General features: G+C 51.1%; 2 protein-coding genes and 1 pseudogene across 8 annotated transcripts; all 3 read left to right on the top strand.

Annotated features, from left to right (window-relative positions):
- The first annotated feature begins 290 nt into the window (after positions 1-290).
- Positions 291-21,550, top strand: Lmna (lamin A/C). 2 transcript variants are annotated; one of them, XM_046421688.2, is made up of 12 exons: positions 291-871; positions 13,613-13,769; positions 15,285-15,410; positions 15,683-15,853; positions 16,057-16,182; positions 16,727-16,947; positions 17,044-17,269; positions 18,215-18,322; positions 18,417-18,536; positions 19,149-19,238; positions 19,986-20,255; positions 20,560-21,550. In XM_046421688.2, exons 1-12 carry the CDS (start codon positions 516-518, stop codon positions 20,584-20,586), a joined length of 1,998 nt encoding a protein of 665 aa, XP_046277644.1. In that variant the 5' UTR covers positions 291-515; the 3' UTR covers positions 20,587-21,550. The 2 variants fall into 2 exon arrangements, with proteins under 2 accessions (XP_046277644.1, XP_058427888.1); XM_058571905.1 differs by lacking the exons at positions 291-871; positions 13,613-13,769; positions 15,285-15,410 and having other exon boundaries at positions 15,708-15,853; positions 16,696-16,947.
- An 8,620-nt stretch (positions 21,551-30,170) lies between these two features.
- Positions 30,171-56,617, top strand: Sema4a (semaphorin 4A). Of its 6 annotated transcripts, none has more exons than XM_058571903.1 (16): positions 30,171-30,190; positions 37,010-37,177; positions 39,208-39,368; positions 40,122-40,181; positions 40,331-40,429; positions 40,655-40,757; positions 41,557-41,673; positions 42,049-42,173; positions 42,315-42,487; positions 44,183-44,333; positions 49,623-49,803; positions 50,144-50,179; positions 53,823-53,941; positions 54,053-54,210; positions 54,819-54,919; positions 55,289-56,617. In XM_058571903.1, the coding sequence occupies exons 2-16, from the start codon at positions 37,039-37,041 to the stop codon at positions 55,876-55,878; spliced, it is 2,313 nt and encodes a 770-aa protein (XP_058427886.1). In that variant the 5' UTR covers positions 30,171-30,190; positions 37,010-37,038; the 3' UTR covers positions 55,879-56,617. The 6 variants fall into 6 exon arrangements, with proteins under 6 accessions (XP_058427886.1, XP_058427884.1, XP_046277642.1 ...); XM_058571901.1 differs by lacking the exon at positions 30,171-30,190 and adding an exon at positions 32,014-32,056; XM_046421686.2 differs by lacking the exon at positions 30,171-30,190 and adding an exon at positions 35,782-36,019.
- LOC131423295 (transcription initiation factor TFIID subunit 9-like) lies at positions 50,186-53,816 on the top strand (annotated as a pseudogene).
- Positions 56,618-60,855: the final 4,238 nt, after the last annotated feature.

The raw sequence follows: 60,855 nt of genomic DNA, 5'->3' as shown, positions 1-60,855 counted from the left end.
GACACCGCTGCCCTTTGCCCACCCACTCTCGTCCCTTGGCTCTGCCCTCTACCCCTGAAGGCCTGAGGCAGTGGGGGGCAAGCTTAGAAGTGAGATCGCTGAGCAGGCAGTAACCAAGACTGCGAGCCCCAGGCAGACCAGGCGCTCTGGAGAGGGTGGAGCCCGACTCTGCCACAGCCCGGCGATTCGTGCCCCTCCTCACCATTCCCGCCCCCGCCTCTGTGGGTAGGTAGATTGCCCTTTAAGAGCGGTAGACCCGCCCCCTGTGGGGAGGACCTATTAGAGCCCTGGCCCGGGCGCCGGTGACTCAGTGTTCGCGGGAGCGCCGCATCTGCACCAGCCAACCCAGACCCGCAGGTCCGACAGCGCCCGGCCCAGATCTCACGCCTGCCAGGAGCCAGCGGAGAGCCAGCCACCCGGCGCGCTCCGCCCCTGAGCAGTCTCTGTCCTTCGTCCGAACCCCTAGCCCTTCCCGGGACCCCTGCCCTGCGGGCAGCGCTGCCACCCTGCCGGCCATGGAGACCCCGTCCCAGCGGCGCGCCACCCGCAGTGGGGCGCAGGCCGGTTCTACTCCGCTGTCGCCCACTCGTATCACCCGGCTGCAGGAGAAGGAGGACCTGCAGGAGCTCAATGACCGGCTGGCGGTCTACATCGACCGTGTGCGCTCCCTGGAGACGGAGAACGCGGGGCTGCGCCTTCGCATCACCGAGTCTGAAGAGGTGGTCAGCCGCGAGGTGTCCGGCATCAAGGCCGCCTATGAGGCCGAGCTGGGGGATGCCCGCAAGACCCTCGACTCGGTGGCCAAGGAGCGCGCCCGCCTACAGCTGGAGCTGAGCAAAGTGCGCGAGGAGTTTAAGGAGCTCAAAGCGCGGTGAGTGAGGCCAGGTGGCGGCGTGCCGGGCGCAGAGTGCAGAGGGCGGACGGACCGGCACCCTTGGCCGAGTCCAGGAAGGGAGCCGGAGGGCGCTGGGCAGCTGACAACTTTGCTATATAGTCTCCTCCCTCCCCGGAACTGCCCAGCGGGCGACTGGCAGTGCCAAGAGGAATTGTCAGACCGGGGACAGAAAGGAAAGGGGTCTCTGGGAGAGGGTAGGAATGTAAGGAATAATGGGGGCACTGGGGCTAAGCAGGGGCCCGCGACAGGGCCGCATTCTGTTAGGGTAGGATTTGACATCCATTTGGAGCCTGAGGGAGGGGCTTAACCAGCACAGAACTGGCCTCGCCAGGTATCGGAACTCTGGGCACTTAGACCAGGTTGGAATGGGTAGGTCCTGTTAGAAGTTTCTTGGTAGTCCTGGCACTGTGCCAGTTTCGCCCAGGCTTACTCTGAACACATGATTTCCACTGAGAAAGGTCCCAAGCCGGCATCTGTCCAGTGATACTGGACCCCTTCCCCAAGCAGCGCAGTGGAGGCCATTTGGCATGACCTTTTCCTGGGTTCTTTTTAGCACTGGGAAGCTCTCCTCCACTCCTAGCATGTCTGGGACCTTTCTTGGACTCTGAGGCCTACCAGAACAGCTCCAGGAGATCGGCTCCCCCGCAGCTCCCACAGCCTTTGGCCTGTCTGGCCCAGGAATGCAAAGGAGGGAGGGAGGCCAAGGGCAGAGGCTCCTGGCACAGGAAGTTGTATTATGCCCAGGTCTGGGATAACCCTCCTCTTGGCCCTGTGCCTGGCTTCTCCAAGGGTTAGGGGCTCTGTCTTTACCTCCCTCTTCAGGGTGAACCACTTTTATTTCCCAGTCAAGTCAGAACAGTCTGCTCTGGCCCATCCTATCAGCTGCTGACGTTTTGATCTTTGCTTTATTAAACGGCTGGAATACAGTGACACTTTTGAAATCCAGCCGTTGGGATCTTCAGGCCACTCCCACTTCACCCATCCCAGCCCCACCCTACCACACCCTACTTGACTCCACCTTCTTTTCTAAAAGGGCCTTGGGGGAGCCTGGATGCTTAGGCCCTCTTCTTCCAGCCCCCAATAATTTGGGTCTCCTGGGTCCTATATGAAGATCCAGACCAAAGAGCATTGAAGGTGCTTGGACATCCCTGGGGGGCTGATTGATGGCTTTGACTTCCACTCCTTCTCTCCATTTGCATGGTCTTCTCCAAACTCATGCCCTTCCCAGAACCCCTCTAGGTGGTGCCATGCAGATCCATCAGTCTCCTGAGGGATGGATCAAAATTGCCTGGAAAGATGGGTTCAACCTTTATTTCTGTCCAAGCGGATAACCTGTCTTTTCCATTAGTAACATGAACAACAGATAAGGAACCCCACTGAGTTAGTGTTCTACTCTAGTCCACTCAACTACCAACCCCTGCCTCCTGCTTTCAGATTCCTACGAAGGACATTCTTAGCAGATCTGGGGAAAACACTGATTGGGGAACAGGACCATTGGAGTCTACAGCCTCTTGTGCTCAGATAGCCACGACAGTCTGACTCCAGTCTCATGGTGCAGCTGTCCAGGCCTGGGACACCAGGCGGGTGTGTGCCCACGTGGGGTGGGGTGGGGGTGGTGTGTGTACTTGTTATATTTAGCCACCTGACTCTTTTCTCCCCCACTGATCCTAACTAGGGAGGTTGGGCTTCCGGAAATGGGAGGTGGGTTTGCACACCTGGATCTCTGGAGTGTGGGAGGTGGGGTAGAGGAAAAAGGGGACTCAGACTGGGGGTGTCTATCCACTTATATATCTTTAATAGGAAGAGCCAGGATTCCTATTCTTTTTTTTTTTTTTTTTAATCTTCTGTGCTCAGGTTGATGTGGAGAAATGGCCAGAATGAAGAGTTGAGGGCAGGGGTTGTCCCAACTCCTCCCACCAAAGCCTAGAAAGAAGATGTTGTCTGGTTTAATATTTAATTAGAGCTTAGAGGTCAGGGCCAGATTTGGAATTGGGATGCTGAGCAGTCTGTGGTGATCCTTGGCCCAGCCTCAGCACCCCACCCTCAGCACCTCAAGTACCCCCACAAGTTTGGAACCCATTCTTGCTGCGCTGGGTTATAGGTACCAAGAAAAAATATTTTCCCAAACACACACACACACACACACACACACACACACTCACTCACTCACTTTCTATTCTGGAACCCATGGTATTTGGACGCCTCAGTTTGCAGAGAATGGAAAGACTGAAAGCCCCAGCAAAAGCCCACCTGGGGTCCAGGCTCAGAACTGGGCCCCACCCCAGGCCAGACAGCTGGGTGGATGACTCAGATGCTATCCCCCTCTCCCCCTCCCTCCCACCCTGGTGACTTTACAGGAGACAGGGTGGAGACAGCAGATGTCTTAAAGGGGAGGGATGGGGGCCTAAATGTCTGCATCTGTACCCCTCTGCATCCTGGTGTCCCTTTCCTGCCTCTTTCCTTAGACTCTGGTGGTGTCTGGATCCAGAACTCTGGACAGTCACTATGGACAAGCAGTTAGCATGCAGAGCTGATTCTGGAGTTGTTGCCTTGGGCTGCCGACAGTGCAGGGTCTTTGACTTCTCATGAGGAACTGTTGGAGGAAGACTGAGTCAGAAATGGGGAGATCCCAGGCCCACAAAGCAGAAGCACCTCTTCCCCTCCTGAGGCCCTCGTGCTCTACAATTTCCTGGATTGCCTGCCTCTTGTGGCCCCAATGCGGACGGGCAGGGAGAAGGAGGTTGAGGTACTTACGGGTTCTGATCAAGATAAGCACAGCAAAGGCCATAGAGGTGCCCATATTCCCAGGGATGATAGGTCAGGGCTTAACTCAGGCTCTCTGACTTCTAGTTGAATACTCTTCCCATTAAACCTCGCTTCTCTAACTTGGGGGACAGGTTGGAGATCTGGGGGATAAGGTAAGGAATGGTGATTGAGACTCCTGCAGCATGGAGAGTCTGCCCTGAGGCCAGTGATCCCTTAATGTCCTTCAGTCCTGTCAGGGCATGTGAACACTTTGTCAATAGCCTTTGTCTCAGACTGTACCTGGAAGGACCCAGGACCCTGCCAGGCCATAGATCATGAGACAGTCAGAGCTCTAGGAGCCTGATGATTTCTGTTTTGAGCCTGTCTAAGGACTTGTCATGGGAATTGTCTACCTGGATGGGAAGGGCACAGCCATTAGGTTAATGGGGATGGGGGTCTTTGAGCATGCATTGCCCTTACCCTTATGTAATTGTGCCTCCTGATGTTACCTCTCCCAGCTATCCTCAGCCTTGCCCACATTCTGATTGAAAGGGCAAGAAGGTACAGTTCAAGGGCTAAAAAGTACTTAAAGAGCCCAAGGGAAACAGGAAAATCTTTTTTCTTTTGTATGGGGAATTGAACTCAGGGGCATTTAACCACTGAGCCACATCCCCAGTCCTTTATTGAATTTTATTTAGAGACAGGGTCTCACTGAGTTGCTTAGAGCCTCAATAAGTTGCTGAGGCTGGCTTTGAACTCTCAATCCTCCTGCCTCAGCCTCCTGAGCCACTGGGATTACAGGTGTGTGCCACTGCACCTGGCTGAGAATCATTGCTTTTTTTTTTTTTTTTTTGGTACTGGGGATTGAACTCACTCAACCACTGAGCCACATCCTCAGCCCTATTTTGTATTTTATTTAGAGACAGGGTCTCACTGAGTTGCTTAGCACCTCACTTTTGCTCAGGGTGGCTATGAACCCGCAAGCCTCCTGTCTCAGCCTCCTAAATCACTGGGGTTACAGGCGTGCGTTACCACACCCGCCAGCTGAGAATCATTTCTTAATAGGGCCTCCTAACGCCTGCCTCTCTGGGAGTTTGGGACTACATGGGATGTGCCCATTGCCCCCACTCATAATCCCTCCAGTGATTCAGAGCTCAGGATCAGGGACAGCTGGGGTGACAACTGGTAGGAGATGTCTTCACCTACCAACTGTGCTCTCTGCTCTTTTCCCCCTTGCCTCCTTCCTCCCCAGCCCCTCACCAGTTCTAGCAGCTGTGGCAGACAAAACCAAGTCTAGGGACAGTTCCTCCTATCATCTCCTTGGCCTCCAGTAGAGGGGTGACACAAGCCAAGCTGTAATATCTTAGAGACCTCAGGATCTCCTATCCCTTAGTAAGAAGCTAGGTGGTCCACCAACAAAACGGCACGTAATATAAAGCTGCAGAAACAGCCCTGGCCCTCAGTGTCCCTAGTTCTAGGATTGGCCCTACCTATAAATTGGCATGTGACCTTGAACTAATCTCTTTTCTCTGGATTTCCCTAGCTATAAAAGAGGGGATTATAGCAAAAGGTCTCCAGAGATCCCTTAGGTCCCTAAGTAGTACAGTGACCCACAAAGTGAGAAAATAGTCCTCTAAAATACCAAGCTTTTCAGCTGGGCACAGAGGGTCATGTCTGTAATCCCAGAGGCTCGGGAGGTTGAGGCAGGAGGATTGCAAGTTCAAAACCAGCCTCAGTAATGGTGAGGTGCTAAGCAACTCAGCAAGACCCTGGCTCTAAATAAAATACAAAAAAGGCCTGAGGATGTGGCTCAGGGGTCAAGTGCTCCTGAATTCAATCCCCAGTACCAAAAAAAAAAAAAAAAAACAAACATGTTATTCATAGAAAGATCAAATATAATCAATGTGAATATAATTAATAGTCAGTGCTATTCTCAGTAGAAATTTTCCCATAAGCAGTGGAATTAAAAAGACTAGTATTCTTCTCTATGTCCCAAAGAGAGTGTGTTAGAAATGGTTAACTATTGTGACATTACCCTCTTGGCGTGTTCTTTGTTTTCATTACTAGTAGGAAAGTACAATTCGTTTTCAGTGCCTCTCCTTCATGACAGTGGAAAGGGCTGTATCATGTAGCAAGACAGGGACAGTCGGCACTGGAATGACTCCCTTTGACTGACTTGTGTAGAGGCTAGAAAAGAGGTCCTAGGAAGGCAGGACTGCTACCCAGAGCTGGCCAGGATTACACAGCACAGGCCTGGAGCCCAGGGAGGGGCATGGTGACCTTGACCTGCCTACCTTCCTCCCTTCTTTCACCCAACTGGCTCCCCCATCCTGAGGCTGGGCTGTGAGGAGGCTTTGGCCCTTCCTAATGCCTTTAGAAAAGGGACAGAATTTGGAAAGGGGGCTCTTCCCACCCTGCTGTCTAGTTGTGGGAGAGGAAGCCGGAATCCCGCCTGCCAGGAATAATTCTGGCTGTGATCCCAGGCCCAGCAGGGGAGCTGAGTCACTGTAGAGGGCAGAGTGTAGAGAGGACAGGAGACCCAAGGCTTATCCAGTCAGGCAAGAAAAGTCTGAGAGGTGGCCTGTCCTTGAGAACTAAGTTCAAATTTCAGCAAGAAGGACAATTGTACCTGGGTGTGGTGGCGCATACCTGTAATCCCAGCAGCTCAGGAGGCTGAGGCAGGAGGATCATGAGTTCAAAGCCAGTCTCAGAAACTTAGTGAGGACTTAAGCAACTTAATGAGAGGAGCCTGTCTCCAAATAAAATATAAAAAGGAGGTGCTGGGGTTTTTGCTCAGTGGTAGAGCGCTCACCTAGCACATGCGAGGCCCTGGGTTTGATCCTCACCACCACATAAAAATAAATGAAATAAAAGTATCATGTCCAACTACAACTAAAAAATAATTTTAAAAAATTTTATGTAAAGAGCTGGGGATGTGGTTCAGTGGTTAAGCGCCCCTGGGTTCAATCTCTGGTACCCCCAAAAAAGACAATGGTAGGTACGTTTTGTGGGGACAAGTGGAGGGGAATGGGATACATGAGACCCTTCAGGGTTGGTCAGGGTTTTGAGATTCTTCCCTCAGGGGGTCTGGCCTCTGGGCAGTGGAGAGAAGGCTCTCTGGGGATGGGAAAGCTCGCCCTTCTTCCCTTCTTCTCTGGTGCTGCCGCCCCCTGCTGGCTGGGAGAGAGCACTGCATCGTCCCAGGCTTAGTAGGAATGTGGCAGGACCAGACCATCTAGGTCCTCCCAGACTTCCTCTCTTGACGTTGGGTTGGGGCTCCTACACCCAGCCAGGGCTTTCAGGGTTAATAACCAAGCACCACCAGACAGAGGGGCTAATAAGTCCCAAGAAGGAACTGCTGAGTTGATTTTTTGTGAGGATCCCCTAAGTGCCCCACCCTGGGACCAGTAGCTTCCCTTCTTCCCCACAGGGGAAAGGGAGACACAACAGGGACATTCTGACTTTCTTAGGCCATCTTTCCCCTCTTCCCTGCGTCTGTTTCTTTTGGTCTATCCCCAGGCCCCACCCTTGCATTTTTATGACAACATAGGAATGGCTTTTGGAGCGTTGGTCCAGGAAGATGGAAAGTGGAGTTTGACACAGAACTTTGCAGTGTTGGTTTCTGAGGAAGCCAGCCCTGCCTGTTACCCAGGACCCCAGAGCTCTGGCCTCTGGCCCCAGGCTTCTCCCCCTCTGTACAATGCCACGTTGATACACCCAGCAGCTGTGACTCAGGTCTGGCCCCCTGCCAGGCCCAGCGCCTCTGCTGGAGTTGTGTCTGAACATGTCAACAGGCCTCCTATCCCTGCTCTTAGCACTAGCGCCCCCCAGACCAGCTCCTCCCTCTGCCTGGAATTAAGACCGACTTTGTCTTGGGAGAGGACAACTGGGAGCCTGGCTGCTCAGGAAGGGGATCTGAGCATATCTGGCTGGTGTCACACCCAAAAGAGGCATGTGGAAACTGAGCCTTACCAGCTGTGGCTCACACGTGCCGTGTGGGGAGATCAGAGGTGGTCCCTACACGGGCCCTGCCATGCATGTGTTTTCCAGGTTTAAGACATCCAGAGCTTAAAAAGAAAAGAAAGAAAGAAAAGAAAAGGAACACATCCAGGGCTGGGGTTGTAGCTCAGTGGTAGAGCACTTACCTAACATGTGTGAGGCACTGGTTCGATCCTCAGCACCACATAATTAAATAAAATAAAGGTGTTGTGTCCATCTACCATTGAGAATGAATGAAAAGAAAGACATCCAGAATTTCACAGGTAAAGTCCGGGAGAGGCTCAAGAAGCCTCTAAGTCCCTGGAACACCTGCCCCCTCTCAGTTCTTCTTTTTAAGATCTCCTTTCCAGAGAGGACTGGCATCTCTGATGCCAAGGTGGGGAAGCTGGCTGCCCACATTCTGCCCTTACTTGAGAGTGGTCACTGACCCACAGACCAGCCAAGAAAACAGCAGCGGTTCCCTTGGTTACCTCTGGTGGCTGCACATGGCTGAGGCTTTGGGTAATGTTTGAGGGTGGTTGGGAGTGACAGATTCACTAGGCCTCTGTCACCCTGACTGGGGTGTCTCCCAGCAATGGAGTCAAAGGTTGACATGCCTCCCAGGCTATGTTCCTGTCTGCACAGCCTGCTCTTTTCTTTCTTTTTCTTTTTTGGTGTTAGGGATGGAGCCCAGGGCCTTGGGCACGCTAAGCAGGTACTCTACCGCTGAGCTACACCCCCAGCCCCATCATGCCATTTTCTGTGCTCTGTCCCTGTCTGCTGTGAGTCTCCTCAGGTGACTCAGTGGACAGATTATTAGTATCTGACCCTACCCTCTCCAGGCCTTAGTTTCCTTAACTGTAAAAGTACAGGAATTGTTCCAGAGGGTCCCTCTAAAAGCCCTGAGCACATGAAACACTTAGTCTCAGGGCATTCAGGGGAGGTCAGAAAAATCCCCAGACCCCATAGGTAAAACAGCATGTGAAATCAGCAGGGCTGGGCTCTGCTAGGTGGAGCTCCACTGAGGTGTGTGTGTGGGGGGAATGGGTGTGGAAGAGGGGCCTGGGAGAAAGGGCAAACTACACTGAGAAGAGTTCCTGGAGCAAACTCCAATTTGGGTGGGTCAAACATATAAACTTTTCTATATTGAATGTACATTATAATATGTCTATGTAAAAAATTTTAAAAATAAAAGGAATTGCCAGGCGCTGCACGGCCCAGGCCTGGGATCCCAGTTACTTGGGAGGCTGAAGCAGGAAGACTGCAAGTTCGAGGTCAGCCTCAGCAACTTAGGGAAACCCTGTTTCAAAAAATGAAAAGGAAGAAAAAAGAAAAGAAAAAGGGCTGAGGATGTAGCTCAGTAGTAGAGCACCCCCCCCCAAAAAAAAAAAAAAAAAGAATTTACTGTTTTGTTAATGAGAAGGGCAAACGAGAGGGGTGACAGAGACAGGCATGCAGGCTGGGCGAGGGCAACACTTCGGGAGACCTGGCGCCCAGGGCCCTCACGGCCTGCCCAGCCGCAGGGGTCGCCCTGGCCCGGGAGGCAGGAAATGCCCCCCTTGCTCTCGCCCCGCCCCCCACCCCAGACAGAAGCCCGGGCCCGGCCATGGGGAATTCGGAGGGCAGGTGAGGCCCCAGCGAGCGGTGGGCCCAGGAGCCGCCGGGCCTGTCCCCGCCGCCTCCCTCCGGCCTTCCCGCCCACTAACTATTTTTAGCCCCCGTGAGGGCGGCCCCAGTCTGGCCGGGAGGAAGCTGGCCTCTCCCTCCGCCCAGCGCGTCGCCCCCAGCAACCGGGCCCAACAGGCCGCTGCCGGCCGCCTGCCCTATCTGGCCGCGCTGGGCCGAGGAGAGCGACTCCGACTCCGTGGGCGGCTCCGCGCCTGGCCCGGTGCCGCAGCGTCTCTCTCCGCTCAGCGACTGAGAGCCCGGCCTGCAGCCGCCCGCAGCCTGGGCCTAGCGGACCGCCCGGCCTCAGCCCCGGCCTGCTGTCCCCTCCCCGCCGCCCGCCCTCGCGGCCCTGCCCTGTCTCTGCCAACCGTGGGATGAGTTAAACAGGATGCCCAGCCCGCCTTGCCCCCAGAGGCTGCTGGAAGGCGGCGTGAGAGCGAAGAGCTGGCCCTCCGTGCCTGCTACCTGGCCTGCGACCAGGCCCCCTGTGAGCACTAGAGGATTTCCCGACCCCAGCCCTGGTATTGTCTGCCTGGGCATGAGTCACCTGAGGAGCCCAGGCTCCCACCCACTCCCAGCTGCCCTGACCTGCCCCACCCTTTCCTCCCTGCCTGTCCAGCACAGGGAAGATGGCACTCAGCATGCACCCAGCTTGCTTTCTGCCACCCCCAATGGACTGGGGCCTGGCAGCACTACCACCCGGGGACTGAATATGTGCCTTTTCCCTGCTAGATCCAAAGCCCTTTCCTAGGAAGAAAATGGTGTCTGGTGGTGGACAGGCAGGCCTAGGGAGGAGGGAGGGAGGCTGGGTTGGGTCCTACCCCCAGCCAGCTCTCGGGTGTGTGCATGTGGCTCTCTGGCTGCAGAGCTCCTGAGGTCTGAGTCATGAGCTCATGGGCGATAGTGGCTTCTTCCCCACAGATGGGATCTCCCCAAGCCTGACTAAGAAACCACAGAGGCCCTTTCTTGCTTCCCTCTCTTTGCTCGTGGTTTCCCCCCATCTGCAGGGCGTGTCTTAGTTCTAATCGCCTCTCTTTCTGGTGCTAGTCAGAACCTCCAGGAGAGAAAGGGAAATGGCTCCCTTAATTTAGTTGGAAACCAATATATTAGAGCACTTGCGGAATCAGCACAGCAGCCATTTGGCAATTGCTGTGTACAGGCTGCAGGACCCTGGACCCATCTCTCTGCCTCAGTTTCTGTAACTGCATAGCTAGAATGTCTATCTCACAGGGAGCTATGAAGATTAAATGAGGTGATACTGTAATATTTAGAGAAGTGCTTAGTACATAATAAGCTCTACATAAGTGTTTGCTATTACAATAATGCAACACATAATAATGTGTTTATCAAAGACTGGCCACATACGTGAACAAGGGTGGTTCTACCACTGTCCTATAAGATTATATTGATAATCTAGTGACATTGTAGCTTAGTTTGCGTAAGTAAATTCTATGATGTTCACACAATGACAAAATTGCCTAATGATACATCTTTCAAAACATAACCCCATCATTAAGTGATGTGTGACATGACTCTATATTATTATTTTTGCTGTACTAGGATTGCTCTACCACTGAGCTACATCCAAAGCTGTTTTTATTCAATATTTTTGAGACAAAGTCTCACTAAGTTGCCCAGGCTGGCCTCAAAGTTGCAATCCTCCTGCCTCAGCCTCTCAAGTAGCTGGAATTATAGGCATGTGCCAACCACACCTGACTGACTGTACATTATTACCACCACCGCCACCTTTGGGAACAACAGAAGGAAGTAAAAAGGTTAGACTTAAAACACAGAAAAGGAAAAAGAGGGCTGGGATTGTAGCTCAGTGGTAGAGCACTTGCCTAGCAAGTGTGAGGTACTGGGTTCCATCCTTAGCACCACTTAAAAATAAATAAAGGTATTGTGTCCATCTACAACCCCCCCCCCAAAAAAAAAATATATATATATATGAAAGGAAAAAGAACAAAGCAACCGTGTGCCTGTTCGATTATAAGACCAGAGGGCAGGAACCAGGAACCATGCATCTCCATTTTCCTCAGCCAGTGTTTGCCAGGTACTTCCAAGGAAAGGGTATTTCCAAGGTGAACCTCAGGAGCTCCCCCTCTGCCATCTGAGGAGGTCTTGGAGCCAGGACTAGGAGGAGATGACTTTGAGATACCGTGTGAAAGTGTCTTTCCTGCCTTCTTGCCTCTCCCTGTTCAGGTTGGCCCTGTCCGAGGGGCATTTTGTGGTGGGGAGGGCAGTCTTCTCCATTCTCTATAGCCTTGTGACTTGGGAAAGCAGTGAGATGGAGGAGGAGGAGTCCCAAACCAGTGGCCAGGATAGACTGGAACAGTATCCCTGAAGTGCTTGCAGTGTTTGACACTGGGTCATCTACCTTCTTCTTCTGTCCCTTATCTGTACAAGCAGGATGCTGGGTTGAGCCGAGACTAAGCTGGTTCTCTAATTTTTTTTTTTTTTTTTTTTTTTTTGTACTGGGGATTGAACCCAGGGGCCCTCTAGCACTGAGCTGCATCCCCAGCCCTTTTATTTTCTGAGACACAGTCTTGCTAAGTTGCCTTGAACTTGCAGTCCACCTGCCTCAGCCTCCTGAGTCACTGCTATTACAGGAGTGTACTATCCACCAGCTGGTTCTCTAAATTCTGGGAGTCTCTCCATAGAGCCAGCTGCAGCCCTGGCCTTCGGGGTAGAAAGGTCTCTTCTGGGAGGCCCCTGCCAGCCTGGGAGCAGCCTCAGGAGCTCTGAGTCTAGGTCTGCTATGTTGCTTCATTTACCAGGAGTTTTTCTTCATCCTCCCTCCTCCCCCTGCAGCTGCCTCAGCTTCGGAAAAGTTCTGAAGTCATGGAAAGTTGGGGCTGTGCTCCCAGCCAGGGGCTGGGCCAGATGGCAGCCAAAACCTGAGCTGGGTTTTGACTTTATTTTTAGCTTTTCAGGCTGAGAGGGAGGAGAGGAGACATCCTCTGGTCTAGAGGGCCTCTTTTTGCAGGAGACAGACACTGTTGCCTTGAACAGTTTGTTCTGAGGGGTGGATGGAGCAAGCGCACGGGCAACTCCCCTGCCCCTCTGGGTGTCCCTCTATCTCCATCCCACCCAGTGGAGCCCAGTTAGAGGGGAGCGACTCCTTATTTGGAATCTCCCAAGTGTCTCCTCCCTTCACAGCTTCTGCAAGTCCCCTCTCTCCTGCTTCAGAGTGAATTTGCTGGGTTGTGTGGAGCTTAGGGCTTTCGTGGCAGGAAAAAGTTTGTTAGCAGGGCTGTTCTCCTTGCTGGGTAGGTTTTTCCTGACTGCCTATGTCTGGTTTTCCTTTCTCCTGTCTGCCCTGGTGGGCCTGTGCTTGAGGGAAAAATAAAAAATAAAGCAATTTAGAAATGAAAGCAGATGCATTACATATGGCAGCTGACCAGGCTCTTGGATCGGCACGTCTGGAAAGTTCTTGGGTTCCCCAGAGCCTCCAAAGAACCTAGGACCTCTGTACTTCTACAGTTCTTTGGCAGAAGTAATGAGGGGCCCAGGAGGTGCAGGAGCAGGGTTATTGGTTCTACCCAGAGCTTTGCCCCGTTTGAGGAGCAGGATGCTCAAGGCTGGAGGGCAGATGGAACTGAAGGCTTGGGAGCCGCATCTGGGGCCAGATGCCGAGGCTTGTGGGTAGATGAGTAGGGTTCAGCCTTCTCTCAGGGCTCCAGTGGAGGCTGGGACCTCCCCTATTCTGCCCAGATCAGTCTTGAGAGAGGAAAGGCCCAAATTTCCCCTCATGGTCCTCGTCCCAGGTCTCCTGAGCTCTAACTGGACTTTCCTTTCCCATAGTCCCATGTGTATAAAAGGGTTAGGAGAAGGGACTGACAAGGTTGGGGCTCAAACTGAGGATTAGGTACACAAGGCCCAGGGCCAGGAGCCTAGTTGTCGGGTTCTTCCGAGGGAGGGAAGCTCAGGCAGAATGGAGAGTGGGTGTTATTCAGGGAGGGGAAAGTTAAGGCCCTGTGTGGGAAGGAGCAGGAGACAAAGATGCCCTGTCTCTTTTGGAAGGAATGGGAGGAGAGGGAAAAGCATTCACATCATGGGATCTAGCTTTGCCCTTAGCCCCAGGCACGTTCCTGAGCCCTGAGTCATGGGAAGGGTGGAGAGGAAGGAAAGGGGTTTTGGGGAACCTTGTGGGAGGTGGAAGCCCAGCCCCAGAGTCTGGCAATGTAAACAAACCTAAAGTAAGGACGCCCTCTCCTGGCAGTTAGGAGGACTGCAGAGCCAGCCCCATGGGCTGACCTCTTGGGAACCCGGCCCTCACCATGGGCCTGGATTCCTCTGAAACCCACTCTTCCCTCTTTTCTTTAGCAATACCAAGAAAGAGGGTGACTTGATGGCCGCCCAGGCCCGGCTCAAGGACCTGGAAGCTCTGCTGAACTCCAAGGAGGCTGCGCTGAGCACTGCTCTCAGTGAGAAACGCACGTTAGAGGGCGAGCTGCACGACCTTCGCGGGCAGGTGGCCAAGGTAGGACACGCTCCAGGGACCTCCTTTGACCCCCATCTGACACATGCACACTCATTCTTCCACCCTGGTCCCAGAGCTGTTCACTTGTACTAGTGTCACTTTGTCTGGCCAGACCATATTTGATCCTTCTTTGGCTGCTCCTGGGGTCAGTGAATTGAAAGTAATCCTCAATCCAATTGCAGTGGAGCTCATCTGAAATCCCAGCAGCTCGGGAGGCTGAGGCAGTAGGATCACAAGTTCAAAACCAGCCTCAGCAATTTAGTGAGGCCCTAAGCAACTTACTTAGCAAGGCCTTATTTCAAAATAAAAAATAAAAAGGGCTGGGGATGTGGCTCAGTGGTCCTGGGTTCCATCCCTGGTGCAAAAAAAAAAAAAAAAAGTAATCCACAAAACATTTCCATGTAACTTCGAACTTCGTAATGAAGTGGCCCCAGATCCCCCCCCCCCCCAGTCTGGCCTTCCTGTGGCCAGCTCTTGACCTCTCTGGAGGAAAGGAGAAATGGAATAGACATCCACTATGGAACATGTTTAAAATGCTCTTCATATGTATGGTGGCCTTCACTTTCAAAACACTGCCATCCAACCTCTTCTCCAATTTTTCATGTTACAAACTAGGGACGGAATCGAAGAAGTGGCTTATTCCTAGTTCAGAGTCTCATCTGCTCAGAGCAGGGCCATCTGGACACTCTCCCTCCCAGGTCCCTCCACAGTACGCCACAAGAGACTATAGAGACTGCGAGAAGCCAGCAGGTCAACTCAAATCCAGGGCTAGACCCTCTTCTCCATGGGATCCTCCTCCAGTCCCAGCCTCCCTCAGTCTTCCCCTGCCATGCCAACCTGAGCTTTCCAAAACGAATGTCCAGCCAGGTGGTCACCTGCTCTGACCTCTTCAGAGGCTCTTTTTATGGCAAATGAGAGCCACTCCTTTTTTTTCCCTTTCCACTCTAGGACCCAGGTATGCTTACCCACTGAGCCACATTCCCAGCCCTTTTAATTAATTAATTTATTTAAAAATATTTTTTAGTTGTAGATGGACACATGCCTTATTTATTTTTATGTGGTGCTGAGGATTGAACCCAGTGCCTCACACTTACAAGGCAAACGCTCCACCACTGAGCTACAGCCCCAGCCCCTATTTTTTTATTTTTATGTGGTGCTGAGGATCGAACGCAATTCCTCACACATGTGAGGCAAGCACTCTACCACCAAGCTACAACTCCAGCCTCTTTATTTTTTTTATCTTGAGACAGGGGTCTTACTAAGTTTCTGAGGGCCTCGCTAAGTTGATGAGCTTGTGACCCTCCTGCCTCAGCCTCCCAAATCGCTGGTATCACAGGTGTGCACCACCACACCTTGTCGATCTTAGCATGACACCTCCAGGGGCATCCAAGGCCCTCACTTTCCCCAGGCCCTTCCTCATGTATAAAGGACGCCTGTGAAGAGCCACTGTTCAGCTTCTTTCCAGTTCTTGTGCTCTGAGACCCGTCTCTCTGAACTCTCCCCACTTCCTCTTAGCTTGAGGCAGCTCTTGGTGAGGCCAAAAAGCAACTTCAGGATGAGATGCTGCGGCGGGTGGATGCTGAGAACAGGCTGCAGACCCTCAAGGAGGAACTGGACTTCCAGAAGAATATCTACAGTGAGGTGGGACTGTGCTTCGTAGGCCAGGGGGGTGGGCTGGGGGGTGGCAGACACCATCCTGGGGCTAGAGGGTAAGCTGTATGCAGAGCTCAGCTGGCTGAGTCCCCTGTATAGTGGACAGGGGTCAAGGATGGCCAGCACCAGCTCCCGAGTTAAAGTGGATCTGGCAGTGGCCTGTGGGTTAGGGCTGGTTGCAGAGCTCGGGCTTCTGGGTCTAAACTTCTAAGGGACCAGTTCTGATTTCAGTCTGTGTGTCCTTGATCCAACCTTTCTAGGAACTTCGTGAGACCAAGCGCCGCCATGAGACCCGGTTGGTGGAGATTGATAATGGGAAACAGCGTGAATTTGAGAGCCGGCTGGCAGATGCTCTGCAGGAGCTGCGCGCCCAGCATGAGGACCAGGTGGAACAGTACAAGAAGGAGCTGGAGAAGACCTATTCTGCCAAGGTGCCTCTCTCCCTGGTGCCTTCACTGCTCTGCCCCCACAGTCCACCCCTGCCTGCCCTGGGAGATGCCTCGGAGGACAGGCAGATGGTGGCAGGGAGCTCAGGGTGGCCCAGGACCTGGGGCTTCAGCAGTGCTGCTGTCCTCAGGCCCCTCCTTCCGTCCTTCCCCATCCCTGCAATCCTGACTCCCTGTGCTCCCTGCAGCTGGACAACGCCAGGCAGTCTGCTGAGAGGAACAGCAACCTGGTGGGGGCCGCCCACGAGGAGCTGCAGCAGTCGCGCATCCGCATCGACAGCCTCTCAGCCCAGCTCAGCCAGCTGCAGAAGCAGGTGATGCCCACTCACTCCTTCTGCCAGGGACCACTGGGCTGCGCAGATGTAGGGAGAAGCCCTGAAGAACATCACTTTCCTCATCTGTGAAATCGGGGTGAAGCTGGGTATGGTGACAGAACAGGCCCCCAGGACCACAGACTGGGAGGCAGGGTCTGGGATTTGGAGTCCCACGGCCTGTCCGCTGTTCTGGTTCTTTCTCTTCCCTTGCCTCCACTTCTTAGAAAATTCGTTTTGCCATTTGAAAATGGAGCCCATTCTTGTCCTCCCTGACTCACAGATCAGCCATAATACTCTGCAGCGTGAGGCATGAAAATCATCTGTATTATTTGGTAGAATAACAATGGCTGTGCCATGTGTGACGGGAGGAAATGGGCTCTGGCCTCAGAGCAAGAGATCGTAGTTAGATATTGGGAAGGACTTCCTGGTCACCACATTAGAACCTGCAATGAGTTCTGAACAGGGTCCTTGGTACCTCATGTCCCTCCCTCTCCATCCTTGAAGCCCTTGGAGGGTCACCAGACCCCTGCTTCCTCCACCCCAGCTGGCAGCCAAGGAGGCGAAGCTTCGGGACCTGGAGGACTCGCTGGCCCGGGAGCGGGACACGAGCCGGCGGCTGCTGGCAGAGAAGGAACGGGAGATGGCTGAAATGCGGGCGAGGATGCAGCAGCAGCTGGACGAATACCAGGAGCTGCTGGACATCAAGCTGGCCCTGGACATGGAGATCCACGCCTACCGCAAGCTCCTGGAGGGCGAGGAGGAGAGGTGGGTTGGGTCAAGTCAGGCGGTGCCAGCAAGTAGCTTCCGGAAGGCTTCCGCTCGCCCTGACCGCTAGTCCTCTTCGTTGTCTCCTTTCCCTAGGCTACGCCTGTCCCCCAGCCCCACCTCGCAGCGCACCCGTGGCCGTGCCTCCTCTCACTCATCCCAGACGCAGGGTGCGGGGAGCGTCACCAAAAAGCGCAAGCTGGAGTCCACTGCTGAGAGCCGCAGCAGCTTCTCCCAGCACGCTCGCACCAGCGGACGGGTGGCTGTGGAGGAGGTGGACGAGGAGGGCAAGTTTGTGCGGCTGCGCAACAAATCCAATGAGGTAGGCTCCCTGGATTGGGTCTAAGGTAACAGCTGGGTCCCACTCTTGGCTCCTGGACTTGATGGCTCTGAGACCTTGGGAACTTTATTTAACCGTGAAGAGAATCAGTCTCCTTATCAGTGAAATTGGGATGAAGCTGGTTATGGTGGTGCACACCTGTAATCCCAGAGACTCAGGAGGCTGAGACAGGAGGATCACAAGTTTGAGGCCAGTCTCAGCAATTTACCAAGACCCAATCTAAAAAAAATAAAAAGGGCCAGGTGCAGTGGTGCCCCTCTGTAATCCTAGTTCCTCTGGAGGCTGAGGCAGGAGAATCACAAGTTCAAGCCAGTCTCAGCAACTTAGCAAGGCCCTAAGCAACTTAGTGAGTCCCTGTTTCAAAATAAAATATAAAAAGGGCCAGGGATATGGCTCAGCGACTAAGTTCAATTCCTGGTACCAAAAAACAATCAGCCAAACAAACAGAAAAGGGTTGGGGATGTTAGAGCACCCCTGGGCTCAATCTCTAGTACCATTAAAAAAATAAAATAGGGGAAATAGTTACCCCTAAGTCTTTGAGCTGTTGGGAAGATGAAAGAAGAAGTATCAGTGTGCCTGGTACAGCTCAAGTTTCCACAGGGCACAGCTGTTATCCTTGGGGAGAAGGGCAGTGACTGGCCGGGGCAGAGGATGGAGGGACGGCCTGTGAATGTGGGTGGTAGCCGTTCTGCCTGGACTCTTTTTGTTTTACTTCGTCTTATTTTTGAGATGGGGGACTCACTATGTTGCCTGGGCTGGTTTTGAAGTCCTGGGCTCTAGCCATCCTCCTGCCTCAGCCTCCCGTAGCAGGATTTCAGGCACCACCACCACGACTCACCTGCTTGGGCCCTTGAACACGATAAACTCAAGAGCCCAGCTGAGCCTCTCCTTCCTTCCTTTCTCTCTCCTCTCCTCCCCTCCTGGCAGGACCAGTCCATGGGCAACTGGCAGATCAAGCGCCAGAATGGAGATGATCCCTTGCTGACTTACCGCTTCCCACCAAAGTTCACCCTGAAGGCTGGGCAGGTGGTGACGGTGAGTAGTAGGGTACTTGGGACTCTGGTGTGGCCTTAGGTGGGGACGGGTTGGCCTGAGGACAGGAGTGCTAGAGTGAATTCTCTTTCCTCAGATCTGGGCTTCAGGAGCGGGAGCCACCCATAGCCCCCCTACCGACCTGGTGTGGAAAGCGCAGAACACCTGGGGCTGTGGGAACAGCCTGCGCACGGCTCTCATCAACTCCACTGGGGAAGTGAGTAGCTGGGGCTGGCCCCTTGCTGGAGGCGGCTTCCCTGGATAGGCCCCTAGGCGGCCCCCCAGGTGCTCAGAATGGGAGCCAGCTGTTCCCAACCCAAGGGGACCTATTCCGGCCACATCCCAGAGCTCTCTCTGGTGAGAACCCAGTAGGCAAATAGATGAGGACACTGAGGCTCATCTGTGATTCGAGAGACAAAAGAGCCCGAGGAGAGGGAGCTGCCTTCCTGGGCTCTTGAGCTGCCAGGGAGTCCCAGTCATCTAGCCTCTCCTTGGTCTCCGCTGCCCAAGTCCTGGAGCCAGGCTGGAACTCGCCTGTGTTCACTGAGACCTGCCCTGGGCCTACCTCACTGGGCATGTCCAGCACGTTGGGTAGAAGTTACCAGCAAGTGTTGTTAAGGGCAGAGCCACATCCCTCCCCAGAGGGCTCAGCAGTGTCCACCTGGGACAGAAGCTGGTTCCTTAGCTCCCAACATCACAGAGGACAGAGTGAGCAGCGGAATGGATGAAGTCCAGGCCACAGGAAGGTTCCCCGAGGTCATTGTGGGTTGATATGCTCCCTCCCTGGCCCTCACCCCTGATGCTTGGGCCTGGTCCTGTGTCCCTGTAGGAGGTGGCTATGCGCAAGCTGGTGCGCTCAGTGACCGTGGTTGAGGACGATGAGGATGAGGATGGAGATGACCTGCTCCATCACCACCACGTGAGTGGCAGCCGCCGCTGAGGCCCCACCCACACTGGGCCACCCAGCCAGGCCTGGGGCAGCCTCTCCCTGCCTCCCTTGCCAAAGTCTTTTCATTAAAGAATGTTTTTGGAACTTCACTTGCTGCCCTGGCTTTTCTTCTCCTCCCTCTACTTGAACAGGGAGCCCAGGTGTCTGGGCGCCCTACTCTGGTAAGGAAGGGAGCGGGAACTTTCTGATGCCATGGAGTCTTCCCACGGGAGCAGTGGACAGGGGTCTGGATGTGTCTGCTGGGAAGGGGACAGGAGGACAGCGGTGGGGCACCCAGCCCCGCCTCTCTCCCCCACGCCTGCTGCATGCCTCTCCTCTCCTCCCTTCCCAGCCCTGCTGCATGCGTGTCCTCTCATTCCCCTCCATTCTCTGCAGAAATGTTTCCTCCTATTCTTGTCCCTCCCGTATTAGATTTTTTGCATGTCTGCCGCCCTCCAAGCTTGCTTTCCCCTCGCCCTTTTCCTTTTGATTTTAGGAGATTTAGAGGAGTCCAAACCATCTCTCTCTGTCCCCAGGTCTTTCTGACCCTCCTGCCCTTTCACATCCCTCTTCCCAGTCCCTGACCTCCCAAGTCCCTGTGGCCTTAGGCTCCCTGGGCACAGAACCCACCTTCCTGCCTGGTGACTGGGACCTTGTAGGAGCCCGGAGCCTGGGTGCTGGGCCCGAGCAGCCAGTCCCAGACTCGCCGTCCCGCCTGAGCCTTGTCTCCCTCCTCAGGGCTCCCACTGCAGCAGCTCGGGGGACCCCGCCGAGTACAACCTGCGCTCCCGTACTGTGCTGTGCGGGACGTGTGGGCAGCCGGCCGACAAGGCATCTGCCAGCGGCTCGGGAGCCCAGGTGGGCGGATCCATCTCCTCTGGCTCTTCCGCCTCCAGTGTCACAGTCACTCGCAGCTACCGCAGTGTGGGGGGCAGTGGGGGTGGCAGCTTCGGGGACAGCCTGGTCACCCGCTCCTACCTCCTGGGCAACTCCAGCCCCCGGACCCAGGTGAGTCATCCCTTTGCCTCCAGTTCCCCATAGGCATCCCTTCTTTCAACCTGGCCACTGAGGGTTAGGACAAGCGGAATCTCTGGGGGGGTGGACAGCCTTCTCTCCCGCAGCCCGGGGGAGCGGGAGCCTCCGCCCTGCAGCCCAAGTCCTAGACGCCCCATTCCTGCATCCTGCCCCTCCTGTCTGAGCCCCAGACGCGAGGGCAGGGGCAGGGCTAGAGTGTGAGGTTTGGGGGAGGCCACACCTGGGAAGGGCGTGTCCAGCAGCCGCACTCACACATGTCTACTCTCTTTCCTCTTAGAACGCCCAGAACTGCAGCATCATGTAATCTGGGACCCACCAGGCAGGGGTGGGGGCCGAGGCCACCTACTTCCTCCTCACCTTATCCCCACCCCCTGCCCTGCACCTCATGGGAGCAGGCTTGAAGCCAAAGAAAAATACCCCCGTTGGTATTTTTTCTTCTGTATTTTGTTGTTTTGTTTTTCTAAGAGAAGTTATTTTCTACAGTGGTTTTATACTGAAGGAAAAACAAGCAAAAAAAAAAAAAAAGCCTCTATCTCAATCCTAATTTCTCCTCCATCCTTTCTCTGCTTCCAGGAAACTCTGTATCTGCCTTAAAACCAAAGAGGGCTTCCTCTAGGAGCCAAGGGAAAGGGGTGCTTTCACAGAACCTAGTTTCTGCTTTGCTGCCCTGGCTGCTGCCCCCACCCCGGGGATCCTATGACATGGTGCCTGAGAGGCAGGCGGGGAGTCTTCTCCACCGGTCAGCCTCCTCTGGACAGCTGTCCCACTGCCAGGCCAGCCTCAGAGAGAGAGAGAGAGAGAGAGAGAGAGAGAGGACAGCTGAGCCCGGCCTCCCCTGGTTCCACTACACTTGGCTGAGGCTCCTTCGCCTGCCCCATCCCCCAGTCCCTACCCCTGTCCCCAACCCCGGGGTGAACTGATTCTCCCAGGTACCAGCTGTGCTTGCTTTTTCTGTATTTTATTTAGACAAGAGATGGGAATGAGGTGGAAGGTAGAAGAAGAGGGAAGGAAGGTTAGTTTGAGACTAACTTCTCCCAGCTTAAGAGCCTTGGGTAGGCTCTGTCCAGTCACTGGAGGTCAAGGTCAAGTGGGGTGCAGGGAGGAGACAGAGGGAGCCTACTGGAAAGGGTGAGAGCCTGCTAGGGCCCACCACAGAGGAGGACGGTGAGGGGTAGAGGGTGGTTGGCAAACACTAAGAGCCTCTTGCCTCCCCATTGCCCATCTGCATCCCTTCTCTCCTCCCCAAATCAATACACTATTTGTTTCTATCCCTGACTCTCGTGTGGTCTTTGTTGGTGGGCGTCATCGTGTACACAAAGGGCTGCGTGGTGGTGGCTGTGTCCTCATGTTCACTGCCGCCCAGCCTCACCCCTGCTCTGGGGGACAAGGAAGAGATAAAGTCCACAGAGCACCTGAGGGTCACACTCGGCACTCAGTGATGGCTGAGGGAAGCGGCTTTGACATAAGCGTCACCCATCCACAGGTGGCTCTCCCTCTGTGGATATCCCTCAGAGGGGCAGAGTCCGAAGGAGGGCATTTCGTTGCTTACTTCTTTCTTTCAACCAGCCAAGCACTGATCAAGCACCTTTGCCCTGAGTTGAGCATGAATGCAAAGACTCATGCCCACCTGGTCTGAGGGTGGCGATATCTCGGGGCCAAAGGGCAAGGACAAGTGGGGAGGGAGAGAAGCTGGGTAAAAGGGCAATAGGGAGAAAGCAGGGCTGAGCTTGCAAACAAACAGTTAATGTCGCTTTCTAATTTCCAAAGCATTTCTGCAGGATCTCATTTGACCTCTATATTGTCCTGAGAGGTTGTTATTTTCCCCTTTGAAATGAAGACTCGGCAAACATACCTGAGGCCACACAGCTAGCAGGTGGCAGAGATCCCAAGGGTCTGACTGCAGACCTCTGCCCTTGTGACATCATGCTCCCCTTAGAACAAAGATATATGGATGATAAACTATAAGTTTCTGTTGCCTGGGCAGAGGAGTTGAGGGTTCAAAACTCGTGAGATCATACATGACACGTGCACCTGTAATCCCAGCCACTCGGGAGGCTGAGGCAGGAGAATTGAAAATTTAAGGCCAGTCTCACCAACTCAATGAGATCCATCTCAAAAAGAAAAGAAAATGGCAGGAGCATATCTTGGATTGTGGAAAACAGATGGGAAAAGCAAATTTAATAAAAGGGCCTAGAAACCCCTAATGTCCCCTAGGCTGAGACCCCAGGGAGCCTCTGGGGAAGGAATACCCTAGAGGAAACGGGTAGCGGGGCTCGAGGCTGTCTGGGATGGGCAGGTTCAGAGAAGGAAACCCTTTCTCTCCCGTACCTCTGCCAAGGCACCCAGCACCCAGTGGAGCATCACATCTGGAGGAGTCGCGTCAAGATAGGTGCACATCCCCAGTCGGCCACCTGGGGGCGCCAGAGCCCCACCGCGGCCGGCCAGCGTCCGCGCCCCGGGGGCTGGGGTCTTCCCCGGTGTCAGCGCCGAGCCTGGGGCGGATCGCGCGGGCTCCGGGCCGAGGAGGTGCGCTGGTGCTGCGGGCAGGGGAAGCCCTGGGCCGCAGGCGAGGGCCTCCGCTCTTTAGCAGGAGCGCTGAGGGTGGCGCGGCAAGTGCGCAGACCCTGCTGCAAACCCGCAAAGCGGTAGAACCTGCAGGTCGTGCGTGGGCGCAGGTGGCCGACCACGTGACGCTCCCGCGCCTCGGCTCCGCCGGCCGCCGGTGGTAACTTCAAAGTTGTGTTGTTTGGTTTGGTTTGTGCTAGGGGTTGAACCCAGGGCGCTTTCGGACTGAGCCACATCCTCAGCCCTTTTTGTTTTTTATTTTGAGACGGGGTCGCGGTTGCTGAAGACCTCGCTGCGTGGCCAGGCTCAGACACCGCCCGGCTGCGGTGACAGGCGCCGCCCCGCCCAGCCCTAAGGATTGTTCGTGGTTAAAATGTAACGCGGGGCGCAGGGGAGAGTGGGAGGTCACTGGACCCGACCAGGGGAGGAAGGGAAGGGAGCGGGAGGGGAATGGGTTCCCATGTGACCACACGACCGTGCCACTCCAACCACGCAAGCCACAAGAGTGGGGAGCTCTACGCCATGTATGTGTGCTATGTCAAAGTACATTCTACTGCCATGTATAACCATAAGGAACAAATAAAAAATAAAACAAATGTAAAACATTTTTTAAAATATTTTTTAGGGGGCTGGGGATGTGGCTCAAGTGGTAGCGCGCTCGCCTGGCATGCGTGCGGGCCCGGGTTCGATCCTCAGCACCACATACAAACAAAGATGTTGTGTCCACCAAAAACTAAAATAAATAAATAAATATTTAAAAAAAAAATATTTTTTAGATGTTGATGAACCTTTATTTTATTCATTTACTTATATGTGGTGCTGAGAATCGAACCCAGTGCCTCACACATGCGAGGCAAGCGCTCTGCCACTGAGCCCCAGCCCCTGTAATACATTCTTTAAAGTAAACCTGAAAACTCAGGTAAGTGGGGTGGGGGGGAAGAGCATTCCTTTTCAATCATCCACATCACTAATGATTTCTTTCCAGACTTTTTGCCTGAGTATGCTTTACTTAGTTAAAATCTTACCACGGTTTAAATTTTTATTCTGCTTTTCTCAATTGAACCCAAGGGCAGTCTATTACTGAGTTACATCCCAGCCCGTTTTATTTTATTTTAGTTTTTGGTACCAGGGATTGAACTCAAAGGCACTCCACCACTGAGCCACATCCCCAGCCCTATTCTGTATTTTATTAGGGACAGGGTCTCACTGAGTTGCTTAGCACCTCACTGTTGCAGAGGCTGGCTTTGAACTGTCCTCCTGCCTCAGCCTCCCGAGCCCACAGGGATTACAGGCCTGCATGCCACCGCACCTGGCCCTTTTTATTTTTTGAGACAGGGTATCATTGTGCCTCAGCCTCCTGAGTCACTGGGATTACAGGAGTGTACCACCAGTTTTAATCTTTGCCACTTTGATTGGAAACCAATCATGGTTTATTAACGTTTCAAATCGCAATCTGGGTGTGGTGGGCACACCTGTAATAGCAGGGAGTTGGGAGGCTGAGACAGGAGGATTCCAAAGTTCAAGGCCAGCCTGATAGTCTGACACTGCCCACAAAAGATAAAATAAAAACCTCTGGGGATGTGGTTCTGTGATAACAGTGAAGTTCAATCCCAATACTGATTTTTTTTTTAATCACATTTCTTTGAAGAGAAAATTGAAAAGTCCTTTATTTCCCTTTCATGTATGTTAGTTATTTGCATTTCAACTAATATGAATAACATTTTTATCCCTTTTGCTCAGGTTTTTTGTGGGGTGGAGATTACCCTTTTCATATTTGTTATTAAGAGCTGGTGCCTTGGCACACTCCTGTAATCCCAGCAGTTTGGGAGGCTGAGACAGGAGGATCACAAGTTCAAAGCCAGCCTCAGCAATGGCAAAGGGCTAACCAACTCAGTGAGACCCTGTCTCTAAATAAAATACAAAATAGAGCTGGGTTATGGCTCAGTGGCCAAGTGCCCCTGAATTCAATCCCCTGCACCTCCCCCGCCCCAAGGGAAAAAAAAAAAAAAGATTAAGAGAGCCAGGGTGGTGGCACACACCTATAATCCCAGCAGCTCTGAGGGCTGAGACAGGAGGATCATCAAAAGTTCAAAGCTAGCCTCAGCAACTTAGGGAGGCCCTAAGTGTAGTAAAAAATAAAACATAAAAAAGGCTGGGGATGTGGCTCAGTGGTTTAGTACCCCTGGGTTCAATCCCTGGTATATCCAAAAAAAAAAAATTAAGCAAGTTTTCCCTCAGTATTTTATGTCTATAGCTATTAAACCACATGTTTTGCAAATATTTTTAAAAGGATCTTTATCATATAAATATACTATTCCCCTCAGCTATTTATTTATTTATTTAGGTGGTGCTGGGGATGGAATCCAGTGCCTCTCAAATGCTAGGCAAGTGCTGTACCACTAAATTACACCCCCAGTCCTGCCCCCAGCTTTATAAAGGTATAATTGACAAATAAAAATTGTATATATGGGGCTAGAGTTGCAGCTCAGTGGTAGAGCGCTTGCCTTGCATGCATGAGGCCCTGGGTTCCATCTTCAGCACCACATATAAGTAAATAAATAAAATAAAAAGACCCATTGGCAACTAAAAAATATTTTTAATTGTATATATGCATTGTATACAGTGTTTTTATATATATGAATGTATGTGTATGTGTATATATATTAAAATCGAATGTAGCAAACTAATTAATATATCCATATCGTTACATTATTTTTCTTTTAATTTTTAGTTGTAGATGGACACAATACCTTTATTTAACTTATTTATTTGTATGTGATGCTGAGGATCGAAAGGCAAGCACTCCACCACTGATGAACAACCCCAGCCCTTTACATTATTTTTTTGTGTGTGGAAGGAACATTAAAGATCTACTCTCAGCTGGGTGCAGTAGCTCAGGAGGCTGAGCCAGGAGGATCAAGAGTTCAAAACCAGCCTCAGCAACTCAGTAAGGCCCTAAGCAACTTAGCAAGACTCTGTCTCCAAATCTCCAAATAAAATGTATTTTAAGAAAGGGGAGGTGGCTTAGTGATTGAGAGCCCCTGGGTTCAATCCCCATTAGCAAAAAAAAAAAAAGCCAGCCTCAGCAATTTAGAGAGGCCCTAAGCAACTTAGCAAGATCCTTTCTCAAAATTTAAAGGGATCTGGGGATTTGGCTCAGTGGTCAAGTGCTCCAGGTTCAAAACCAGTACCGATGGGGGGAAAAAATCCACTCTTCCAGCAGTTTTCCAGTATACAACATATTATTATTATTATAGTCACTGTACTACAATAGACCTCCAGAGCTTTTTCTTTTTCTTTTTTTTTCAGTTTTAATTTTTAAAAATATTTATTTATGCATTAAAATTCTTAATACACCATTATATCATAATTTATCATATCTCTGATTATATATAAGGTATGTTGACACCAAATTCACATCTTCATACACGTATTTTGTATAGTGATGAGGGCCTCCAGAACTTTTTCATCCTGACTGAAATTGTGCGCACTTTGGCCAACATCTCCCAGTGCCTGCTCCCCAACACACTTTTTAAAATTTATTTATTTTGGAAGTGGGTTCTTGCTACATCGCCTAAGCTGACCTCAAACTCCTGGGCTCAAGCAGTCCTTCTGCCTCAGCCTCCTAAGTAGTTGGCACAACAGGCTCACACCATAGTGCCCAACAAACTTTTTTTGGTTGTAGATGAACACAATACCTTTATTTTATTTTTATGTGGTGCTGAGGATCGAACCCAGTGCCTCCCACGTGCAAGGTGAGCATTCTACCACTGAGCTGCAGCCCCAGCCCTTTTTTTTTTTGAGGTACTAGGGATTGCACCCAGGACACTCTACCACTGAACCACATCCCCAGACCTCTCTCTCTGTCTCTCTTTTTTTTTTTTTTAATATTTTTTTAGTTGTCGATGGACCTTTATTTTGTTTACTTGTGTGCAATGCTGAGAATTGAACCCAGTGCCTCACCCATGCTAGGCAAGCACACTACGACTGAGCCTCAACCCAGCCCTCTATTTTTTTATTTTAAGACAGAATCTTACTAAATACTGAGGCTGGCCTCGAACTTTCAATCCTCCTGCCTAAGCCTCTTGAGTAGCTGGAATTATAGGCACAACCATGACCAGCTAACAGACTTTTTTTTTTTTTCCCTTCTTCTTTTTTGTGGTGCTGAAGATTGAACCCAGGGCCAGGGTATCACATATGTTAGGTAACAACTATCATAGAGCTACATTCCCAACCCTTTAACCCTTTTTACTAATTTTGAGACAGGGTCTTGTAAAGTTGCCCAGGCTGGCCTTGAACTTGTTATCCTAATCCTTGGCCTCCCGAGTCGCTGGACCACAGGACTGTACTCATTCCCAACTCCCAACATACTTTGTAGTGGCTGATCTCCTCTGGGCATTCAGATTAATTCTCAGCCTTTGTTGCTATAAATTATGCTATAATAATGCTTTCCCCCTTCCTTCCTTCTTTCTCTTTTTTAATATATATATATTTTTTTAGTTGTTGATGGGTCTTTATTTTATTTATTTATATGCAGCACTGAGGATCCAGCCCAGTGCCTCACACCTGCTAGGCTGGTGCTCCACCACCGAGCCACCACCCCAGCCCTCTTCTTTCTTTTTGCAGCACTGGAGATTGAACCAAGGCTTCTTGTATGGCAAGCAAACATGTGCCATTGTGCCACATCCCAGCCTAACTAGGGGATGCCTTTAAAAAATATATATATCAGGTAATGTCTTAGGATGGAATCCTGACGATTTCCTTGCTGACTGGGCTTTCAGTTCATGATCACATACCCTTGGAACCCCTGTTCCTGGTCTAGTGTCCCCGTGCCCCAGAGGACTATTCCATGTCTCCCCCATCCCCTGCACTCTCAGGTGCTGGCCTGCTTCCTGCTTGACACCACAGCCTGCTCTTGCTAAGCTCCCAGTGCCCGGCACATTGCTAACCCAGCAGTGACCACTTCTCAGTCCTCAACTTACTTGACCTTTTTTGTCACAGGTGACTCATGCTCATCAGCGGACATGGCTGATTCTTCCTCTTCTCCTTGGGCTCTACAAGATGTACATACTTGAGCCCAAAGATGCTTCCTTTAGGCTCACAGTGGGTTTTTAAATTTTTTTTATTATTATTTGTTTGTTGTTTTTGTGTTGTTTTGTTTGGGTGGTGGGATTGGATACAGGGTTGCTCTACCACTGAGTCACACCCCCCTCTTTTATTATTTATTTATTTACTTATTATTAATATAATTAATATAGTTTTTTTTTTAGTTGCAGGTGGATACAATGCCTTTATTTTATTTCATTTTATTTTTTAATTTTTTTTGGTACCAGGGACTGAACTCAGGGGTACTCAACCACTGAGCCACATCCCCAGCCCTATTTTGTGTTTTATTGAGAGACAGGGTCTCACAGAGTTGCTTAGCACCTCGCTTTTGCTGAGGCTGGCTTTGAACTTGCGATCCTCCTGTCTCAGCCTCCAGAGTAGCTGGGATTACAGGCGTGCGCCCCACCATGCCTGGCTCCAAGGATTTATCTAAATCTCTAGAATATGTGTGGAATCCAGTCCATTCTTGTCATTGTCCCCTCCCCCTGCCCTCTAGCCTGGGTGGTGGCCTTAATCTCCAGGCTGTTCACCTGCCCTTGCTCTGTACATTTCATTCTCCACACAGCAGCTCAGGGACCCTTTAACTGCTTGGTTACTCCTCTGCTCAACATCCTCAGAGTCTCCCCAAAGCACTCAACGTGAACAAAGCCAGAGTTCTCACAATGGCACGGAAACCTGGCATGAAAGCCACCTTCGCCACCTCATCTTCCTTCTCCGCCCACTCAAGCCACAGGGACTGCTTAGGTGCGTCTAGAGTGTATCCTGCTCATGTCTGCCTCAGTGCGTTTACATCAAAGATTCTCTCTGCCTGAGTGGGATGGGAAAGTCTGCATGCCTGGTCCCCTTGATTTCTGCAAGTCTCTTTGCCACCTGGTAAAGTCTCCCCTAATTAAATTTTATAAAATAACAACATGCTCCACACTGGCACATCAGAACTACTCTGATTTATTTTCCTCTAGGTTATTTAATATCATCGGACACATTCTACTTCTATATTTTTTCATTTTCTGTTTCCCATCCAAAATACACATGCCTGAGGACAGGGACTTTTTTTTTATTCATGCTGAATCCCCAGTATCTAGTCCAGTGCCTAACTACATAGTAGGGTCTTTATAAGTATTTAAAGGAAATGCACAGAACCAGGTGCCTGTAACCCCAGTGACCCAGTAGGCTGAGGCAGGAGGATTGCAAGTTCAAGGCCAACTTCAGCAACTTAGCGAGGCCCTAAGCAACTTAGGGAGACCCTTTCTCAAAATTTTAAAAAATTAAAAAGGGCTGGAGATGTGGCTAAGTGATTAAGCAATCCTGGGTTTAATCCCTGGTTCCAAAAAATAAAGAAGAAAGAAAGAAAATGCATAGTCAAGCCTAGTGGCTCATGACTATAATTCCAGCAATTTAGGAGGCTGAGGCAGGAGGATCCCAAGTTGGAGGACAAACTGAACAACTGAAAATTTAAAAAAAAAAATTTTTTTTGAAGGCCTGAGGATGTATGTAGTTCAGGGATAGAGCCCTAACCTCTGGATTGGGTATCCAGAACTGTGCCCATACACACACACACACACAGTTGGAGAGGGTGAGACAAACTAGGATCCTTCATCTTTCAGTCTCTGTAGAACCTCAGTGTCCCTGATCCTGTCCCCAGAGGGAAGTTGGGAAGGCCACTGCAAGGGGAAGATGCTTCCTCTTCCCGCCCCTCCAGGTTGGCTCTGAGGGGCTGGCCTCCCCTTTTCCCTCGGCCCTTCCACTACTTGGGCTGATTCTCCGTGCCTAGTACCAGTCAGTGCCAGTTGGCAGCTCTTACCGGAGACTGAGGTGGCACGAATATGGGAGAGGGGGAGAGAGTGGGCAGGGGCCCAAGGGGAACAGAGACCCAGAAGTAAGAGGTTGTCATCGGAACTGGGTGGCCGGCTGAGGGTTTCATGGGAAGAGGGACAGCGTAGGCGGGGGGTCCTCGGGGTTTCCGGGGGAAGCGGGTAGGTGCCAGGCCCCCCCTCTGGACCCTGGAAAATCCTGTCCTCTTCCCCACCACCTACTTTCCTCTCCAGTCACCCCTTAAGCCGCCCCTGGCTAATTCTTCTTGGTCTCTTTAAGAGCTGCCTGGGAACTGGGACACCAGAGGGGGCTGGCAGGCATCCCCCTCCCCTCCCCTGCCTGTCCTGGCTCCGCCCCCTGCCCCCGAAGACATTCGGCTGGGAGACTTGGACGCCGGGGTTAGGGTCTGCACTCCTGGGCTGGGGGTAAGGCTGGAAAGTGGCGGGGGAGGGGAGCGGGTTCTCTGGGGTGGGCTGCAGGGATGGGACCAGATTCCTGGGCTATGGACCTGGTGTATCTAGGTGCCAACTTCAGTGGGTAACGTAGGGGGTGGCCCCCTGGTCTCGGCTGGGGGGAAGGGCAGTTGCAGAGAACTTGAGGGGCAAATCCTAAAGGGCAGGAGCCCAGGCCTAGTCAGCCTCACTCTCCTGTTTCATTATCCCCACGACCATCATTTGCTCCACTGCACCAGCCATTTCCTGCCCCCTCCCACAGTCAGACACAGCGGAACACCTGGTCTTCCCAAAGGTGGGGAAACCGAGGCTAGGAAACCAGAGGAAATCAGCTGTGTCCAGAAAGCTCACTCCACCCCAGGATCCGGGAACAGCAGACCTGGCATCCAGGGCACCCGGCGGGTTCCCCAAGGCAGCCACCAGCCGGGACCAAATCCCTGCTCTCTCAGCAGGGTCATCGAGTTCTTTTCTGGAAGTTTGGACTTCCATGGGTCAAGGCCAGGAGAGACCCCCCTGAAGTCCAGCTGGGTAACCCAGAGAAGCAGAGCAGGAGAAACCAGGAGACTCCCCTGGGACATTTCGGAAAGGTAGCCCCTTCCAATTCTGCCTCAGAGGCGGGACCCCCATTTCCCCGAAAGAGAAGACGATGGAGACAGGGACCCAAGGACTTCCAATGAGGGTGTGGCGCGTTCTGCCTTTCCCCCTTCCTCTTTCTGTTACAGTTTTCTTGAATTCCTTCCATCTTGATCCCAATGATTTTCCCCCTGTTACCGCGTGTCCCTGTCCCGGGGTGAGGATTCTGAAGAAGTCGGCACTTTCTGAGGCCCCCAGGCCTGGGTGCTGAATGGCAGAGAGGACGGAGTGCCCGGAAGGAAGCGTGGGCGGCTGTGATAGTGACTCTGCTCAGAGGTCACTTCCACTTTCAGCACATGCCATGTCCTCCTTGCCCCACCCCAGGAGGAAAGCTCACCCACCACGCAACCTAGACCTAAGAGGGAACCAGAGCTGGTCTGTGAAGTCTCCTGCCCAGGGCAGCTGCAACATGCTCACTTCCTATTTCCTAAAAATACTATTAAGTCTGGAGAGAGCCAGGCTGGTCCCAGGTGGCAGGAAAGCCATCAGCCACCTTTTGCTTACATGAGTCAGAGAGGGCAGGTGCCCTGCCTGGGTTCACACAGCAAGTTAGAGACAACCAGGTCCAGGATCCAGGGCAGAGGTGCCTTTTTCTCAGTCCTTCTGCATGCCGACAGAGACCAGTCTAAAAGGGACTTTTTTTCTCAACTCCTCACTTACCAGGGAAGAAGTTGAGGCCCTGTAGGGACAGATGGGGACTCTGGTAATAGGGTTGCTTAGGACCAGCACTGAGAGGGAACACAAAGACCCACCTAACCCTCTACCTACTGCTTAGATAAGAAGGGATTCCCAGGGAGCAGAAGCCCAGGGAAACTGGCCATCAAGGGGAATGGACTCCAGCTGATGCCCGGAACCCAGCTGGGGAACATCTGCATAGTGGTGCCTGCCTGAAGGTGGGCAAGGGGCTGAGCAGGATGGGGGGCTGAGGACCCATCTCCTTGCCTCGCCCCCACTTGGAGCCCCTCCTCCTCCACACATGTGGATCCAGGAACCACAGAAGGTGGGGCACAGTGGGATCAGGAGGAGGAGGAAGAATATGGGGAGATTCTAGTCCCTCCCACTTAGAGATGCGGTCGCCATGGTGACTAAGGACCAGTGAGGCGGGATGGGGTTGGGGATGGGGGTGGGGGTGTGGCAGGGACCAGGCGCCAGGAGTCGGAACACCAGGCATTCCAGGGGGAGGGAAGCGGCATTCCCCAGCTCCAGGTAAGGGAGCCAGAGAGCTGAGCAACAGTCCTCAGGAGGAGGCGGGCCATTGTCTGGGGCTGGCGCTGCCCCGAGGAGGGGGCAGACGAGGGGTCGGGCCATTGTGTGTGATGCCGTGCGCAGTCTTCCAGCACTAGTCAGGCTGAGCAAGGGACCCAGGAGGCTCTGGGTAAGGGGTTAGGAGGCACTGGCTGTGTGGGCGGCAGGAGGCTGGGGTGGGAAGAGGCGGGGGCATGCCGGGGGAACCCCCTGGTGCCCACATACAGTAGGCACTCAACGCACATAAGTTGATTTGACTGGCTGGTGATCATAAAAAGAAGGCAGGCCAGGGGAAGTGCTGTGGGTCTGAGGAAGGGGAGCCAGGAAGCAGATGTTCCCCAAGTCTGCGCTCTGTTGAGGGCTGCCCCTGAGGCTGTGGGGGAGGACCAGGGGGATCTGAACCTTCCCGGTCATCGGTGAGACCTGGAGTGGCTTTGGTCCTGACTCCAGGAGCCCTCCCCTCAGTGAGGCGCCCCTGCTCTGCAGGGAGACCTCGGGGTTGGTTGAAGTTCCCAGGTAGCTGGGGTAGGGTGGGAAGCAATCCCTCCGTCTCCCCTCCCGCCTCCGCCTGCACATCTGGGTCTCTACTCTGGGCAATGAAGCCTGGCAGGAAAGGGCTATTGTCGCCTGTGGTCTAAGGCTGTGGAGGAGGAGTCTGGGGAGGAGCTGGACCCTGGCAGGGGTGTGTGTGGGGGGGTGAGCTCAGCATTGTCATGCTGGGGGTCCCCAGGTGGGGCTCTAGGCCTTGTGAAGCAATAAGGGGGGAAGCCCTAGATTGGGGCTATGGATATGGTATAGCTCCTACAGCCTGTCCCCTGAACACCTAACCCACTGCCACCCCACCTGACCTGCTGCCCCAGAGTGCTTCCCCTCTCCGGCCTCAGTTTCCTCATTTGTACAGGGAGGCGGAGGTGGGGACCTGCTGGCTCTGAGCTTCCTGTGGGCAGGACCTGCTGCATGATTTGTGCAGCCAAATGTGAGCGAAATGAAAATGTGGGTCCCCTGTTCAAAAATTACTGTGACTTTCAAAACAGCATTGGGCCAGGCGTGGGCCCTTCTGAGCACAGGGACGGTATGACTGTACTGGTCATGCATCCTTGACGCTGGCCTTGGCCGTGGGCTCTGCCAGCTGCAACCTGTGAGACTTTGAATCTGACTTCAGAGGCTCCGGTGGGAGGGGTGCGCTGCTGGGGCAGAGTGCCCCTCCTTCCCATTGGGCTCTCTGCCAGAACTAGACCTGAAGGCCCTTGTGGAGGTAGGGGGTGATGGTGGGAGGCAAGGAGGTGTGATGGCCTCTCTTTAGGTAGGTTTCTGTTCTCTCTGAATCAGGAATCACCCCGGAGATACTGTTTTTTAGTTGAGATAGAGCTTGCTATCTCCCACCCCCCACACTTACCTTCTCCTTCCAAGTGGCTCTGAACTGAGTTTCCTTGGGGGGGGGGGATGAGGGGGGAGGGGGTGGACTGAGGGAGCAGGGCTCCAGGGAGACTGTAAAGCTAAGGAATTAGCTTCTGAATGAAGTAGAGCTGAATTTAACTTGGCTTCTAGTTATGTCACCTCCTTGATCCTCACTTTTCTTCTCTCTAAAATGGGATTGTGTTAGATTATTGGTAATGTTTGCCTAGCATGCACGAGCCATGGGTTTGATCCCCAGAACTGAAAAATAAATAAATAAAACAAATTTTTAAAAAATGGAATTGTGACCAGGCATGGGGGTGCTCATCTGTAACTAGCAACTCTGGAAGCCGAGGCAGGAAGATTGCAAGTTCAAGGCCAGCCTGGGCAACTTAGTGAGACCCTGCCTCAAAAAAAAAAAAAAAAGCTCAGTAGTAAAGCACCCCTGAATTCAGTCCCCAGTACTGCAAGAATAAATAAGTAAAATAAAATGGGATTGTGGTGGCAGTGACCTGCTGAAATTACTGGCAGGACCCAGAAGTCAACAGTACCACTCTCCAAGTGGGATGGAGGGGCTGGGGAGAGGAGGTCTGGTTTGAAGGGGAATCCTGGGTCTTGCAAGGAGGAAGTAGTACAGGGTATTGAGTCTTCCACCGCCAGAGAGGCGGGAATAGAGCACCAGACGGGGAGGAGTGTGGCACTGGAACTCCCCGCCTCTGGTTCCCCATCAGATCTCCTCCCGGTGACCCAGATAAGCTAATCTGCTCAAATGGAGAAGGCCTTGGGGCAGGTTGGCTTCCCAAATCTGAGCTGGGGGGGTCAAGGAGCCTTTGCAAATGGGGTCAGGAGAATGGAAGTTTCCTTTGATTTTGAGAGCCTGGCAGAGATCTGGCAATCAGCCTCCAAGAGACTTCGCAGGAGTCTTATGCAAGTCTGACAGAAAGGATGGTCAGGAGGGGTCTGTGTGAAACCAAGCCCTGGGGAACTGAGAGATGATGGGAGCAGGAAGAGAAGAAAGATGGCCAAGTGGGGTCTGACAGGGAACTTTACGAAGTAGTGGGCTGTATCCCCAGTCGACTGGTGCTGTGGCAAGAGGGATGGGAGTTAAACTACAGGAAGGACTTCCTGGTAGTGAGGAATGTGCACTTAAGATGGAGGTGGATTATTTATTGGAGTTGGACTGGCCTTGGGACATCTGTGCTCTTTAACCTGTAGTCAGCTGACCTGGCTGAGTGGGCAGGAGCCTCCTCACTTTATAGGCCACAGTGCCTCATTAACCCTGCATTATGAGGTCCCCCTGGAGTCTTTACAGAGGAATGAACAGCCACCATTAGGGGCTGGGTGCCTCAGAAGTGTATTTCATTAAACATGAGCTCAGACGGGAAATTTCCTGGGCTCCCCACTGGCCCAATGCTTCCCGAGAATGATGGCGATTACATTACAGGAGGGACTTCCTCAGCAAAGTCATGAATAAGAGCCTAATACAATTGTTTTCATCTTTTAAAGATTGTGGGCTTGCTGGGCATTGGTGGTACACACCTGTAATCCTAGCAACTCGGGAGGCTGAGGCAGGAGGATCTCAATTGCTAGGCAATTCTGGACAACTTAGCAAGACCCTATCTCAAAATAAAAAAGGGACTGGGGAGCCCGGCATGGTGGCGCACGCCTGTAATCCCAGCAACTCAGGAAACTGAGGCAGGAGGATCATGAGTTCAAAGCCAGGCTCAGCAATTTAGTGAGGCCTAAGCAACTCAGCGAGACCCTGTCTCTAAAGAAAATATTTTAAAAGGAATGGGGATATGGCTTAGTTAGTGGTTAAGCATCCCTGGGTTCAATACCGGTACCCCCCCCCAAAAAAAAATGGACTGGGGATGTAGCTCAGTGGAAGAGTGCTCCTGTGTTCAATCAGGAATAAATAAATACAATAGAATAAAAAATAGTGGCTCAACCAAAAGTGGGAGTTTGAAGGTCAGACTGCTATAGGGACTTCCCAGTGTGTAGGTGTGGTAAGGCCCCCACCGTATGGGTAAGTGAAAAGAGGAATATGAAAGACCATGATACCACGTCTCCTATCTGGGAAATCTTGGGCAGGAGAAACCACAGCTGGGCTGGTTAGACTGGCTGGATAGAGAGGCAGGAGAATCACTGAAGTGACCCAGAAGGGCCTTTTCAACTTTCTGGATAGATTGAGGCAAGAGGCGAGCAGGCGGGAGGGAGGGAGGGAGAGAGGTGTGTCTCCTGGGAGGCCGAGAGGTTTTCTTTTTCCCCTCCCAACCCACTGACTTCCGCCCAAGCCAGGATCTGTCACAACTCGAGGTGGAAATTCTGGTTTCCCTGGCCAGGACTCCTGCGCTGGCTTTGGGACGACGATGGGTGCCTGGAGGACCGTGCTCCCATTCCAGCCGGGCTGAGCCTTCTCTCCCCTGCCTCCGGGGCCTGGGAACCTCCTCCTTCTTTCTCTGGGGTGGCATCCCCACCCCGAGTCTGCCACTGGGGGTTCCCGCTGTGGCTGGTCCCAGGGGATGTGAGGTGAGAGGGGCGACCGGGATTGGTGATCTTGGGGGAGTGTGCAGCAGAGCCCCAGGGAGGCCCCAGCAGGAGCAGAGAGATAAGACAGAAAGGGGACACCGCCACCCAGGCCTCCCCTCAGGAAATACTGGTAGCCAAGCTGGCTGATGGACTGGCATCACCTCCCCGGAAGATGAGGGCCAGGTGGGCTCCGAGTCAGAGACCCTGAGCCCCCTGGGGCTGGGGGAGCTGCGAGAGCAGGCTGACTCAGACCGGGTGCCTGCCTGGGAACGGGGTGAGTACGGGGCACAGAGTGTCAACAGATCTAGAGGTGATGGGAGAATTAAGTCCAAAGAATCTGTATTTTGAGTATAGGAACTTGCTCCCCAGAAAGTCCCCTGCCTAGGGCAAGCAATGATTTGGAGAGGGGAAGACTAGGGAGAAAAGACACAAAGACTTCCCCGAGAATAAGGCAAGAATTGTTGAAGCAGCCAGGCGCGGTGGCCCACGCCTGTAATCCCAGCAGCTCGGGAGGCTGAGGCAGGAGGATCAAGAGTTCAAAGCCAGTAGTGAGCAATTTAGTGAGGCCCTAAGCAACTCAGTGAGACCCTTTCTCTAGATTATATATGTGTGTGTGTGTGTGTGTAATATATAATTATTTTTTTAAGGGCTGAGGATGTGGCTCAGTGGTTAAGCACCCCTGGGTTCAATGCCTGGTGCCAAAAAAAAAAAAAAATTAGAGCAGGGCTACAGATGGGAAGGAACAGGGTGGAGAGTGCCAGGACCCCTACCTTGGGGGCAAGTTAAGCCGCACTAAGCCGCAAGCTGAGTGCGATGGAAGCGAGAGGAGACTGAGGCCATTTCAGATGGGGAACTGTGCCCTCCCATGTACCCTCCCCGCCCCCCCCCCACTACACACACTTCTGCTGCCTGGGGCCCTGCGATTGGTCCTCAGTGAGGATGTGGTAAGAACTGGTCATCCAGAAAGTGCCCTGGTGCCTGTTTCTTCAGAGCCATCTGGTGATAGCTTCTGGCTGAGCATGGCCCTCCCAGCCCTGGGCCTGGACCCCTGGAGCCTCCTGGGTCTCTTCTTCTTTCAACTGCTGTTGCTGCTGCTGTCGCCGCTGACTGCAGAGAGTGGTGGGCAGGGACCTATGCCCAGGGTCAAATATTATGCAGGTAAGTGTCAGATGGGGAACGTGAACTAGGGGGAGAGGAGGAAGGAGAGGGGAAAATAGATATGAAGAAACAGGGTGCCAGGCAAGTGTTAGGCAACCACCGTGTTTGTGTGTGTGTTTGTGTGTGTGTGTGTGTGTGTGTGTGTGTGTTGAACCTGAGCCTTGTGCATGTTAGAAGAGCACTCTGGCACTGAGCTACATGCCCATCCCAAGAAACAGAGAGGCGGAGGACCTGGGTGAAAGAGAGACAGTCAGAAATAGAAATTAAAACCGAGAAGCCACCTACCTGAGCTACAGATTCAGGGAACGGGCGAGAGGGGTCCCAGGTTCTCCAGGGCACCGCCTCTTTCATTTCTGCAAAGTTGGTGATTTCTTTTTTCCTTCCTTAAATGTCACCTTAAATCTGGGGCACCTTAAATCCCTAACTGCTTTCACACCCCCAAGTGCCCCAAAGTCAAGGCCCATGCTAGAGGATCATCTGCAGATCTGGTGACCCAGGGCATACCAGGCACAGGTAACCGGTGGAGATCATGCTGGACCATTCCCTGTCCATAGACACCAGGAGTGTGAGCACTGCGATGGCCCGAGTAGGAAGTGGGCCCTGGACCCCTGCAGGCACAGTTCGGCTGGTTTTCTACTGAGGTCGTGGAGATGCTGGTTTTTTTATCTCTAGGGAGAGGGTTCAGGGAAAAACATGGCCCCTGTAGGAATCGTAGGGGCAGGTCTCCCGGGCACAGCTGTGACTTTCACATCTTTCTGGGGCAACCTGGTAAAGGAAATGTAGTTGCCTGTTTTTGTTGTTGATTTGGCCCTGGGACTTGAACCCAGGGGTGTTTTACCACAAAGTCAGATCCCAACCCTTTTTTAATTTTTTATTTTGAGGCAGGGTCTCGCTAAGCTGCTTAGGTCTTGCTCAGTTGCTGAGGCTGGCTTTGAACTTGCCATCCTCCTGCCTCCGCCTCCTGAGTCTCTGGGATCACAGGCGTGTGCCACTGTGCCTGACTTTAGTGCCACCAATGGAGAGGCCTCCTCTGGGTAGCCCTTCTCTCACGGAGCTCAGCCTCAGAGCGGGTTGGGGAGTAGAATGAGCAGACACTCGTGATGATCAGTTTGGTAACTGAGGGGTGTGCACAGTTCTCGGGGAGGCCTGGTCTCCCTGAGGCCAGCTCTTCTAGCACCTTCCCTACTTTCTTCTTCAACTTCCCTTAGTTGTCAGATACCCTGAGCCTGCAAAGGTAACAGGAGCCAGGCAGCCCTCTCGTGCTAAGATGTGTGGTGAGAGAGGAATCGAAGAGGTCCTTTCCCCCTCGCTGATGGGCTCATGGGACACACACACACACACACACACACCACCACCACCACCATTACCACCACCACCACGCTATACTGGGGAAATGTACAGGACCTAAATGAGCCTCCCACAAACGGAAGCCTAGATGACATTCAGGGGTGGCCACCTAGACCTCAGAAAGGGAGAAAACATGTCTCCTCTCTGTACAATTTCTAGTGGTGGAAATTTCCTGTCATAGAGGAGGAGAAGGAGGTAGGTTAGTGGTAGAGGTGTCAAGGGGGACTCTTCCCCCCTCCCCCGACACTGTCCTGTCTGTCCCTCCCTTTCCTGTTTGTGGCTGGAAACACCTTTCTACCTGTCCCTTGGACTTCTGAGCCCCTCCCAGTGGGGATCAAGGTGCCCTTCCCACTGCAGCCCCCCAGTCCTGAAAGAGCAACCCCTGTGCTTCTCTTCATTTCCTTTCTGTCCGCCTGGGGTGCTGGCCACACTCCCCCAGTCCCAGGCTCTCATTACCCTGTCCCTGGCAGCTTCTCTCTGCTGTGGACTCATCATGCAAAGCTCCCGTGACTGCCAGCAGGGTGGGGAGCAGGGGCTGCAGGTGGAGAGGACTGGGTTCAGCTCCCAAGGTCCCTCTCCCAGGCCTTCTGCTGCTCTTGCCAACCTTGACCTTGTCCTGCCTTTGTCTTGGGAATCAGGTCCTGCCCATCAATTTCTGCTCACTGTCTCCTTCTCACCAACAGGGGATGGACGCCGGGCACTGAGCTTCTTCCACAAGAAGGGCCTCCAGGACTTTGACACTCTGCTCCTGAGTGGTGATGAGAACACTCTCTATGTGGGAGCTCGAGAGGCCATTCTGGCCTTGAATATCGAGGATCCAGGAGTTCCAAAGCTGAGGAACATGGTGAGGATGTTGGGGGTGCGTTGGGAGGGTGCTGGCAGCTGCCTCGCACTGGGGCTGCCCGCGGATGAATAACACCCCAATGGCCATTGTATTGGTTGAATAATACCAACTGTTAAAATGGCTGGTCTGGAAATCATTGACATAGAAGATAAACATTGACTCAAATCATATCAATAATTTGATATCCACCCATGGAAGCTTCAGGGAGGGAGAGAAGAACAGGAAGGAAGGAAGAGAGGGTGTTAGCAATCACTGGTCAATTCCATGGTGTAGTCCGCGTGTGGCCTGTCGTCCACTTGCATCTATGTGGTGCTGGCAAAAACCGCTGGTTTTCTGGGGTGTGTCCCAGGAACTGATGTTTTAACAATGGCCCTGGGAAATGTGTGACATGACCACTGTTGCCGTATATATATGATGCTTTGCACTGGGTGTTTATGTAGACTACCTGGGGTGTCCATCCGCAGCCTGTGACCGTGACCAAGATCACTTAGTAAGTGCTAGAGCCTCCATGGGAACTCAGGTTTGTCTGATTTCTTAGGTAATGTCCTGCCACGGACCTGGGTCCTGGCGAATATTAGTATCAACAGGTTAATAGCCCTGATCACAAATAGATGTTGTTACTGTCCATTAGCATGTGATCAACCACCATGCCTACTGGCAATCTCATGCCAGATCTGAGAAGGGGATGGCAGGGCACAGAAGAGCTAAAGACCCCATTTCCTTTGGTCTCCCCTTCCCAACTCTCTATTTCAGATACCTTGGCCAGCCAGCGACCAAAAAAAGAGTGAATGTGCCTTTAAGAAGAGTAATGAGGTAAGTGGAGGTGGGGACATGGTGGCTCTGGGTAGAGAACCCCCGGTATCCCTAAGGCCATCATGGGATGACCTTAGATGGAAGTGAGCCTCTAGGGGTCCAGGAGTTTGGGGAAAGGGTCTGGAGGTCTGATTCTCTGTCTCCCCCAGACGCAGTGTTTCAACTTCATTCGTGTCCTGGTCTCTTTCAACACCACGCACCTCTACGCCTGTGGCACCTTTGCCTTCAGCCCAGCTTGCACCTTCATTGTGAGTCAGCTGACACCCAGCGCACAGGCCCCTGAACGTCACTTCTCACACCTACCCCAGCCTGTCCTCTGTAGCTCTGGAAAACTCTGGTCCCTTAGGACCCTCATGGGCTTCCTGGCCCCAGACAAATTCCCCTGTCGGTCCCTCTCCCTTCCTCCTCCTGCCCCTCATTTCCCAGATGTGAGACCCTGGCATTCTGGGCCCCCAGCCTCTCTCCCCCTCTAGGGTCTCCAAGATTCCAACCTGTTACCCATCTCAGACAAAGTCATGGAAGGGAAAGGCCAAAGCCCCTTTGACCCTGCTCACAAGAACACAGCTGTCTTGGTGGGTGAGTGTCAGGCCTCCTGATCTATCCCAACATCTGCCTTTTCTAGTCACTGTAAAATATGGAATATGACAGAGAGATGATCCAGGAGCCTCAGAACCTAAGATTTAGAGGAGAATCAGGCGTCTCGACCACCAACTCCTACTGGAACTGCCATAAGGAGATGGAGGGAAACAGGGAGATGTGGAGAGAAAAGAAGTGAGACACCTGGGAAGGGTGTCAGGCAGAGAACTGGGGTTCAGTCACTGTTCAACAAATGTGTACGTGTGCAGACATCTCCTCTGGTGGGCCAGACATGGGGCTGGGTATTAAAGTGGTTATAAAGAAGAAATCATGGCCCGATGCCTTCCCAGACACAAACCATTACAGTCTTCCCACTCTGACTTCCTGGAGGAGGTGGCCTTTGACTTCTGAGCAGGACTTGAAAGATATCAGGTAGAGGGACACAGAAGGTGTTCCAGGAAGAGAAAGGGAGGACCCAAGGTGTGCAAGCAGAAAATGCAGTCACCCTCTGAGATCAGTGAATGCAAGTGGTTCAGCTGGTATGTGAGGGAGTAAGCAGAGAAAGGCTGGAAGGGTGCCCAAACACAAAAGGTGACTCTGGTTATTTCCTGTGGAAAGACACACCTAAAAAACGTGTCTGGTGCGTGCGTGCTGAGTGTGGGTGTGTGTTAGCTGGGTTTTGGGGGCTCTTCAGAAAGATATAGGAAGAATAAAGGGGCCAAGCTGGCCCCAGTCATAGGCAGAGCAGGGCACCCTCCTTCTGCTAAGTTCTCCTCTCCTCCCCATCCTCCGGCCCTAGATGGGATGCTCTATTCTGGCACCATGAACAACTTCCTGGGCAGTGAGCCCATCCTGATGCGCACGCTGGGCTCGCAGCCTGTCCTCAAGACTGACACCTTCCTCCGCTGGCTGCACCGTAAGGATCTGACTTCCAGCCAGCATGGGTCTGGCCCCTTTCCGAGTCTGGGAGACCATGCACTGAGTTGTTAATTCAGTGCACACTATGCGTGCATACTAAGAGTAGGTGCATTACTCTTAGGCACGGGGTGGTGGTGGGGGGGGGGCGGGTTCGCAGGGAAGAAGACAAACCTCCAGTTCTCTGGAGGTTTTCATCTTATGTAAATAAACAGGCAGCGCACGCGCGCACACACACCATCCCAAGCTGTGGGGATCTGAGGCAGCCGGTTTCATGGACCCCAGAACCAACCCAAGGGCTTTCACCAAGGGAGAACCCCGGCCATCAAGGTGCTCAACCCCTAATCCCATTTTGCTCCCCCCCCCCCCCCCGCAGCGGACGCCTCCTTCGTGGCAGCCATCCCTTCGACTGAGGTCGTCTACTTCTTCTTTGAGGAGACAGCCAGCGAGTTCGAATTCTTTGAGAAGCTCCACACCTCCCGGGTGGCTAGAGTCTGCAAGGTCTGCTGCCTGGGCGGGAGGCGGGTCTGTCCGCGGGGGAGCCAATGGGGAGGTAGCAGAGGCGGGGCGGAATTCCGGATGCCCAATGGGAGGGCGGGTGGGCGGGGCCGAGGCGCCCCTTGACGGCTTGCGCTCCCGCAGAATGACGTGGGCGGTGAAAAGCTGCTGCAGAAGAAATGGACCACTTTCCTGAAGGCCCAGCTGCTCTGCACCCAACCCGGGCAGCTGCCCTTCAACGTCATCCGCCACGCAGTTCTACTGCCCGCCGATTCTCCCTCGGTTCCCCACATCTACGCGGTCTTCACCTCCCAGTGGTGAGCCGGAGGGCGGGAACACCTGAGCTAGAAGAACATCTGTGGCCGTGGCTCCCTGGCTCTTGGAAAGGAGACAGGAACCGATGTGCAAAGCACTTTGCATAGAAAGGCATTTGGTTGTCACGGCCTCCCAGGAATTCCACTCATGTCCTTCACATAGATGGGAAAAGTAAAGCTCAGAGAGGCTCCGACTAGTTCATATTCTAACTGGCTCTGAAATGATGGGGAAACGTTTACAAAAAAACATGTTAAAATCAATAAAACAGCCAAGAAAATAGGAAGAAATGGGAGAATACAAGACGCTAATAAAAATTTAGGCTGGGCGCAGTGGCGCCCGTCTTTGATCCCAGCGGCTCGGGAGGCCGAGACAGGAGAATCTCCAGTTCAAGGCCTCAGTAGTGGTGAGGAGCTAAGGAACTCAGTGAGACCCTGTCTCTAAAGAAAATACAAAAAGGGCTGGGGATGTGGCTCAGTGGTCCAGTGCCCCTGAGTTCAATCCCAGGTACTCCCCCGCCCCCAAATGCATATGGATTAAATAAATTGTTAAATACATTAAAGTAAAATGATTTAAATAAATAAATAAAAACAGAAAGAGAAAGGAAAAAGAAAAAAAGAAGAAGAAGCTGTAGCAGCTAGAGTTAAGGCCAGTACATTACAAATACTTTCCATAAGACATTGTATAGTCCCTAGCTGTCAATCACAAATTTATCTCTGAGATTCCTAATGGCCAGGGCAAAGAGAGAAACACCATCAGTATTATTAGAGAAAAATAAAGTCTTTGCTTAGAGGCTGAGAACTGTTAACTGATTTTTCCAAAGTCTCTCAGTCAGGTCAGACCCCACAGTGTTTAGTGGGGGTCAGAAAACCACACTACGGACAGTGTGTTAAATACCAGAGTTATCTGTGTAAACAGGGTCTGGTATCCATGAGATCTAAGCTAAGGACTTGGTGTGTACGATGGTCAGGTTAAGAGAGAAAGAGAGAGCTGGGTGTGGTGGCAGATGCCTGTAATCCCAGTGACTCGGGATGCTAAGGCAGGAGGACTGCAAGTTTTTGAGGCCAGCCTCAGCAATTAAAGTTGCCCTAAGCAACTAGCAAGACCCTGTCTCAAAATTTAAAAAATTAAAAACAAAAAAGAGGGCTGGGAATGTGACTCTGAGGTAAAGTAGATTAAATCCTCAGTATAGAGAGAGAAAGAGAGAGAGAAAAATCTTCTGTCTCCATAGACCACAACTGAAGGGATAAAATTACTCAAAATACTCTGATAGTCAGGCTGTAGTAGATTCTCCGAGAACCAAGAATCCCAGGGACCCAAAGAAGAGAGCTTCATGTGGAGCCCTGATTTTCCCAAGGTCTGGAGCTGCTTGTTCTGCCTTTCCTATGGGGGTACCAGCCTAGCAAGATAGGCAGGAGCCACCCCAGGGACTGTGCCCCAATTAATTCTAATTAAGCATAATCACATTTCAGATTCTGAGATGGGCCTAGAGCCAGGCTGTGGGCTAGACTCAGGGAACTCCATGGGGCTCTCCCAACCCTTATCTCCATTGCAAGGGGAAGAAGAGGCAGTTGGAGGTTTGCCCAGTGCTTCACGCTCATGCCACCCTCTCCCTGAGGGTGGGCCAGGGCTGGAGGGGTTGCTGATTTGTACAGCAGAGAAAACCACAGATAGTATCTAACCTCTCTGGCTGTCTTCAGGCAGGTCGACGGGACCAGGAGTTCAGCAGTGTGTGCCTTCTCTCTCGTGGATATTGAGAACGTCTTTAAGGGGAAGTACAAGGAGTTAAACAAAGAAACTTCACGCTGGACTACTTATAGTGACAGTGAGATCACCCCCCGCCCAGGCAGCGTGAGTATAATTCTACCCCTGAGCAAAGCCCCTACAAAGAGGCATGGATATAATGTGTGTGCAGAAGCAACTGTCCTACCGTGGGAAGTGCCCAGTAACTTAGTTACCTACCAGTCCTGTCTGGAGCTGGGTCGGTTTCTTACAAATGCTGACGTTGGCCCATTTATATTCTACCTAGCCCAGCTGCCCATACCCCACAGGTGTCCGATGCCATCCTACATCCAGCACAGCTGCTAGGCACCTCCTCCCCAAGACTAAGTGCACACCAAATATCTGGATATTAAGGCATATATATGGGCTGTGTATCAGACTGGCTTGGGCATCTTCACCTGCATTTCTTATGTGATTTTCTTTAAAATCAGAGTTATATATAACTAATTTAAAAAGTCAAAACGATCTACAGAATTGTATCCAAAAAACAGCCCTATCTGGGCATGATTGGCACATGCCTATAATCCTAGCTGCTGGGGAGGCTGATACAGGAGGATCGCAAGTTGGAGGCCAGCCTGGCTAATTTTGTGAGACCTGGGAAACTTACTACATGGCTCAACTGTGAGAAATAGCATGCATAATATAATATTAGTCTACCAGACACAGTGGTGCATGCCTGTATTCCCAGCAGCTCAGGAGGCTGAGGCAGGAGGATCTTGAGTTCAAAGCCAGCCTCAGCAACATAGCAAGGCCCTAAGCAACTTAGCAAGTCCCTATCTCTAAAAAGTGCTGGGGATATGACTTAGTGGTTAAGCACTCCTGGGTTAAATCCCTAGAGTGTGCACACACAATATATATATAACATATAAAATAATATATATAACATAAAATGTTATTCTGCGTTTTTGCATAAATTTTGATTCTCCTGAGGTTAGTAATTCTCTTTTTTAAATTAAATTATTTATTTATTCTAATTTGTTATATATGACGGCAGAATGCAATTCAATCTATATTACACATATGGAGTACAATTTTTCAAGTCTCTGGTTGTACATAAAGTAGTTTTACACCATTTATGTCTTCTTACATGTACTTAGGGTAATGATGAACATCTCATTCCACCGTCTTTCCTATCCCCATGCTCCCTCTCTTCCCCTCCCTCCCCTCTGCCCTATCGAAAGTTCCTCCATTCCTCCCACGCTCCCCCCAACCCCATTATGAATCATTATCCTCATATTAAAGAAAACATTCAGCCTTTGGTTTTTTGGGATTGGCTTACTTCACTTAGCATAATATTCTCCAAATCCATCCATTTACCTGCAAATGCCATTATTTTGTTCTCTTTTAATGCTGAGTAATATTCCATTGTGTATATATGCCACAGTTTCCCTATCCACTCATCTACTGAAGGGTATGCAGATTAGGGCAGCCAATCTGGAAAGCACTATGGAGGTTCCTTGGAAAACTGGGAATGGAACCACCATTTGACCTAGCTACCCCACTCCTCAGTTTATACCCAAAGGACTTAAAAACAGCACACTACAGGGACACAGCCACATCAGTGTTCATAGCAGCACAATTCACAACAGCTAAACTGTGGAGTAATTATCTTTTTTTTTTCCCCCGCTTGCTTTGTTTTCTAAGTTCTTATCTCTCCTTCAACCTCAGACTCCTTCTGAATTATCTGAATATCTCTGAAGACAGACCTGTTAGCTATTTAGCAGTTTCATGTTCCTGGAGAGCTTCACATCTGCCCCTGTCTAGACAGGTGGCCCCTTGCATTAGCTGCAATCCTGGAGTCCCCCTTTGTCGTCATCCTGGGGATTCCCTGGCCGTCTTCCTGACACATACTGTGATTGTGTTTTTTGCATTCCGTGGCTTCCTCTTTTTTTCCTTTCTGTCTTTTTTCTTTTTTGTACCAGAGATTGAACACCCAGGGCCACTTTACCACTGAGCCACATTCCCAGTCTATTTATTTATTTACTTATAATTTTAAGACAGGCTCTCACTCAGTTGTTGAGGGTCTCTCTCAGTTGCTGAAACTGGTCTTGCACTTGCAATCTGCCTGCCCCGGCCTCCCCAGTTGTTGGGATTATGGGCATGTACCACCACATCCCCCTAAATTAAATGTTGTTAAAGAAGAGGCCCTAGGTTTAATCTCTGACACTGAAAAAAAATATTCTATTGAACTATTTCTCCTCCTTCCTTCCTGTCGTCTTTCTTTCTTTTTTTCTTTTTTTTTTTTTTTAGATGGGGTTTGTTCTGATGCTCAGAGGCTGGCCTCAGACTTCTAGACTCCAATGATCCTCCAGCCTCAGCCTCCCAGTGGCTAGGACTACAGGTGCCCCACAGTGTAGATATGGATATTTCCTTTCCATTTTCTCTTGAATTTATTTGTTTGTCTTAGAGTTTTCTACAGTCTGGATCTTGATTGCATCTGGTGTCGTTTAAGTATTTCTTGTAAATTGTTCAGTGGTTGAATAAAGAGATTTAATCAGATTCAGGTTTGATTAAAAAATCATAACCACAGCTATTTTATTTTTTATGCGTTTTTGTGTGTGTCTGTGTGTGAGTGTGTGTTCCTGGGGTTTGAACCCAGGGCCTTTACATGCAAGGCAAGCACTGTACCAACTGACCTATATCCCCAGCTTTGATTTTTGTGGGCAAGATTGCTACATTGTGGTTGTTTGCACTTCCTTCTGGCTACATGCAAAGTCTAGCTGCCCAGTGAAGTAAAGATTCCTCTTTTGCAGAATTCTATTCTTGTCTTCTGAATGTTCTTTTCTAAACTTTTTGCATTTTTTAAAAAATATTTTTGAGTTGTCAATGGACCTTTATTTTATTTATTTTTAATGTGGTGCTAAAAGAATCAAACCCAGTGCCTCACACATGCTAGGCAAGCACTCTGCCACTGAGCCACAGCCCCAGCCCTTCTAAATATTCTATCTCTTCTCACTTTTCTTAGGATAGTAATGATAGTTTTCTGTGATATTTTCTTCTCCCTGAATCATTTCTGTTTCCTCTTAGGTATTTCTTTGTTCTTTCCCCCACCCCTTTGTTTGGTTTCTTTCTTTCATGTTTGTAGCTTTACTCAGAAGTCTGGTCTTCCTTGCGATCTACTCTGCATATGTGGGGGGTTGAAACAGGAGGCACTTTGCCACTGAGTCACATCCCAGGTTCTTTTTATTTTTTTAAATATTTTTATATTTTATATTTTATTTTGAGATTGCTGAGGCTGGCCTTAAACTTGTCATCCTCCTGCTTCAGCCTCCCTAATTGCTGGTATTACAGGAGTATACCACCATGCCTGGCTGTTCTGTCTGCTTCTTAAACTGACTTTCAAATAATCTTCTTTATTTATTCTCCCTTTAACTTCACTTCCAGAGGTAGCTTGGTCCATAATTCACACACTTTAGGAATTCTATCTTTTAAATCAGATGGTTTAGGGGGTCCCTCTAGGGGTACCTGAAGAAGGTTCTTCTCTCCCGTAAGTTGTAAATCGTTTGTTCACTTGCTTAACAGCGTCTAAAATGTGAATGCTGTTTGCTTTCATTCCTGTTCTCCACACCACTCTGCTCTAGGTTTATGACTTTAAAAAGAAATCCCTCCAGGTACAGTAGCACATGCCTGTAATCCCAGAGGCTGGGGAGGCTGAGGCAGGAGGATTGTGAGTTCCAGACCAGCCTTGGCAATTTAGTGAGGCCCTAAGCAACTAAGAGAGACCCTGTCTCTAAATAAAATATTAAAAAGGGCTAGAGATGTGGCTCAGTGGTTAAGCATCCCTGAGTTCCATCCCTGGTACAAAAACCAAACAAACAAATAAACAAAAAAGAAATCCCTTTGGGCTGGGTGTGGTGGTGCATACCTGTAATTCCAGCAATTTGAGAGGCAGAGGCAGGAGGATTGCAAGTTTGAGGCCAGCCTTGGCAATTTAGCAAGATCTTGTTTCAAAATAAAAAGGGCTACAGTGCCCCTGGATTCAATCCCCAATTCTGGAAAAAAAAAAAAATCCCTTTGGGAGGAGGTGAAAGTAGGCGTGTGTGTTCTAACTGGCATCAAAATGGGATGTAGATGCTATTACCTCACTTTACAGATGAGGAAGTTGAAGTTCAGAGAGGTGAAATAACTCACCTAAGTCTACAGTGGTAGGTGACAGAGTTTGGGCTGTCATCGAGAGATGCTCTTGGTTGTGGAAAACAAGGATCCTGACTGATGATCAGGATAAAGGTGTCCCAGAGTCCCAGCATGCCTGTGTTGGCAGGGCCTTTAGAGAACAGCTGGTCCTACCCCCTCATTTATGGGTGAGAAAAAGGAGGCTCAGATGGAGAAGGGACTCTCCCAGAGTCATGCATCAAGTTCATGCAAAACTGTGATGAGAAACACTGCGTGCCACACCACCCCTTCCTGTGATGTCCCCCATGCAGTCACCGACTCAGCAAACAGTTCCTGAGCACCCTCATGCCAGGTCCTGTGCTGTACCCGGGGCTAGAGACATGTGCAAAACATGGTCATTGCCTGCATGAAGCCTCTCCTGCTTCCTGCTGACTGCCAGGCATCTCTGATGCAGGTGCGAGGAGGACAGCAGTAACAGCGAACCTTTCCTATGTAGTGGGCATTGAACCCAAAGGGGCTTAATCACTGAGCCACATCCCCAGCCCTTTTAATTTATTTTATTTTTGGCAGGGTACTGGGGATTGAACTCAGGGGCACTCAACCACTGAGCCACATCCCCAGCCCTATTTTGTATTTTATTTAGAGACAGGGTCTCACTGAGTTGCTTAGTGCCTTGCTTTTTGCTGAGGCTGGCTTTGAACTCGCGATCTTCCTGTCTCAGCCCTTTTTATTTTTATTTTTTATTGTTTTGGTACTGGGAATTGAGCTTATGGCCACTTAACCACTGAGCCACATCCCCAGCCCTTTTTATTCTTTATTTTGAGACAGGGTCTCGCTAAGTTGCTTAGGGCCTTGCTAAATTATGGAGGCTGGCCTCGAATTTGCGATCCTCCTGCCTCAGTTTGCTGAGTTGCTGGGATTACAGGCATGTGCTACTGCGGCTGGCAGCAGTTAACCTTTCTTGAGGACTTACCGCATGCCAAGCACTGTTTTGATTATTTATATTAGTGCATTTTATCTTCATGGGGGGCCTGTGAGGTGGGTATTGGCGACATGCCCAGTTCATCATTGAGGAACCTCAGGCATGCTGAGGCAGGGACTCAAAGCCAGGCAGCTCCAGAATCTGAGCTTTATCCACCCTCCTAAGATAAGAGAAGGCAAGGGGAGGAGGGAGGGGAGAGAAGGGGCAATGGATGGGCTGAAGAGATGGGCCAGCCAACCTGATCTGCCTCCTTCCTCCATCAGTGCTCCGTGGGTCCCTCCTCTGATAAAGTCTTGACCTTCATGAAGGACCATTTCCTGATGGATAAGCAGGTAGTGGGCACGCCCCTGCTGGTGAAGTCTGGTGTGGAGTACACACAGCTCGCGGTGGAGACAGCCCCGGGCCTTGATGGGCATGATCATCTGGTCTTGTACCTGGGCACCTGTGAGTAAGGGGCTCGGGGCACTTCCTAGAGCAGGGGCGAAGGAGGGAGGACCTTTCAGTCCAGTCACTTAGTCATGGTTTTACAGATGTTTAGTGCGCCTGGCACTCTGCTGGTCTCCAGTACTCTGTTCTGGAAATCCAGTAGAGAACAAGGCAATCCAGTCCCTACTCTTTCTGTGCTTTTGGTTTTCGAGGGGACACAGGGAGGTCTTTGATGGGGCTAGCGAGAGCTGCTTGTCTTGTGGGTAAAGCCGAGTTAGAGGGTGAAGAGTGAGTGTGTAGAGGAGAATCGGAAACAGTGTATAGAGATCACTCCTTTTTTCTTTTTCTTTTTTTTTAGTGCTGGGGACTGAACTCAGGGTCTTGTGCGTGCTAGGTAAGCACTCAACCACTGAGCTACACACCATCCCTGAAAGAGCCCTGAGATCACTAGTTCAGCTGGGAAAGTAGCTCAGTGGTGGAGTGTTTGTGTAGCATGCGTGAGCCTCTGGGTTGGATCCCCAGCACCACCTGTTGTCAGGCTTCTTTTTTCTTATAGATGGGAAAGATGAAAAGAATCGAAGAGGGGCTGGGGCTCAGGGGTAGAGCGCTTGCGTAGCATGTGTGAGGCTTTGGGTTTGATTCTCAGCACTGCATATAAATAAATAAGATAAAGGGAAAAATATAAAGAATCAAGGAGACCGGGTGATGGTAAAAAGATAGTAAAAGATGGTAAAAAGGCAGGCGCTGGGCATGGTGCCACACGCCTGTAATCCCAATGGTTTGGTGGGAGCTGAGGCAGGAGGATTACAAGTTCCAGGCCAGCCTGGGCAACTTAATGAAATCCTGTCTCAAAATAAAAATAAAAAAGGGCTGAGGATATAGCTCAGTTGGTAGAGTGCTTGCTTTGCATGCACAAGGCCCTGGGTTCAATCCCCAGCAGAACACACATAAAACAATAATAATAAAATAAAATAAAAGGGCTGAGATATAGCTCAGTGATAGAGCACTCCGGGTTCATTCCCCAGTATCACAAAACATCAGACACAAATCTGTGTCCTGACAGAATAGGCAAAGATAGACAATAAGCATCCTGAGTAAGTAAATTACATAATATCATAGTATGTTAGTTATGACATTAGAAAATCCAGTAGAGCGTTGTAAGGAGGAATCAGGAATACCAGTAGAGGTTGCAATTAAAAAAAGATATTTTAGGCTCCTCCCCGTAGTGTGCCCGGCTCTCTTACAGTTGCTGTGGAGGATTATGTTGTTAAGGGACATTCTGCTCACCGGTATTCCAAGCTTTGAAAAAACTACACTATGCAAAGAACTTGTATCACGATCAGGACTGAGGGCTGGGGATATAGCCCAGTTGGTAGAGTACTTGCCTTGCACAGACAAGGCCCTGGGTTCAATCCCCAGCACCACACACACACACACACACACACAAAGATCAGGACTGAAATACATGAAATCAATGTGGGTGATTTGGCTCAAGACGTTTGATCACCGGATAGCATGGAGTCTGGCAAGATGGCTTCTCCCATGAACATTACAGAAAGACACACAGATGATGGCACAAATCGTGAAGGATATGGGATTGCAGAATTTGAGCCAAGAGTTATAAATCAGATGTTGGGATTTGCCTTCTAATATGTGGCCCCAATTCTGGATGATGCTAAAATTTATCCCAGCCATGCTAAGAAGCTACTGTGGATGCAGATGGTGAGTGATTGGCAATCTGGCGTGGAGCTGACCAGTCTTCACCTTTCTTCCCCCAGAAAATTTTTTTTTATTAGATATTGCAAGGCAAAGAAATCAAATTCCTTTGCCATTGATCAGGCCATATTCAGATCCTAGATTGCCTCCTGATGGATATTGCTTAACAGCTACAAAGTATAGGCTCAAGTTTTTACAAAAAAAAAAAAAAAAAAGCATGTACTTCTGTGGGGAGAATAACAGTTCCGTGGTTAAGTGTTGGTTCAGTTACTAGCAGACCAAGGACTCCCACACTGGGCACACCAACCCTACAAACCATGTTGTCCCATGTCTGTTTCAGCTAAGTAGGGACTCCAACGTCTCCATCAGGGCACAGGTTTACCAACAGAAGCCTCAATTCCTGCAGCATCAGCAGTTCAGAATGTTGTGATTAATGATGGAATCATTGTTAATTGGATAAAAAAATTCCTTTTTTAAAAATTTTGTTAGCTGTTGACGGACCTTTATTTTATTATTTTTATGTGGTGCTGAGAATTGAATCCAGTGCCTCCGGCTTGTTAGGCAAGCGCTCTACCACTGAGCCACAGCCCAGCCCCCAAAACATTCTTTTTTTTTTTTTTTTAAAAAAGAGAGAGAGAGACAGAGAGACAGACAGAGAGAGAGAGAGAGAGAGAGAGAGAGAGAGAGAGAATTTTTTATATTTATTTTCGGCGGACACAACATCTTTGTTTGTATGTGGTGCTGAGGATGGAACCCAGGCCGCACGCATGCCAGGCGAGCACGCTACCACTTGAGCCACATCCGCAGCCCCAAAACATTCTTATTATCACTAATATGGTATCATCACAAAATACTGCCAATGAATCATCAAATGCATCGAAAAGAAAACGAGAAGATGACGATAATGATGATGATGATGATGACCACTATGACGATGACAACCACTATGATAATTTGTAATCTGGCTTTGATGCATGTAATACTTTTTTTTGGGGGGGTGGATACCAGGGATTGAACTCAGGGGCACTCGACCACTGAGCCACATCCCCAGTCCTGTTTTGCATTTTATTTAAAGACAGGGTCTCGATGAGTTGCTTAGCACCTCGCTGTGGCTGAGGCTGGCTTTGAACTTGCCATCCTCCTGCCTCAGTCTCCCGAGCCCCTGGGATTACAGGTGTGCACTCCCTCACCTGGCCTGCATACTTGGTCTTAAACCCATTGTACTGAAATTAAAGAAGCACAATGGAAGTTTTCAAGTTGTATTTTGGAAAACTTAAGTAGTATTTGATGATTAAATAGTAGTTACTGTTCTTATCAATTGAAATTCTGGATTTTCTTTAATAGGACCTGTAATGGTTTTCATCAGCCTTTATATTTAAAAAATAAAGTTGTTCATTGATTTGTTTAAAAAGACATTTTATTATATTTTATAATATATATTAATTATATATGTATATATAAAATATATGATATATATTTTAATATATGTATGTGTGTATATTTACACACACACACACACACATATACCTATGTATATTAGAGACAGGTCTCTACGTTTCCTGATTAGGTTGCAGGTTTTTATGTGTTGCTTTTTTTTTTGTACTGGGAGTTGAACTCAGAGTTTCCCGCTTGCTAGGCAAGTAGGTTGCAATTTTGTTTTTTTTTTTTTTTTTAATATTTATTTATTTATTTTAATTATCGGCGGGCACAACATCTTTGTTTGTATGTGGTTCTGAGGATCGAACCCGGGCCGCACGCATGCCAGGCGAGCGCGCTACTGCTTGAGCCACATCCCCAGCCAACAATTTTGTTTTTTTAATATTTATTTTTTAGTTGGACACATATCTTTATTTACTTATTTTTATGTGGTGCTGAGGATGGAACCCAGGGCCTCGCACTTGCTAGGCGAGCGCTCCGCCGCTGAGCCACAACCCCAGCCCATGGTTGTAGTTTTTTAAAAGGTGGTCAGGGCCTCACCAAGGCACCTGAGTGGAGACATTTGATGCATGTGATGGAGGCCAGTGATGTGATTTTCAACAGGGGCAGTCAGCTGCCCACTGCCCATGTCTTTGGAGAAAGAGGGACCTGGGTTTTCTCCAGCAATGGAGTTTTCAGGCAGTTGCAAAGGAAAGGGAGCAGCCCAAGGACTCTAAGTCATTTACAAGAGCCCTCCACCTGTGGGCATGGAGGACAGTGAGTGGCCTGGCTGATCCACCCAGTGCACCCTGCGCTTCAGGAGTGTTTGGCAGCTGGGGAGGCCACCCAAGGCTGAGAGGGCTCCAAGAGCCAGGGGAGAAGCTTCCAGCTCTGTTTATCCACAGCCACAGGGTCTCTGCACAAGGCTGTGGTGAGTGGGGATGGTGATGCCTATCTGGTTGAGGAAATCCAGCTGTTCCCTGACCCCGAACCTGTTCGTAACCTGCAGCTGGCCCCCACCCAGGTGAGAAGGGACCTGATCCTCAAACGGCCACCTAGTAGGGCTGGCCTTGGGGGCTGGGTCGGGCTGGCCCCTGGGTCTGGGTTGTCTTGACCCTCTTCATCTCTATTCCAGGGCGCACTTTTTGCGGGCTCCTCGGGAGGTGTCTGGAGGGTGCCCCGAGCCAACTGCAGTGTCTACGAGAGCTGTGTGGACTGTGTTCTTGCCCGAGACCCCCACTGTGCCTGGGACCCTGAGTCTCAAATCTGCCGCCTTCTCTCTGCTCCCAACCTGTGAGTGCCAGTCCTGGAAGGTGGCTAAGACGGCCCCCTGAGAACTTCGGACCCGGCTTCTGCTTTGCTCTGCCCTCTCCTGGGGCCACTGACACATAACTCCAGAGGCCAGGGACCCTCTGTGTGGGTTCCTAGGACAGCGTGTGGCCAGGGGTTCTGAAGCTCTCTAGCTATCCCAGCTTCTGCATCCTCCCCTCCATTCCTCCTAGTCTCCCTGACCCCCCTTCTGCCACCCTACACTTCCCTCCCTTCCTTTTCTTGTTCCTTAATTTTTTTGGGGGAATGGGGGGGTTCTGGGTTTTAAATTCAGCGGCACTTTACCACTGACCTACATCCCCAGTCCCTCCCCTTTTTTGGTACTGGGGATTGAACCCAGGGCTGCTTAATCTTTGAGTGACATCCCCAACCCTTTTAATTTTTCTATTTTGAGAAGGTCTCACTCAGTTGGTTATGACCTTACTGAGTTCCTGAGGTTGGCCTCAAACTTGTGATCCTCCCACCTCAGCCTCCTGAATGGCTGGGATTGCAGGTGTGCACCACACGCCTGGCTTTCTGTTCCTGTGTTTGTTTGTCTTGACGGATGACTTTTGCGTGCTTTGCCCCTTCAGGAATTCCTGGAAGCAGGACATGGAGCGTGGAAACCCAGGGTGGGCGTGTGCCAATGGCCCCATGGGCAGGAGTCACCGGCCTCAGAGCCGTCCGCAAATCAGTGAGTGTGGGACCAGGGAGGCTGAAAGGCTCTGGAGGCCTTCTGAGTGGGGTGGGCCTTTCTGCTCCACGCCTGACTTGAGACCTGAGCTCCAGGGCTGGGACCCATCTGGGTCCTGGCTGGAGGAGGAACAGCGGGAATTCTGAGCTGGAGACAGCTGGGATTGGGGTTGGGATGGAAGTCAGTTTTGGTGTCAGAGTTGTGGTTCGAGGGACTGGAAGTTAGTGGGGTCCAGGCTGGAGACAGACGGGGGTGACACCGAGCTGGGAGCTGATATAGAAGCTGGCAATGAGGTGGGGTCTCGGTGGAGGTTAAGGACTCTCCCGTCCTCCTGCTTCCTTAACAGCTGTGGCTTTCCTTGTCTTCCAGTTAAAGAGGTCCTGGCCGTCCCCAACTCCATCCTGGAGCTCCCCTGCCCCCACCTGTCAGCACTGGCCTCCTACCACTGGAGTCACAGCCTGGCGGCCATCCCAGAAGCCTCTTCTGCCGTCTATAACGGCTCCCTCTTGCTGTTGCCCCGGGATGGAGTCGGGGGCCTCTACCAGTGCGTGGCCACCGAGAACGGCTTCTCGTACCCCGTGGTCTCCTACTGGGTGGACAGCGAGGAGCAGGCCCTGGCCCTGGATCCTGAACTGGCGGGCATCCCCCGGGAGCGCGTGGAGGTCCCCCTGACCAGGGTCGGTGGTGGGGCTGCCGTGGCTGTCCAGCGCTCCTACTGGCCCCACTTCCTCGTTGTCACCGTCCTGCTCGCCCTAGTGCTCTCGGGCGCCCTCATAGTCCTCCTCGCCTCCCCCCTGGGGGCACTCCGGGCTCGGGGCAAGGTCCAGGGCTGTGGGAGCCCGCCCCCTGGGGAGAAGGCCCCCCTGAGCAGGGAGCAGTGTCTCCAGCCCCACAAGGACTGCAGGACCTCCGTCAGTGACACGGACGCTGACAGCCGTCTGGGCACGGAGGTGGCTTAAACTCTGGGCTCGGGCAAGAGCCCTTGCTGAGCAGAGCTGGCTCCTGGCCGTGCTGCAGGGCAGCCCTGACTGGGGGAGTAGCACAAGTGACTGTCCTCCTTCCATGACCGGAGCTTGTCCTGCCTTGCTGAGCCGCCAACGGCACCCAGCGGAGCCCCGCGCAGCAGCCTGCGGGCCTCCCTACAGGACTCCCTTCCACCAAGCACAGAGGCTCTGTCGGGGGAGGCTGCCCCCAGGCCTGCACCACAACAGGGGGACCTGGAGAGGACCCTGCAGTTCTGGCCACTCCAGGGACCCTCCAGAAACTTACTGAGATATGGAAACCCCGACTGCTCCAGGACCCCGTATTGACCACCGGACACCCCAATGACCGTGACTGGACCTGGTCCTGGAAACTCCACCTTGAATGCAGCTGCCACCTCGGACACCAGCCTCCCTCCTCCCAGGGGTCTCCAGGATTCTGCAGGGAGCTGCCACTCCTGCTCCCCTTACCAACCACACACCACTGACTCTAGGAACTAGTCTTTCCTAAAGTCTGACCATCTTCCCTCTTGCTTCCATTTGGGCAGATTGTATTCTTTCTGCCCGACTAGAAGGGCAGGGGTAATCTGAGCCTTGTTCACTTCTTTACCCTTGCTGACCCCTTGTCCTCTGTCCTCTCCCCTTCCCTGTGTTTTGAGATTCTGAACAATGCTTGTCACAGACAGATTATTTTTTATTAAAAAGACAAAGCTCGTGACTGGTACTGTTTTGGGGGGAGCAGGGTGTTCCCAGAGGACAGCCAGGATATGCAGCGAGAGGCCTGAGAACACAGGGCGGACCCACCACTGGGTTTGTGGGTTGAATGCCCGAGGACCTCTGCTGCCTGCCAGAGCCCTCTCCTGCACACTGGGGTTGCTGGGGAGCACCCTGAACCTTTCCTGCAGCACTCACCGGCCTCAGCTTGTGCCTGCTAGACAGGTGACACCTCGTCATTACTGTCACTACCGACTCCCTTGCAGGGCGCCCACAGTCGCCATCCCCAGCTCTCCCACACTTCTCGTGACTCCAGCTCAGCCCCCTGAGCAGCAGTTGGCTTCAAGTCTTGGTAGACGAATTTATAGAAAGACGATGCAGCCACCCCCTCCTGGCCATGTCCCTCTCAATATCTGACAAACAAGGCTCTGTCCACACTCCCACACCACCTTCCCCCTCTCCCTCCTGCCAAGGAGGTACAAGTCCTTCCTCCCACCAAGAGCACTCTCTGTCACGGCTAGGAGTTTGTCCTATAAATCACTGACCTGGACCACCATGCCCACACCACTTGACCCACTCCCTCTGTGTTTTTTTGATGCAGGAGATTGAACCCAGGGACATTTTACCACTGAGCCACATCCCCAGCCTTTTTATTTTTTATTTTGAGGCAAGGTCTCCCTAGGTTCTCCAGGCTGTCCTTGAACCTTCCATCCTCCTGCCTCAGCCTCGGGAGTTGTTGGGATGGCAGGCGTGCGCTGCTCTGCCTGGCTGCGCTTGGTTTCCTTCTGTCTTCAGGTGGGACAATAACCCTCCCCAGAACTCCACCCATTCTGTCCACCCCCTCTCCCTCTCTCTGTCAACACCAGCAGACATCTGCTATGGTCCCCTCCACCAACTCTGTTGCCCTCCTTCTTTAATCCTCTGTGATTTGGTTTATTTTCCCCCTCCTCCCACCTCAAATGACTTTCCCTAGAGTACCTATAAGCCCTTAACTGAGGAATTCAACCTTGACCTTTGAGCCGCTGGGATTACAGGCCTGAGCCCCCACCCCTGGCTCGACCACACACTTTGGTCACTCTCCTCTACTAAAGGGTTTTATCTATCTGTTTATTTACTTATTTGTTGGTATGTATTTATCTTGCAGTACTGGGAACTGAACCCAGTGGTGATTTACCACTGAGACACATCCCCATCCTTTTGTTTTTTGAGATAGGGTCTTGCTAAGTTGCTTAAGGCTTCATGAAGTTGCTGAGACTGGCCTCAAATTTGCAATCCTCCTGCCTCAGCCTCCCCAGCCACTGGCATTATAGGCATACTCCACCCACCGTGCCCTTAGCCACTTTTTAAGTGTACAGTTCAGTAGCATCAACTACAGTCACATTCTTGAGAATAGGTGTCTAGACTTTTTGCATCTCGCAAAACACAAACTCTGGGCCCTGGCAACTACCTTTTGACTTTTCGTTTTCATGAATTTAGCTACTCTAGGTTACTCTCATAGTGAAATTACAGAGTATCTGTCCTTTTACGATGGGCTTATTTCATTTAACATAATGTCCTCCAGGTTCATTCTTTTGTAGGGTGTGGCATAATTTCTTTTTTTTTTTTGTGCCAGAGGTGGTATTGTTGGGGGGATTGACCCAGGGGCACTGAACCACTGAGCCATATCCGCAGCCCATCTTTAAAAAATTTTTTTAGTTGTAGATAGACACAATACCTTTATTTTATTTGTTTTTATTTTTATGTGGTGCCAGGAATCTAACCCAGTGCCTTGTGCATGCTAGGCAAGTGCTCTACCACTGAGCAACAACCCCGGCCCCTCCCCAGCCCTTTTTAATATTTTATTTAGAGACAGGATCTTGCTGAGTTACTAAGGATTGCTAATATGCTGATCCTCCTGCCTCAGCCTCCTGAGTTGCTGGGATTACAGGCGTGCACCACCACACCCCTCAGGATTTCCTTTTTTAAGGTTGAATAATACTCCATTGTGTATACATGCCATCTCTTCTTATACATCCTTCCATTGATTGGTATTTGGGTTGCTTCCACCTTTGGTTATTGTCAGTGATGCTGCAGTGAACATGGGAGTGCAGATCTCTCTTTCAGATCCTATCTACTGTGACTTTTTATTGGAGCTATTTGGCTTCTCTAGTTATTTCTTTTTTCTTGCTGTTTCCTTTTCTTCCTCTCATTTTCCATCCCCCCAGTATGCTTCCACCCCGATGCTCAGTCTTTCCCATTCCTGGCTTCCTGTCTTGCCACTCCCCTGATGACCTCTAGACCAAGGGCTGTGGGGAAGCCTGGGACAGTGGAGAGGACCCTGGACTAGGATTAGGCTCCTGGAACTTTCATGTGCTCTTAATAGATTTAGGCGGCTCTTCCCATCTGTACCTCAATTTCTCCACCTACTGGATGAAAGGAATAGGCAGAAAAATCTTCCCACTTGAAAGCAGCTATACACTGCCAGCTACACAGCTCCAGAGTTGAGCTTTCTCCTGTCCTGTGCTCTGGCCAGTACAAGGACAATCCTGATGGACATATATATTCAAGTGACCCTGAGGCTCCTTGAACCATTCCTTGTGATGGTTAAGGTGTCAGCTTGAATGTATTAAGGAATACTTCGAAGCAAGCATTACTTCTGGGTCCCGTGTCCCACCTACTTGGGAGGCTGAGGCAGGAGATTGCAAGTTTGAGGCCAGCCTCAGCAACTTAGCAAGATCCTGTCTCAAAAAATAAAAAGGACCAGGGATGTGGCTTGGTGGTTAAGCGTCTCTGGGTTCAATCCCATGTTAACAGAAATAAGCCAGGCACTGAAAAGCAATTACCATATGATCTCATGTGAATATAAAAAAGTTGATCTCATGGAAGTTGAGAATACACCTGGGAATGGTGGTGCCAACTGTAATCCCGGTAACTTGGAAGGCTGAGGCAGGAGAATCCCAAGTTCAAGGTCAGACTCTGCAGTGCTGCAGTCTGGCTGGGCACAAAATAACCAAGCCGCCACAAAGCCTTGTAGGTTCAAACAGCAACTCTTTATTCCCGAACGCTCACCGGCACTCTACACACACTTTCCGGGAACACACTCCCTCCACCGGGCTCCACACGCCAATTCTCCCCCAACCCCGCCAGAACTCAAAGGGAACTCCAAAGTAGCAGGCGCCTGAGGCAGCAGGATCTGCCCTAATCCCAGCAGGATCTGCCCTAATCCCGCAGCCTCCCTATTCCCCCCCAGGATCCGCCCTAATCCCGGAACCACCCTAATCCCGAGCAGGGTCACCTTTCAACCATTACCTCTAGCAAAATGCCAGGCATCATTCCGACTAAACTGTGGCTCTCAACACTGCAACTTAGTGAGAGCCTGTTTCAAAATAAAAAAAATACAAAGGGCTGGGGATGTAGCTCAGAGGCCTTGGTTTTTTTTTTTTGTTTTTTGTTTTTTTTTTTTAAAGAGAGAGTGGAGAGAGAGAATTTTTTTTTTTTAATATTTATTTTTCAGTTTTCGGCGGACACAACATCTTTGTTTGTATGTGGTGCTGAGGATCGAACCTGGGCCACACGCATGCCAGGCGAGCGCGCTACCGCTTGAGCCACATCCTCAGCCCCGAGGCCTTGGTTTTAATTCCCAGTACTGGGGGAAAAAAAAAGTTTAGAATGGTGGTTGCCAGAATTGAGGGAAGGGAGAGATGAGGGAAAAGTTGATGGGTACTAAGTTGCAGATGGATAGGAGTAAAAATTTGGTATGAACAGTAAAGTGACTATAGGTGACAATATGTACTCTATACAAAAAAAACACAACAAAAAACTAGAAGGATTCTGAATGTTTTCATCATCAAGAAACGATACGTGTTTTAGAAAATAGGTTTAACCTGATTTAAATATTACATGGGTGTGGTGGTGCATGACTGTAATCCCAGTGATTTAGGAGGCTGAGGCAGGAGGATCACAAATTCAAAGCCAGCCTTAGCGATTTTAGCAAGGCACTAAGCAACTTAATGAGACTCTGTCTCAAAATAAAAAATTTAAAGGGATGGGGATGAAGCTCAATGGTATGGTAGAGTAACCCTGAGTTCAATCCCCAGTACAAAAACAAAACCGCCCCACAACATTACACAATGTATACATGTATAAAAACATCACATGGCACCCAATCAATGTATTCAATTTTTATATATCAGTAAAATTGGGGAAAAACTGAAGTGTAGAATTAAAAAAAAAAATCGACCTGTAGGCACAACCAGTTTCAGA

Source organism: Marmota monax, unplaced genomic scaffold (assembly GCF_021218885.2).
Source record: "Marmota monax isolate L192 unplaced genomic scaffold, Marmota_monax_Labrador192_F-V1.1 WCK01_AAM20220418_F8-fsc00108, whole genome shotgun sequence".
NCBI classification, from domain to species: Eukaryota; Metazoa; Chordata; class Mammalia; order Rodentia; family Sciuridae; genus Marmota; species Marmota monax.
This window is presented reverse-complemented; position numbering and strand designations above follow the sequence as displayed.

What these genes read in the sequence shown, in the direction of transcription:
- Lmna (XM_046421688.2), top strand. Translation starts at nt 516, where the DNA reads ATGGAGACCCCGTCCCAGCGGCGCGCCACCCGCAGTGGGGCGCAGGCC. An exon ending in AGAAGAATATCTACAGTGAG is followed by an intron (nt 15,411 to 15,682) that starts GTGGGACTGTGC and finishes CAACCTTTCTAG; the next exon opens with GAACTTCGTGAGACCAAGCG. An exon ending in TGCGCAACAAATCCAATGAG is followed by an intron (nt 17,270 to 18,214) that starts GTAGGCTCCCTG and finishes CCCTCCTGGCAG; the next exon opens with GACCAGTCCATGGGCAACTG.
- Sema4a (XM_058571903.1), top strand. Translation starts at nt 37,039, where the DNA reads ATGGCCCTCCCAGCCCTGGGCCTGGACCCCTGGAGCCTCCTGGGTCTC. An exon ending in CTTCTCTCTGCTCCCAACCT is followed by an intron (nt 54,211 to 54,818) that starts GTGAGTGCCAGT and finishes TTGCCCCTTCAG; the next exon opens with GAATTCCTGGAAGCAGGACA. An exon ending in TCAGAGCCGTCCGCAAATCA is followed by an intron (nt 54,920 to 55,288) that starts GTGAGTGTGGGA and finishes CTTGTCTTCCAG; the next exon opens with TTAAAGAGGTCCTGGCCGTC.